General features: G+C 39.1%; 3 protein-coding genes across 5 annotated transcripts in view; 1 reads left to right on the top strand and 2 right to left on the bottom strand.

The window, feature by feature from the left end:
* Positions 1-22,798: 22,798 nt before the first annotated feature.
* On the bottom strand, positions 22,799-41,432 carry midn (midnolin). Of its 2 annotated transcripts, none has more exons than XM_053513270.1 (8): positions 41,290-41,432; positions 38,794-38,971; positions 37,603-37,690; positions 37,452-37,514; positions 32,165-32,629; positions 31,950-32,070; positions 31,547-31,855; positions 22,799-25,864 (listed from the first exon to the last, which is right to left on the bottom strand). In XM_053513270.1, the coding sequence occupies exons 2-8, from the start codon at positions 38,961-38,963 to the stop codon at positions 25,602-25,604; spliced, it is 1,479 nt and encodes a 492-aa protein (XP_053369245.1). In that variant the 5' UTR covers positions 38,964-38,971; positions 41,290-41,432; the 3' UTR covers positions 22,799-25,601. The 2 variants fall into 2 exon arrangements, with proteins under 2 accessions (XP_053369245.1, XP_053369244.1); XM_053513269.1 differs by lacking the exon at positions 41,290-41,432 and adding an exon at positions 41,141-41,277.
* A 12,482-nt stretch (positions 41,433-53,914) lies between these two features.
* atp5f1d (ATP synthase F1 subunit delta) lies at positions 53,915-61,458 on the bottom strand. Its single transcript, XM_053512623.1, has 5 exons — positions 61,206-61,458; positions 58,391-58,544; positions 56,531-56,619; positions 54,178-54,316; positions 53,915-54,023 (listed from the first exon to the last, which is right to left on the bottom strand). The coding sequence occupies exons 1-4, from the start codon at positions 61,323-61,325 to the stop codon at positions 54,194-54,196; spliced, it is 486 nt and encodes a 161-aa protein (XP_053368598.1). The 5' UTR covers positions 61,326-61,458; the 3' UTR covers positions 53,915-54,023; positions 54,178-54,193.
* Positions 61,459-64,961: 3,503 nt separating this feature from the next.
* cbarpb (CACN subunit beta associated regulatory protein b) overlaps positions 64,962-72,089 on the top strand; it is a 17,205-nt gene continuing 10,077 nt past the window's right edge. Inside the window, exons 1-4 of one of the 2 annotated variants that reach the window (XM_053512639.1) lie at positions 64,962-65,035; positions 67,102-67,174; positions 68,641-68,786; positions 70,659-70,738. In XM_053512639.1, coding sequence (XP_053368614.1) covers positions 67,127-67,174; positions 68,641-68,786; positions 70,659-70,738 — 274 coding nt within the window. In that variant the 5' untranslated portion in view covers positions 64,962-65,035; positions 67,102-67,126. Of the gene's footprint in view, positions 65,036-66,090; positions 66,246-67,101; positions 67,175-68,640; positions 68,787-70,658; positions 70,739-72,089 lie in introns of those variants that run through there. The other variant, XM_053512640.1, reaches the window with a different exon arrangement.

Genomic DNA, 72,089 nt, shown 5'->3' with positions numbered 1-72,089 from the left:
TTCAATATCTCACACTCACTGGACAGAATCCCAGAGTTCAGAGCTGAATGAGAAGTGTAAGTGCATGTCTACAGGGCTTTGTGATCATGTTCAGTCATAGGATTAGATGCCAAAGCACCCACTGCACCACCAAGCCTCACTGAAAATATGGAAAATTGGTTTTCAAAATGAGTTGCATGAGCAGTTCTGTAATAGAAAAGGCATTCTGAGTAATATATGTGCAAGGTGAACACAAAGATGACACAGTTACTCTTCTTTGACTTTTCTAATAATATCATTTCACTTGAGCGTGACAGTCTGCTTGGTGGGTATGTTTCTGTTTATAAGCACTTAGCCAGCCATAGTGTTGCACCGTCTTTCTCTCTGTCACACCTCTTTTACCAACATAGGGTAATGCTTTAGGGAATTAGCAAACACTTTTGGGAACCAAGTTTCTTTTGCAACAGCTTGAGACTTAACCTTTTACAGATTCAGATATTCATGTGTGCTTATAAAGGTTTTTTTTTTTTTTCCGGAGCTACAATACTTGCAGAATGACAAATACTGTTTTATTGTTTTTAGCTGTTTTTGTGCAGAAAATTAAGTCATTGTGCCAAGACTCTCCACTGCTGGGGAAATTAACAGTATCTGAATTTCAAGAAACATTGCAACATCAAGATTATGTTAATCAGTAGAGAGGTTTTTGGTGTAGTGCTCATGCTACCAACTAGCCTTCATATAATGATGTAATGCTTTGGGGAAAATTAGACCTGCATGGTTTCAGATTTTGCAATGGCAATGGTAAGGCTATAAAAAGTGAATTTTGTGAATATGCAAGTCTGTGTAAGCTTGTATGAGTGGGAGTTTTGTATGTGCATGTGTGGAAATGGGCATGTTTTTATAACTTAGTTGGGACCCAATGTTCCCATGAGAATAGAAATATCTGACAGCTTTTACCTAGTGGGGATATTTTTTGGTTACCAAGGTAAAGGTTAGAGTTATGTTTAGGAATTGATATAGCATTAATTGCTTAATAATTTTGTAAATTAATGAAACTGCCTCAACTAAAAAGTACAAATGCACTGGCTGATTAAAATGTAACTGTCCATGTAAATGCAAATTAAAAAAATGAAAGAAGAAACATACAAAGGATATAACAGAGTGTATTCATATCCATTTTTATGCCAGAGCTTCAATAACCTGGCCTGGCTTCAACTCTGTTTCCCCCAGCCAGACGAGGAGCTAATTAATATGATAATTCAGCCTGCAACTCTGCCCATCACCCTCCCCCTGCCTCATTAATGACAGATAATGGGGGTCAAGATGTTGTGTTCGCATGGTCGTCACACGTCAGCATGATCAGTGCTTCTGACAGCCAAGCAGGATAATGGATGCAATATCAGAAGCAACAGATGAATAAGCATCACTTTCTTAAAGTTTAAGCTCTTTCTCACATACACACAGGTTGTATACAACTAGAGATTAGTGTATACACTGAGTCATCAGAGTGTACTGTATTAATAAGGTAACTACTATCTGCAAAATTAAACCACAATGGTTAAATTTGAAAGGTCAGAAGTTTTATATATGTAAAAATAATATCTATCTATCTATCTATCTATCTATCTATCTATCTATCTATATATAATGCTAAACAACTCTTAACTTTATAATTTATAATAGTCTGAAGTGTTGTACAAGTAATGTATGGTCAGCACATTTTGTGTTATGGAAAACATTGCAGGATTTTCTTGGTAACATGGCAAATATATGGTGACCAGTCAATTGTGCATTTGTGTTAATGATACTGTAACTAACTTGTTTTAAAGACATTCCACAATATTAACCATGACCATAAACAAATAAAAATGTACCACATCTCATTACTGACTCAATAAAATGATCTCAAAGTGCTGTAGTTTATTACAAAATTTTCAGCTTTAAAGCGATATCAGTAGCTCTGTTTCACATCAGGGCACATAACACTACTTCATCTTTAATTACTTTCTTATAACCACATACGCTGGCATGTTTTAATACTTACTTAATAGGACATTTTGTATTTCTAATACCCCTTCAGGAAAAAGGGGGAAAAAAACATTTAGAGTACAAAAACATAAAACCAAGACCATATTTTCTTAACTTGAAATCACTTTAAATCGCTGCTACTTGCTGCAGCAAGTACTAGGAAGGATTCAAACAAACTGAGTGTTTCAGAACTATGCTTTTCATGGCACATTAAATGTGTTTGCGTTTTAAATCGTGCCAGTTCACTACTTTGTTTTCAGCACACAAAAGTGTAGTAATCAGACAAGGCAGGTACCAGGCTTCCTCTGAGAAGGGCTCATTTGAATTCGTTAATATACCACTGTTCTAACTCTTAATACAAAAGGTATTCAAGTCAAAATGGGACTTTTGTAACAAAACACAGTTATGAGAGTAAAATCTACCTTTAATTCTCCATATAATCCCCTGCTATAATAATGCACGTATCCCAGCTTTTCACTAGTCACCATAGCCTTAATTGGCCTGCATGCTACATTTCTGAAATGCTGGCCTCCCGCAAACTCCTTTATTGCCCCAAACAGGTGGAAATCCATAGGAGTGAGGTCAGGACAGTACAGGGGAAGTGGAAATAACTCCCAGCCGAGTTCCTGTTCTGTGCTGTTCATGAATGTGTTGTGTGCGCTGTTCCCAGAGAGACAGATATATATCTCTTCCGCAAGTTGGCAAAAACTGCAGTGGGCTCTGAGCCAACTCAGGCAGGATTGACAAATGTTTGCACTATTTAAATGTTTTACTGCATACTGTGCTTGAAGTCTTCTGTAAATGATAATTGGTTTTATGACAAATTTTATCACAAGTCTGACTTGAACATCTCTCTTAAAACATTTCTATCGTTAATGCCTGGAAACCATGCAAATAAAAAGCAATAGCACTTGAAAGCTTTGTATTGTTGGTATTTGCTATTTGCTAGTGGTTAGCACTGTTGCCTTGCACCTCAAGGGTCCGGGCTCAATTCTCTTCTTTTCAGGGTCTGTGTGAATGAAGTTTGTGCATTCTTCCAGGGCTTGGTGGGTTTCCTCCAGGTACTCTGGTTTTCTCCCAAAGTCCAAATACATGCAGATTAGGCTAATTGCCGTTCCCAAATTGCCCATAGCATGTGTGTGTGCCCTGCGATGGATTGGCACCCTATTCAGGGCATACCCTGCCCCGTGCCCAAAGTCTCCTGGCATAGGCTCCAGTCCCCAATGACCCTGTATACAAGATAAAGTGGTATAGACGATGAGTGAGAGTGAGATACCGAAGTTCACAAAAATGCCAGACATGACAAATTCACTAACTCTGGGTATGCATAACAGAGAGATGACTGTCATCTGAGCGCAATAAAATATGCAGTACCATATGTTCCTGGGCCTGTTGAAAGTTTTGGCCCGTTTCTTTTCCTCAACCAGTGCCCTTATATAGTTCTCCAAGAAGGACCAAGGCCAACATACTGTGATGCCAAGAATGCCTCTTGAACTTATACAAGACACATGGCCTCTTAGAATGGTGAAAATGCATAAAAATGTTTGCATGTGTAGCCTCTAAACAAAGCAGACTGTATAACGGCTTTACACTGGTATGAGGTAGGAGTTCTTAATAACGACGAGGGGCATTGCCTAAAACTGGAGGTGGAAAGTTTCTATTTAGTGGTTGTTTTGTTGTTGTTGGTATATTGACCATATTAACACATCTATCATATCACTTAGGGTGGGAAGAAGGCAAGCAGATGTGGGGCATTTGGTCCAAAAAACTGAAATGTGTTTCACATATGAATAAACACACAAGCCACAAAAATACAAGAAAGATGTTCGGGCATGATGATTATGCCTGGAATGTGGGTTACCTTTATACTAGATGTATTTTAGCATGGTTCTGACTATACCTTTATTTTACAATAATTTATTAACACACACACACACACACACACACACACACACAGTCAAATTACAGAAATATATCCTGTAGTCCCGTAGACATTCCCATAATGGAAAACATAATGTTATAACTTTACCTCTAATTGAGACTGGAAACTTAAAATACAGGTCTTATAATAATAACTTTGCCATATAAATAATTATATGGTGTTCTTAATAAAAATAGACCACACACTGTATTCCCTATATTTTAAATGTATATAACGTGGAGCATTCACCATACAGGCCTGTGAAAAAGCACTTACTTAGCATGTTACTATAAAACCATGTTTTAAATTATAGCTGGACCCTCTGTTAGAGCTCTTGTTATAGAAAGATTTGAGAATCTAAAGGTGTGTTACGCTGTAGTATAACTGCACTTTATCTAGACTTGGTTTGGTTTTCTGTTGAGCGCTGGTCACTCAGTATTATTTCAGTTAGTGATTACTGAAATCGGACACACTATATTGGGGGCCTTATGGTGCAGCAAGTGCATTTGCGACGTCACAGCTCCCAGTTTGATCACAAGCTCAGGTTACTTTCTGTGAAGAGTTCTCTTCCAAGTCTGGATCTCTCGGTGTCACGCCTCCCTAAACCATGCCAGTAGATGTACTTGGTGCACTCAATTACCCCTACTGTAGGTGTAAATAAGTGTGTGAATGTGTGTCTACATGGTGTTCTGCTTCGCATTCAGGGAGTATTCTCGCCTTGTGCCCAGTGTTTCTGGGATAGACTCCAGATCCACCATGAGCCTGACCAGTATAGTGGTGGCTGAAAATGAATGAACGTATGAATGAATGATCAACGTAGCAGCAAGCAAGGTAATATGGGACAAGGGATGGTGATAATATGTCTAAACTACATGATGAACCCTCAGTAAATACACACATGCACAAAATCTCTCTCTCTCTCTCTCTCTCTCTCTATCTATCTCTCTCTCTCTATCTCTACATTCTTAATTGAATGTCCTTGCCATCTGTAGACAGCCACTCTAGCTTTCTGTTTCCATTTGTGCTGTGTTCAGATGGGCCTGGCCTGTCATTAATGTAAATAATTCACCATTACCTTTATCCTGATGGAATCTTAATTGTGCTCTTCTAAAAGGCATTCATCATACTCCCCCCTCGCTCTCTCTCTCTCTCTCTCTCTCTCACTCTATCTCTCTCTCTCTCATACACAGAGCACAGCTTAATGACATTTTCTTAAAATCAAATGCGCATTTGTTGCTCTTATTTTGATTTCCTGGTACCCTGTTGGTATTGATCTTCAGGTCAACAGGCCAACTCTGAGGTGAAAATTTTCACAATGCAGCTCATTTTGTAAAAATTTTAACTTTTTTTTATATTGTTCTGTTTAATTGTATAGACTAGAGTCAGTCATAAATAAAAAAAAAAATCAAAAAAGTAGAGGGCTCAAATCAAAGTAAATCACCATCAAAGCAAACACTTCAGAATGAAAGAGGCTTAGTTTGCTTATACCTATAAGTATGTCTTTTCTTAAATCACTTTAAAACACTAATTAAAAAAATACAACAGAACAAAAATTATACCATGGCTAAAAAAAAGAAACAGAAATCCAAAACACACATAAGACAGGTAGTTATCCAGCCACCTAAAATAATTAGTACTGAAATGTGTTTCTAATAGTAATGGGAAGTTTGAATCATTTTAGTAACTCGGTTCTTTGAATCTCGTTCATCAAAATAAACGAATGTTTTTTTGAGTCTTTTTGTCCAATTTCGTTCTTTTGATCATAAATAAAATAAAATGTTGTATTTTCAATAAAAAGATCCCCACTACGTCTACATACACTATAGTTCCAGTAATCGAAATATTACAATGCAGCTAAGCACATATTATAATAAACAGAACACCTCTCATATCTTCTGTCTGAGTCGTTTGCTCTTTTGAATCTATTGCACCGCATAGCGTCTATGGGAGTCACGTGACAAAGGAACGAACAACTCGGAGTAGAAGAGTCATTAAGAAAGACTCGCTCAATTCTGTTTCCCTGTACATAACCTACGTTTTTGCAATGATTTGCACATGAGCACCCAGTAGAAAATGAACAAATCACTCTCAGTTCTTCTGAGTCACGTAAAATTTTCATTTCAGAAAATCATTTAAAAAATAGCACAGTAACAAAAGAAAGATCAAGATTTATCTAAAAAAAAATAGCTAAATTAGCTAGCAATCCCAGGGCTAGTGATTTAGCCAGCTAAGCAATTGCATATAAACAAAATTAAGGTAAAATGCTTGAACACCACAGACAAACTGTTGAACACAGTTACGAATTAGATATTTGCTAGGCTTTTGATCTTTTTAATGTTTTCATCCTCTCAAGTCTATGCCTTGTATCTATATTCACTGATAAAAAAAAACACCCTGCTGAAGCTACTTGTGCCAAAACACACACACAGTATCAGTGACTCATTTTCTAGATTCCTTTTCACTTCATTACAGTGACCAATAAATGTAACATTTTCTAATTACCTTACTGTTGTATGAATTTCTTAAAACAACTTGTATGATGCATTACCTGCAGTATTTCAGAAAATCATTTCCATTTTTAAGCCTACCAACTGGTTAAAATGGTCTACCAACTTGGTCTGTGGTTTAGCAGCTGGTAGCTGGTCCTCAGACTTGTTGGTACATTTCTAAGAAAAGTTCCTATTAGCTATAACTTCGGCTAACCAGGGCGTAGCCAAGTAAAAAAACAGGGTGCAGTGACTAAAACTTCAAAGACCACACTGTAATCATGTTAAGCATAAAACTCTCATGAACTACTCATAAACATGTTTAAATTTACAATACTTCAATAACTGAAGATGTAATTTGAGTTAAATATAGTGAGCATAATCAAAAATCTATACTGAATAACACTGAAAGTCATCATAAATTGCTCCATGAGGGATAAATAATTTTTTTTTTTATTTAATGGAACTGAATCAAACTCACTGCAATAAACCACAGTGCATTTGCCATTTGAAGGCATGTTTTACACTAGAGCTCTAGACTAACATTAGCTGTTCATTATGTATGGGCAGTTATTACACTTACCATATCAATAAGCTTGCATGTTTTTTGCCCTTGTTGACCTTCCCTGTTCACTTCCTCCTTTCTAGACACACCTGGTTTGGCTTCCAGCCATTTTGTCTTTGGCCTTTACTGCAACAAGAACAGACCTCTATCTGTGTTCTCTCTTCACTGATAATCATCACATTACTCACATGCCTCCTGTTCTTGCCCTGCCTGAAGACTTGAATGCCTGCAGAACAGCAGGCCCTTGAGCATGTCCTGTGTGCACACACAGGTGTTTTTATGAACAGGATAGAAAGTGTTGCCAACAAAACCAAGTACATATTTTCAAAACAATAAAAAAAAAATTGTTCCATATTTCAGAAAAGGAAAAAAAATAGATAAAATAGATACTACTATTAATACTACTACTGCTACTACTTCTAACAATAATAATGTATATATACGTTTTAGTTGTAGACATAGGTTGTTGTATGTCAGTATTATTCAATTCAGTGCAATCTTAGAAGTTTCTATAACACTTAAAATAACACCAGTAGAATTAAAACTTCTGAATGTCTAATTTGTAGCATCTAAAATGGCTCTTTTATTAAAATACCCTCCACAAATGCAAAAAGTGAAGTATCTGAAGTGTTCTTTTGCTGCTCCTTTTTCCTCAAAAAGATATGGACAGGATTAAGATGACAGTGGGATTGTCAATTGTCCATGCATTTCACTATCTGCCTGCCTGGTGTCTTGTTTTCCAAAAAGTCCAACATGAAGACAGATTGGTTATCAGGAGTAGCTGTCCAATTTGTGCTGGAGTGTCTCCGCTGGAAGACGGAAGGGTGAAAGAGGTGAGAAATGGACCCAGTACAGAATCAATCCAGTGATTTAAGACACAGCCCAGAAGGGATGGATAATGTGAAGCATAAGTGATATCTGAGAGTGGATGACATAAGCTAAAGTGTTATACACAAACAATCATGCTCATACTCATGCAAGTTATATACTGTTATTTCTAAGCAGCAGAGCTCAGTAGAAATTTTCAGTAAGGGGCATGATGTGTCAAGATTGTCATTTATATTCAATACAGCTTCCAATTGCTGCTCACATGAACATTGAACAATTTTGAAAAATTACTTGCAGGAAACACTGATGACCTCGTACAATAGTTTCCATTTTTTATTTTAATTTAAATGTACCACATTTTCAAATTACACGTTCCAAATTCAGTTGATTGTAGTGAGGCAGGGATATGTAGACACAATAGGTTTTCAATATTAAGAGCTCTTCTTCCTGTCTGAGGATATCCCTGCTGAGTCAGATCTTTTAAAATGAAACTTGAAGAGGTTTTCACTTGCAGTCTGACAATGCCAGGACACTGTTTACTTCCTGTCTGTATTGTGATGGAGTGTAGGGACTGTTGAGTATGACTGTTTTTCTTCTTAAGCGCCACCTTCTCTGTTCTAATGCTGCAAAAAGTATATTTTTTCACTTCAGGTGAAATGCATTACTTATACTTTGGTATTACATATTATATTAATGTTATGTTATTTATATTAGTGTACTCTTTAGTATTATTTTACTACATATTTATTATAATATAATTTTTAAAAAATAATTTTGTTATAAAATGATTAAAGTCACGTTATGACTTAGTTAGTCGACATTATTAGACATGACAAAATAAAATTTAAGGACACTGCCACAATATGCCAATATACCATGATATTTAAAAATGACTCATCGTACAAGTCCTTTTTTTTTATCTTTTTATCATCTTTAAGTTCCACTTGGCTAGAAATGATAATTTCCTCATCATCCACATTTTTGTCTATCAATTTTAATTTAAAGACATTCATGTATAAATGTGATATTAACAAATATATTTCATTTTGGCATGTAAATGTCTATAAACAACAAAGCTGGTTAGTGTTCTAAAAGTTTAATATTTCAATAGAAAACATTTTTTTTTCTATTGTGGCATGATTTATTACAATATCTATATCAGTGTAATATTTTCATACACTCAATCATACCACAAAATCTCTTTTTATAAGAGTTTATAAGGTAATTTTAATATTTATTAAGAAATTAGAAATTAGAAATTTTTAACACTTTTGTTATAATAATATTTTTATTTGCTAAAATATATGCATATAGAACATAATGAAACAACATTGAAAAAAACTTTCAAGATAAAAAAAAATAATTAAGTAACAGAAAAAAGTAGTGTATAAAACCTTTTTTAAAAACAGATAGATTAGTTGCCTGACTCATGCTGAATCATAAACCAACACTTTCTAAAACACCATAACATTGTTTCATGATAGTTCATTAAAAACAAATGCTTATGGCAAAAGTGGTTATGGTATTAAACTTTTAGAGCAGTGTGTAGGGGTTAGAAGCATGCATTTCAAATATTAGGCTCATTTTGCCCAATAGAGCAGACAAACCAAAAAAAATAAAAAAGAAGGTACAACAATATTGATTATAAAACAGTGCCAAAGTGATCTGCCAGTTGTAATGGAGATTTATTTAGAAAAAAAAAGAAACTAGAAAAAGACAGAGAAGTATCTGGTATATTTATGCTTTCCTTTTAATAAGTTTGTGCCCCTGCTTCCACTAGTAGTTAGACCTTATCCAGATAGGGGAAGTCTCAGACATGGTGGACATATCTTTATCACTCATAAAACCATCCTTTTCATTTCCGTTTGAAGTTTCCTGCCATCTTAAGAATCCTGAAAGGGGCTCTAATTCAGACCCCAGACAGCAGCAAACAGATGATCACCCCTCCACCACCACTCTCAAATAAAGCTCCAGGGCTAATGAGCTTAAAAGCCCATCCATCTTCTCCAATGTAGAGGTGAGGGTGCTTTAAAACAAAAAGCTCTAGGGTCAGATCTGGAGCTTCTGACACCAGGCCCGAGTACTCCATCATGAGCCCTGGGCCTGTTCGTCCACCTGCCAGGCATAGCATCTGTTTTCTGTTAGCTAACTTAGCTGAGACAGTTTAGATTCTATTGTTTCATATCTAATCTTCTTTTTTGACTCTCCTTCTGCCCCTCAATCCTAAATGATTTACTTTCTTTGGTGGCTGTTCAACAAATACAAAAAAGCCACTTATATTATTATAAATACAATAACGGTATTGTTGACTATTTTAATTTTACATTATCAAAATTATAAATTTACAAGAGACTTCATGGTCATTATTACTTTAACATATTATTAACCTATGTAAGGAGTCTACACCTTGACTGTCTTCCCATTAAACATCTGGGCATCTGTAATAACATTTACACAGTAGAAGTAAAAATTATATCTCTGACATTTAGACAGTTTTATGTTACTGTAATTTTTTCCTGTAATCTCAAAGTCTCATTTTATTGTTCAGTTCAATTCAATTTTATGTGTGTTCTAACAATAGGCAATCTCTCTTAGACATCACAGGGAAGAAACTTTAAGAGGAATCAAATTCAAAAACAAGTCAAGTCTCTTCCAGGTGACGCTGAAGAATAGAAAAATTATAAATCGTTACAATATACACATTTACTTAAGTGTTAATGGTTGATTTTGATAGCAAATTAAAAGGTAGTTAAAATCATTAACACCAAAGGAAAATGAACAGATTAAGACTGTTTCTTTATGGTAATAAAGCAATTTCAAGCTTCAGAGCAATCATTCAGTTTACCATAAGCATAATTACAAAGTGACAGAGGAATCAAGGAAAAATTAACCATTTAGAGAAAAAAAAGTCATCTCACTAGCCTTGGTACAGGGTCGTAGGGGCCTGGAGCCTATCCCAGGAGACTTGGGGCACAAGGCGTGGTACACCCTGGACGGGGTGTCAATCTATCCCAGGGCACACACATACACACACTTACACATAACTTAAATGTTTTTGGACTGTTGGTAGAAACCAGAGTACCCTGGGGAAACCCTCCAAGAACGGGGAGGACATGCAAACTCCATGCACACTGACCCGAGGCAGGAGTCAAACCCTCAACCCTGGAAATCCAAGTGCTAACCACTACGCCACTGTGTTGCCAAAGATGTACTTACTTAAGTTCATATGAACAATGCGTAAAAAAAACTATAACAAAAATAAATGAAAAAGTAAACTCTTATTTCTTTCATCTTGAAATAAGGCGCTTGTAAATGATGTAAAGGCTGCGTTATTGCTCCGAAGGTTGGAGGTTCAAGCCTCTGTGCTGCTGAATTGCCACTGCATTGTTAGACTCTAAACCCTGTCTGTGTTTCATGGCTGACCCTATGCTCTGACCACAGATTCCTATTAACCAAATAATGGGTTTGTTGGTAGACTGACTAATTGTATTAGAGTGGATTTACATGGGTGTGTGGGTGTTGGGGGTTGTTTGAAGGTATGTGTGGACTAGCACCTATGCACTGTGACTGACGAGCGTCCCATACGGGATGTGTTGTTGCTTCATGGCCAGTCTTTCAAGTGGAATTCAGACCCACCAAATCCCTGACCAGCATAAAGAATTTAATGAATAAATGATAGACTGGACTAATGATTTTTCTATTAAAAAAGCAAGTAAAGTAAGTGCTTTTTTTGGAGCAGTCTGAGACGCTCCCAGTGACTCACAGTGCTGAGGCCACTGGTATGTGGGATAGATGTTCTTGGGACTAGCCTCATGCTCTGGGCCATGTGTCTCATCCTAGTCATCAGCTGGGAGAGGAAGTGAAGTATAAATAGTAGAGTTGCACCGCGGCTGGGCTACTGGTGTTATTTGGAAAGGAAAGGATAGGACATTTCCCAGTGCCCTGTGCCCTCCATATGTCTCCAGACAAATGTGTCTGACTGTTTTGGGGTTGCCTGCATACCATATGCTTTAAAATGGATTCAAAAGTATATATTTTGTAAATTAACTACCCTGTTTCTCCCCATGATCACTAATGAAACCTTACCACTGATGATTCTATTAACAGCAAATACAGACAGATATATTTTTGTCACGTTATGACTTAGTTAGTCAACGTTATTAGACATGACAAAAAAAAATTTAAGACACTGCCACAATATACAATATACCATGATATTTTAAAAATGACTCATCGTACAATTACTTAAAAAAAAATCTTTTTATCATCTTTAAGTTCCACTTGGCTAGAAATGATAATTTCCTCATCATCCACATTTTTGTCTCTCAATTTTAATTTAAAGACATTCATGTATAAATGTGATATTAACAAATATATTTTATGTTGGCATGTAAATGTCTAGAAACAACAAAGCTGGTTAGTGTTCTAAAAGTTTAATATTTCAATAGAAAATATTTTTTTTTCTATTGTGGCATGATTTATTACAATATCTATATCAGTGTAATATTTTCATACACTCAATCATACCACAAAATCTCTTTTTATAAGAGTTTATAAGGTAATTTTAATATTTCATGTTTATGTCATGACTGGCCCAGATATTGGTTTATCTTGGTCTAATCTACTGATTTACTAACCCTTTTCCTGTTCCTAGAGGGAGTGAGAAACAAGCAGCAATACTAACAGCAGACTTTACTCACAGAGAAATTTTTCACCCGCTCCATATCTCAAGCAGTCAAACATAGCTCATTTGAATGATTTACTTGCACATATGAAAAAGTGCCCAGTGGAGGGATATCGATCGGGCAGATTTAGGTCCTGCCGCTTGGCTAAATGTTATTCTCTTAGATACGTGTGGGAGGTCCGGCCAGCTCCGATTCCATCATAAAAACACATTAATCCGCTGGGCTGTAATAGGGTCGTACGGGTGTGAAACGCTCTAGTTACTTACTTCTACAGAGCTGGAAAACAACTGTGTGTCTGCTGTCATTTGTCAAAATATGTGTACATGCAATAGAAGAGGCTCAGAGGTCTGTACAATGCTGCCACTATAATGCTCGGGCAATGCTTTCTGGCTTCCTGCAGACAAATTACACAAGGAAAATCATTCTTGGTGACATAGCAGTTTAGTTTAAAAGAAATGGTCTGATAATCAGGAGAGTAGGTATGGGAAGGTCGAAGGATTAGCCATCTCTCTCTCTTTCTCTCTCTCTCTTTCTCTGGCCAGTGTGCACCAATCAATACATAATATCTTACAAATTAAATTCGACCTAGATCGATCTAAAAGGGCTGGGCACACTGCACTATGATTTGTGGACGGCTGCACAGTAAATTTTAATGATGAGCATGTTGTGCGGGTTGTCTGGGATAGGGGTTTAATGTTAAATGAGCTTCAAGAAGTAGGAATTGTGGGAAGGCTGTACAGAGAGCTACGAGGTCAGAACGGTTGCTCATTAGGGTTGAAATATCTAAACCACCACTCTAACCATGCCTGAGATATACTGGAGAAGAAACCATGCTGGACACTATTTGTTCTTCCCAAAAAAAATCTGATTCAAAAACAGATCCCACCCCCATGCGCCAGCTAAGAGCTGATGTCTTAATGTTTACTTTTTTATCATTACATTTAATCTTTGGTATGGAACGTATAGGAAACAAGGTAATTCCCAATAACATCTATAACGGCTCTAAACAATTACCTCTCTTTCTCTTTTAATGTAGTTTATTATGGAAAAACCTAAACATTCTTCATCTTAAAGACATTTCTGTGGAAGAAAAAACTTTAAAAGTTACTGTTCTTTACCTCTGATTTCTCCATACAGAAAGTTCACTTTTTCAACACTTTTCTTTATTAAATAACACATTTTAAAAAAGCGCTTGACTATTAGCCTTATTTTATGCAAAAGATCCTTGTGAATGAGATGCTCCTATAATAACTCATACATGCTCAAAATAAATAAACACCATCTGACCAATCAGATCTGAAAATATTTCACATGTAAAATGAAACTATTTTCAAAATAACTATTGACCTTCAGTCACATACTACTTAATGCAAGAAAATATACATATATATGCCAGTCTGGTTTATATTAGTAATCCCCAATATCCATCATATATTTAAATTGAGTATTGCAATGTTCTTTATCCCATAATGAAAATTATATTGTATTTCCCAATTGCCTTAATTCCAGTTTCCCTCAATTATATTATGATGTCCACTACTTATGTGTTATTTTCTTACGCTGTTTTGGCACAATTCTAAATGAGGACGTGTTCTAGTATTGTCTAAAGTATATAGCAAATAAAAAGGTCTTTGCAATTCTTGTAAATCTGGCACAGAATTCGCTGCAGAAGCTCTAGCAAGGTGTTAGAATACAGTGTGAAGTGTCTCCAGTTATGTGTGTGTGTGCGCGCGTATGTATAGCAACATCCACATGCAATGCGTATGTCACTATGCGTGTTTGTGTGTAAATGTGAAACTGAACTGGCCCCAAACGCTTGATCAGCTTCTTGGCTGAAATGACAAGGCTGATGTTCCTGTGAAGTTGCCGATGTGATGTTTACCAGAAATGACTTCAGAAACAAACCTCTGACCATACTGCAAGCATAACTTCGCCTGAAAATAAAACATACACGGCTGTCATTGCGATATGTAACAGGGGTGGCTGGATTTTACAGAAAGCCTGTCAGTTCGTTATTTAAATCATAAAAACAATTTATGAAGCTTCACGGATCTCAGCATTACATCCTTTTCACATACAAACTAAGCTCACCAAAGTTAAAAACAGGTTTTTTTCCATATAACTGACATGTCACAATCGACCGGCCATACAGTCTCAATGTTGAGCCAGGTCAATATACACTAAAGCCCACTATCAGGACACGTATGTCTCTGGCGTCCAAAAATCCTCAACCTCGCCTGCACCTGCCCTAAAATCCCTGCCATCAAATCCCTGTTGATTTAAGCTCCGAGCTCACCAGGAGTTTCCAGATTGGAGTGAGGACAGCTCTCCGGGGTTCATGACTGATCCCACCATGCACAATCGGATCACCCTGAGAACTGTTTACTTCACATTAAGGCTTTGCTGTTTGTGCATCCGTGACCTGAAGCTCTTAAAAGTAGGTCATATAAGTAATACACGCTGCTAGTAAAAACATGTCTGAAATAACTTTAGTCTAGATCCAGGGTCCTTGTAAGTTTTCCTTTGTGCACATGACTAGAAATTCTCATATATTTATCCAGGAGAGCAGATGCACACGCAGGCCAAAATATTCTGTGGTTCTTTTTTATGTGCATTTAATTACTAAGTACATTTAATTTAATTAAGTACTGTCATTTAATTTATGTGACATTTTTGGGTCATCAAAAGACATTGAGATCAGATAACTGTTTTAATAATATCTATTTACCATTTGATGGTTAATTGAGGATAACAATAGGGTTACTGGGTAGAGTACATGAAAAAAAAAACGAGACATTGTCTTTTGCTGCTTGGCAGTTTGAAATCATCTGTGGATAAACAATTTCACAAGTTGATATCAGCTCAGATTAGTGGAATACAGATACTGTTTCACACAAATGTTATGTATTGACCCACGCAGCTAATAACCAGACAAGCTCCACCTATGTCAACAACTTCACAGACATTAGGCACCCGGTCTGATTTCAAGCATGTGTTTGCTCAGTGCTGAGTGTCACTAACATCAGACGAGACAATCCTTTTCATCCCCCTGACCAGCATCAAGTGCAGGCAAATGTAACTGCTCTGTGATAAGGAAGTATGCATGCAGAAAGCAAGAGGCTCCTAAGACACTAATGTGAATTGTTTGTCCCTTCTCACCCCCATGTGCATAGGTGTGGATTCCACTCTTCTTCTGTACCTCCTGTCATCTCACGTGCAGCTAAATACAATCAGTCAGAAAACAATGCAAGGTGTGAGACTAAACACCGCCACTAAAAGCCATAAATGGAAACCACCGCATCTCGTAGCACTCTCTGCTTTTTTTTTTCTTTTTGCGTGTCTCACGAGCCACAATCTTCTTTGTCATTACAAAACCTGCTGCTGGAGCATGAAAGAGCCTCGACCTCAATGTGCGTGACGTGTAAATGTCATTGTTCATGGTTTAGAAGCAGTATTATGCTGTGTTATATGTGCAGTTCAGACAGAATGGCTTATCTCTTTCTATCTGCTCTGTTGTTCCAAAAACAATATAAGCATATAAGTATACATTAATATTACTCTTTATAAAAGGGGAACTTTGGCTTGACAGAAAAAAAGGATTTCTGAGAAAGTAGTGTGATGTTTCTCTGCAAGCGCTTTCTAAAGTTCATCCGTCTCTGTGTTTATTTTATGTCCTCAGCAGCTGCTCTGCCTTGTTCACCCTGTGCGCGAAATGACGTCAAAACAGGGCGATTCGCAGCGGCTCCGCCAGGGCTCCTGCTTTCAGTGGGTTACCATAGCAGCAGCGGCCACTTCCTGCCCATGTGAGGTTTCCTGTGTTCATTCACTTATGTGTGTTCCTCAGCTGGGCTCACTGCAGCTCTCTACACACCGCCATAAAAGGGGTGGATTCACAGATCTACACATTTTGCCTGCATGGGTTTATCTTGTATATACGGTATCTGCACTATGATTAGACGTGGTCAGGGTAATTTTTAAATAATAGAAGATTTCATTTTATTACCTTCAGTGCATATTTTTGAAATGAAACAAGACATGATTTTAAATCATAAAAAATAAAGAAACAAAATAACAAATGATTAATATATTAATTAATAAATTGATAATTACTTCCATCAATCTTCCAAAGTGGGGCTAATGGACGGTTTAGACAGATTGAATAACATACTGCAATTGTTAATTTGATGATGTTTGTTGTTAGAAGTTTTGTTTATTTACCATATTTGTAAGGAATCTTCAGTGTCAGCAGTTAGTGACAGTAAGACGTTTGTTACAGTTGTAAAAGTGTTGGCAGGATGCAGGGCTTTGAACATTATCAATTCTCTGGATAGCAGACAAAAAATAAAAAAATAAAATAAAATAATAATAATAATAATAATTGTATTAATTTGCGTTGCCTACTTGTTTGTTTAGTTGTTTGTTCATTCATTTACTGTCTTGTTAACTTCAAGAGTGTTATATATAGAGAGATTGGTGCTGCTATCCCACAAACAATAACGGGAATTAATGTTTCATGGATTCTCAACAACATTAAACAATTATTACTAGGGACGATGTTTTTTAATATGTAAATAATACATGTAATTTTTTAAAATTACTGTGGTACAAAGTAAACATCATGCTTTATTGAAAAATAATATAAACTTTACATGTGTTATAAATGTCATGTGTTTACAAGGGTTGTTACAGTTACTCAGTTCTACCACACCACTCTACTGTTAAATTATTTTACTACTTGCTTGGATTTTACTTTAAACACAAAATTTGGGGCAAAGGTCAGGTAGAATATTTTTTAAAAATTAGATGTGAAATTTCCCTTGTGTGCAGAACACTACATAAATAAACTGTGATAAATGTTTTACTGTTATGTCTTATTGTTTGTGATTATTACTAACGACTTTAGCTAATCAAAGGCAATCACAGGAACTCACAGTCACAGATATTAGTATATACACTATGGGTCTTTTCACAGTTTCCTGTCCACCAACACACATCTAAACCGCACTTTAAGCTCATTTCAAGTAATCGTAGCATTTATGTTCAGCTGAAGGGGCATCCCCTTTTAAGAACAATTTTTTTGTTCTGTGCAAAGAGCCAACAAGAAGTTCATGAAGAGGTTTCTACTTTTGATGAGCATGCTAGCAATGTTTTTAATAAAACCCAATTGTTTTACTGATTCATTTTTTATTTTGTACTGTCAATGTATTACAGTGATTACATAGAAGAATAAATGATAGATAGACTAACAGACAGATAGATAGATAGATTGATCAATAGATAGATAAAGGAGTCTATCAGCCAGGATATAAAAAGGACTCCTCCTCTAAAATTAACTCCTAAAGATCATTTCATTGAACCTATTCCAGAGCAATGTGTGTTTCAGAGTACGAAAAAAGGTGCATGAAGCAATGGACAACATGCACAGTGCCCATGATACATGCCTCTGGATCCAGTGTTATGATCTGGGGTTCCTTCAGTTGGTCAGGTCGAGATTGCTATGTGGCAATAAAATTAAGTCAGCTGACTACCTAAATATACTAAATGACCAGATTATCATTTTTTTTTTTGGGGGGGGGGGGGGGGGGACATTCTGTTTATAAGACTTATAACATATAATAATTTTGTTTTGTTTGTTTGCTTTTAGCTCTCAAAGAACAAAGCAAGAGTCCTAATAAAACACAATTGTTAATGGACATATAAGAAATTATTTAAAATCTGCTTAAATCCTAAGTAAGTAAAAGGTGTAAATCCTAAGCTCTGGTCATGAAAAACATCAAGATCATGTGTTTAATTTTTTTTACTGTTGGTTTGGTTTTAAGTTTAGGTTTTAATCTAACATGGTTGAAAAAAACTTTAAAAAAGCTTATTCATATCCTTATATAACTAAGTTTTTTTTTATATTATACAGATAATTGTTACTGTAATTTCACTGTAATTTATTGCATTGATTTTATTTACTTTCATTGTTTAGAATGTAGCCTTAAAAAAGCTTTGAGACCAGAAATGTAATTTTTCATCATGTTAACTGAAGTAAGGTTTGGACCTATTTTCATGATGGCTGATTTACATTTGTAGTCAAACAAACCCTTCTTGCATAAGGGATGTCAATACCTGCTTTGGTTCCAGTAACTTCATTTTGCTAGCATAATTTGACCTCATTAATGAAGACAGAATGATTATGTCATCACATTTCTCTTTCTGGGGATGATTTTCTCTTCTCTGGTTGAGGTACCAGTGAAGCATTTCGGTTTGTGTGGGTTCTCTGTGTTTTCCACTTAATCAAACCTCAGAAACCTGTCAGCCCGTACAACATGTGGCACAGCTCCCAGACCTCCGTCACACTCGTCTATGTGCATTTGAACTGAAACTCCTTTAACTGGATACATAGTTAATGTGAAAGAATTAAAACTGCAGATCTTTCGTAATTCTTGTTATTTAATAACATTTAATATCTCTTATCCCCACTCTAATGTGAAATTAGCCTTATCTTATCATAATGGCGGTTTAAATTTAAAAGGAAGAGAGCAAGGATTTCCAGGAGGCACACATCAAATGTCCATGAGTTCACGAATGATGGCTTGACACGTTAGATTTCATGTTTTTTTAGCAGCCATTGGGACTTAAATTAAACCTGGCAGCTCAAAATTACAGCAAGAAAGGTTACGTTTTGCTGTCATGATCAGTAAATGAGATGCAAGAAGTATAGGGTTAAAGGTGATGATTATTAATTTCTGAGGCACGCTTATGGCTCTGTGGGTGAGAGCATGTAGGAAGCTCACTGCCCTATAAAGGTGAAGTGTTGTCACTTTGCTAGCTAAAGGTCACCCGTATACTTTCCAGTGTGAGTATGGCGACCCTTTTACTAGAGAGAATGTGCACAAAGAGTTGGACTCATAATTATTTTTTATTTTTTTAAACGATATACATTTTTTTTCCCTCTACTTTTATATTCTGTGTCTCGGAAACAACAAATCATAGTTGTGGTGGGAACTTGCAAGTGGGAGGAGAGAGCTGCTGTACAATCATTTGCATATCAGCTGCAACGTATGAGACTGGTTGCAGGTCTTAATAAAACTTTTTTTAATGATTATTTATGCTAAATATTAGCGTGTAGTGATATGGTTAGACAGCTGGAACTGCATGAGGAAGATCCTGTGCTATCCTGAACAGTCTGAGACCACCAAAGAAAAAATAAATGCCATTAAAGGTTCATTCAGCTCAGACAGCTGCACAAACAAAGATCATGTGATATTTCAGACAGATTACTATTCTTCCCTTTTTATCTGCACAGGGAACCAACAAGGAAACATTCCACTCAATGTTTTCACAGAGCTATTCTCTATACCCAAATTGAGGGTCTTTTGTTGTGGTTTTTTGGTTGCATTTGATTTATTCTATAGCATTGATCAATTATGGATTCAAAGTGGTCAGAAGGTATTTTGTTTTGTATATTATGGTTTCATTCAATATGAGGAAATATTCATATAATATTTTGAAAGGAGTCTCCAGTGCAGTACTATTTAACAATCAATAGTACATTATATGCATGACTGTCAGTAGCAGAACAGAACCACTGAAAGGTTCAGTGCCACTCCACAGTACTGGAAAGATTAGAGAGAAGCTGCCTTTAAAACACACACACACACACACACATTCAAAACCAGTCCTTGTAGCATTTTTAGCAAGACAACATACCTGCTAACTTTGCCATCAACAATTTGTCTCCTTTGAGAGCTTTTAACAACACGCTAAAAGACTCATGACTCAGCATTACCGCCTTTTTCGCAGCCAATGTGAGCTACAAGGCTAACTAGTTTCTAACTCAAGACTGTATCTCAAATCCATCTCTAACCCCTGAACAAGTGCATTATTTGGTAAGTGGAACAAGGGATTTTGCACCCTACATAGCATGCTAGCTTTCAATTTGATGCTATTTGGGATTCAACCCCAGAATAGTTGGTTAGCTCAGGATATCCTGACGTCGATTAAGTGGAGACATTAAAAACGGATTTACGAGAAACCTCCCAGGTTTATTCTCCTCACCTTTTGGCTACACAGTATTAAAAAGAATTTAAAACTACTTTTACCCAGTTTAACAACTAGCTACTTGTCTTTGTTCTGTTAAATGGGCTGGTGAGGGAACTCGGGGTGTTCCATAATATTAAAGATAACTATAAATAGATAAAAGGTATGATGTCAATCAGTAACAAATAAAATGGTAGTGTTGCCAAACTTTGTCAAATTTGGCGGGAAAAGATTAATTCACTTTGTGACATTCTTTGTGGAACATAATCACCTTTAGGCATTAACTGTAACTTCGCTTTGTTTCGCCTGCTGTTTAAATGTTTTATTCGCTGCATGACTTCCCATCAAAAGTGATTTCACTGACAAAAACTTTACTCTGTTTACAAACAAACTATACACTGGCTTGTTTCCTTTTGCTTTCCTGTGTACAAGTCAGTCATGTGATCTCTTTCAGCTGTGCCTTTGTACCGCAACCATCGTGGAAAAGGATGAACCTTACAAACCGTTTAGCCCTTGCAGAGCTGGTGCTGTTGCTGATCGAGGGCCTCAGCCACAGGCATGTCTCTGTTCCTCAACGCTTAGTTTCGATTTCAGCAACTTTTTTTTTCTCAGCAGCCGAATGTGGAGGCAGATGCAAAGCTGCAGAACCAGGCCGTGTGTTCTGGGAAACTCACTGAACTGAAATCGTAGTATGACTGGAAACTTGACAAGCATGGCCCTTTCACCCTGCCTGTTAAGCAGATCTTGCGTGTGTTGATTGCAGGGTTGGGTGTATAGTGCAATACTTTTACAGCATGTATCAGAAGTCTGGTTTTGCCCACAAATGTTAAAGGTAGCCTATTAATGGAGAGTGGTGTCAATAGCCCATTCATGACCGAAAAGGAGTATACAGTATTCTGTAAGCTGTTAAAATTTTATTGTACCTAAAAAGTATCTAAAGTGATTATCTAAGGTATTATGTCACACTGTCAGAGCAATTTCATAATAGGATACTAAGCCAATAACAACACTACCAGTGCTTGTCACTGTGGTGAGAGTATGTCCTTTTTAACTTAAGATAAAGAAAAAAAAAAATTTGCTGCACAACATTCTTATTGGCAAAATGTATGAAGGACGTAATCTCAAGCATCTCACCCCACGCTGTCGGTGAATGGAGCAATTTAGTAATACTCCATACCTTTTTTTCTGAGTAAAGGAATAGTGTTAGTGTTAACATGGTCAGTGGAAACTGTCTTCTGTAATCTTTCTAACAGACTGGATTGAGTATTTTAGAAATTGCTGAGCTCCTAGGAAATTCATGTTAACAGATTTGAGAATGGTGAGAAAAGTTTTGATGAAGGAGGTCAGAGAAGAACAACTAAGGTTTAAGTTGACATGAAGTCAAATAATCTGCGACGAAGAGAAAACCATCTCAGAGTTTAACCTTGCACAATACATTGAATCTTGGGCTACAACAGCAGAGGACCACATTAAGCAGTATTCACTGGATCACTGTCACTGGAAAGCTGAAGACTAGAAAAACATCACCTGGTCTAATGAATCATAATTTCCTTTGCAACATGCAAACAAAAGGGTAAGAATTTGGTGCCCAAACCAGCTTGTGTCAAGAGTCCAGGCTGGTGGAGGAGATATAAAACTTTTTACCCTCATCCTGAATCCCAATCAAACATTGTTTAAGTGCCATAGCCTATTTGAATATTGCTTCTGACCATGTGTATCAATTCATGGGTGTTATGGAACATGGTAGAACAAGATTTTTATCATGAATGTACATCTGACAAATCTGCAGTGATTATGACGCTATCATGTTGTCAACATTGAACGGAATCTCAAAAGAACGTTTCTAACAACTTGTGGAATCCACGCCTAAAAAGAATTACTGTTGTTCTAAGAGCAAAGCAGGTTTTTTTACTCAGGAGTAATATAGTCTTCATTATTAAATGGATGGTAATGGTATGAAGGCAATTATGTCTATCAATTACCAACTGACTGTCAGTAAAACCCTGATAATATCATACACATGTATAACAGCTTGAAAGAGGAACTTTCCATTTTGAGAGAAACATTGAGTTATCTGTGATGGTTAATCATGATTTAACATGGTTGCACTTTATGAATGGTAGAACAATGCGGTAAGACATCTCAAACTGCAACCCATAATTATCTGTCTTTTCTTGCAATTATAGCAACCCCATGAATAGCTAAAAAAAAAAAAAAAAAAAAGAAGAGAAATGTTGTAAAACATTGTAAAATTATGACAAGTAAGGAGATGGAACATAAAGATGTTTTCTTTCAATTTATTACCTAAAAAAAGAAAATGTCCTATCACAAGTCACACTGAAATGTATTGCTTAAGAAAAAAATATATTTAGATACTTTCTTTTGTTGTTTTTTTAACTTGATTCTTTCCATTATATTCCACAAAAACAAATCGGGCACATGCCCTGTTTCGCCTTCTCCCACTTAAAAAAAAAAAAATGCACAAAGAAATACATAATTCACAGTTACCATTTTGGTTTTTATAAATTAATACAGTCACACATGTGCTACACCGGTCTATAGCTAGAACATTGTATTTTTGACTTGTTATCATCTTTAATTGTTGGCTACAGGAAAGAACAGGCAACTCAAATGATGTGAACTTCAACAAACTGGATTAGAAATGCCCCACCCCTCCCTCTCCCTGATCCTTACCCCATAAACAGCCCACTCTTAAATTCATCATAATTTTTTTCTTTTTTGTGTCATTTCACATATAGGTGAGACACACACAGAGTATAATTTTATAGAGATATGGAGATTAAAATGCTTTTGGATGGGACATTTGTCCTTCGAAGTTGTGAGGTGGAAGGAAGTGCATGTAGTAACTTGTCCTTAAAGGACACATCCATTAGAGGAGTCAGGGCACTTTGTTGCTTTGTTCACTACAGCTAGAACTTCCTTAATATTATGTTTAGGTCGCCCCCACACATTTATTTTATATATTTTTTACATTTATTTTGTAGCTTCTTGGTGTTAGGACAGATTAGGGCTTAAAGGACTAGACTTTGCAACAAAGTATGGAGCACACTAGTGAAACATGAAGCCTTTGCCATTACTTCCAGGTAGTGCTAAATGTTTGTGAACAAAAACTACCAATAATTCTACCAGAGTTCATGATGCAATTGCTGAAGGACCCGCTCCCCACCCCCCCCTCCCATACCAATGGGCAATATTAAGGCACAGAAGCCTTGACATATTAGAGCCTCCACCTTCAAGAAATGAGAGTTGCCCAAATTACTGGAGGAAATTGTGTTGACAAAAAAAAAAAAAAAAAAAAAAAAAACAACACACACCATGAAAAAAAAATTATAATAAAAAAAAAAAAAAAATCCTCCTCATGTAGTCCCTCGGTCCCTAAGTGTACATCTGTGAAAGTTAAGGCCACTTGAAAAGAAAAAAAAAAAAAAAAAAAGAAAAAAAAAAGGACAAGGTTCCATTCAGGCAGGTAATCTCATTGCAAACTCAGCGAGTGCAATTGTGTGTGTTTTTTTTCAATTCTTATTCTTGACTAGAGTCTGGAGTCAGTAGGGGTAGATGCTGGTCCAACATCACTGTGGCTCCAAGGATTTGTTTGCTATTTAGGGGCTCATTCTTGCTGGGATGCTAAAAATGTTCGTTTGCTCCAAGCTCGTCGCAGTCCAGGAATGATCCAAGAACACTGTGAAACTACGAAGAGTGTCCTGTCCTGGGGTTTTGGTTCACCACAACATTTCTAATAAGCAATTCCCAAGCAAATGTTTTTTTTTTTTTCCTTTTTCCTTTTTTTATAAAAAGAAAAAAAACAAATTCATTCTTTCATGCATTTTTTTTTCTTTTAAGCACCTGTGTCTATCACACTTTTTGTAAAACAAAAAAGAGCCAAATTCAAACATTTGCATGCAAAGTAAAGTCCTGTGTAGCAGCAGACCTGTGGGTCTATGGAAGGCCTAATTGGATGTTAGTGCATCTACCCGTGAGGCACTATCGAGCAGGAGAAGATGGCAACTGAGGCCCTATTGTTCTCCTCTTTCTGCATCTAACCAGACAGAATGAGGGGCTTAAACAAGGGCAATTTAAGTAGGCCATCACTCAAGAACAATTTGCAAAAGGTTTTATAAAGAGACTACCATCACATAGACAAGACAGGAGACTTCTCAAGTGGAAGGATGGGCTCAAATGCTTTAAGGATATGTTAATCAGCTGTTTTCTAATGTATGCACGGAGGCAATAAGATTTAGCTGGAAACTTTTGGGGTAAGCCAACATGAACTAAGCAATGTAAAAGAACTTCTCAAAGTTTAGATAGCTAGCCATGTCAAATTCGAAAGGAACTCAAATTAAATATGAAATCGGACTGTCCTCACAAGTCATGTTTTGCTTTTGTAGTTCCCTCTGTTAACCAGTCAATACACCAAGCTGCATTTAAAAAGCTTTAAGGCTCAACACGCACTGTACCAATTCTTGTATTGACCTTGCTGAAAATCAAAGATATGTGCAAATAAAACTTCCTCATCCATAAGAATAGAAACCTGAATGCTATGTGGGTAATGCTACATATTTGTTTTAAACAAGTAAATTGATTAATATTTATAAAAGCATAAACAAAACAAAAAATCATCCCCATTCAATATCTGCTTCATGGCTCAAACTGTGAATGCCCCAGTGAGGGGGGTGGGGGGCGAGTGGAACAAAAAAAAACATGGGTTTTCTGGATTTGTGATAGCTGCATTTGCCCTGGATGGATTTCCATCCCCGTGTTCTCCCTGGGAACGGAGAAAGAAAATGTCCTACACCATTCAAGTCTGCTATGCTCCCTTCTTGCTTTTATTTCTCTTAACAGTTTTTTTTTTTTGTTTGTTTCAGTCCATTTTCATAATCACAGGCTGACAGGGATACACGGTAAAGGTCAGTTTAACTTCCTTTGTGAAACAAGTCTGTTTGAAGGGAAGCATACAATGCTTTTGGGTTTTTTTCTCAGTCACACCAGCCTTACAGTCTCACATTATTCCTGTTCCTGTACATAAAAGTTAACTCTTGTCGCTCCTCAGTTAAGACGTTGTTGTTTCAGGCCATGATGAACTCAGACTTCATGTCTGCCTTGACGTCAGGTTTCCATACAGAGTCGTCGAAGTCCAGGTCGAGCGAGCCTTCACTTGACATGCTGCTGTTGCTGTTGCTGCGTCCAGCTTTGCGGTTGGGGAGCCATTGGTACGGGGCACGGGAGTCCCTCCGAGCCTTTCGCCGTAGCCGTTTCTGCTGCATAAGCAACTGCAGGCGCTCCACCTTGCAGCGTGTTGCTCGGTTCTCTGTCTGCCTCAGTCGGTCACCTGCGGTGGGAACAGGGAGCAAATCAGCGTCAAGTCCCCGATACACATAGCATTACATTGAAATTTTTGTTAGAACTCTGGCATGGACTGAAACTCATCTTGTGACTGTTCACTGTCTGGGAAGTGAAGCATCAGCTTACAAAGTGTGTACAGCACTAGCTAGTGTTCTAAATTGGAAACAATAACCTGTTTTAGTCCCTCTCCAAGTAGGCACACACCTGCATTTACTTGCAATATCTGATATCAGCACAAAGTATTTAAGTGCATGGCTTTATGTTCGTTTTGACACTCTTATCACTCAAGGTCTACAAGAATGTGACCGTGAGATTTCCAAGGACAAAATAGAGATACGGATTTGGTCAAAGTCACCAGGGAAAACAACACTTCAGCCAGATGCGAACACTCAAGTGCCACTAATGTGACTTTTACATGCAAATATATTGTGTCACTTATCAGTTACCATCACTAGAGCCCCTCTTAATGCATTTTCCTCCTGTTAATGTGCCTATTGGTAAAGAAAACCTTTGAGTTTTTGCTTCTGCAAGCATCAGACCACACAGTCCTACTCAGCTTTAATTTCATTTATAAATATATTCAGAAGGATTGAAGGGAAAAAGCAACCACAATCTATTAGCTAGTTCCATTAGGATCTCTTCCAGAATTAAATAATGAAATAACAGGCTAGAATGTCAATAACCCAGAGCACAGACCATCTTTCACTGGGTGCCACACACACACACACCAGCAGAAGCAGCAGCAGTAGCTTTTAACATGGATCGATGGCAAATTAAAAAGACCTATTGATTAAACCTTAGCTCTAGTGCGGCAATCCATCTCTAGGCGAGGACACGGCTATTGGCTTTCAATAGAAAATGCAAGCGAATGGAAATTGTAAGCGAAGTAGACCAGTCCCCCCCCCTTGCTTTCCTTAGCCCAAGCTTACTGAACGAGTGTTCACTCGCCCAGCTCGAAGTAAAGAGACGCACCCCCCCCCCCCATCTGCTTTATAGAAAAAAAAAAAGTGGGGAGGGGTGGGGGGCAAAGACTATTGGGAGGCCCACATTCTGGCATTATACCTCTGTGGAATGAGGACGCGTTGGGGCACCCAATTCCATCTGCTTTATCTGCTTTTATAAAAATGAAAGGAGACGCATCTTTACATACTTTATTAGTATTTATTAGTGGGGTGAGGATATTAACAGTAACTCAAGATGCTGACCTAATCAATGATCTGTCTGCGTACTTTGTATACGTGTGAAACATCAGCTAGTACTTCCTCTCTGGTGCTGTCTTTCGCCTTCAAATGTCCTCTCAAGCAGTCCTCAAGCTGCTGATTACACAAATCTAGGGCATTCACCCTCACCTTCATAGATCTTCATGATACGCACATGGTATTAAAGTTGAGGATTTTTTTTTTTCTAAATAAAAGAAGCTCAGACACGGCATTGCACATGTAATGCAGTGCATATACAATGGGGTAAAAGGGTGCAAGAGCATGCCAGGCTTTTTTCCCCCTCCTTAGTGAGAATCTGTATCGGTTCCCCACATATGGCCAACGGAGCAGTGAACGGCAAGAACCTGGCACAAGCATACGACTGCTCGCTTAGGGAAATGTGAAAAGAAGCTGGACTTAACCTGCATGTTTGCTCTCTTGCGAACATGCCCTCGGCATGCTTGCATGCTGAAAGCAGGAGCCTGATGGGGGGACTCTGTTTATGGCAGTGGGGGTTATTATTAGGCTGTGGCTGGAAGCCATCCTGCAGCGCTTCCTGACACGAGTGCAGAGAGGGAGAGATGAAGCGAGAGCCTCAGGGAGAAAGGCCAGGCGTCAGGGGTGGGGGCTGGGAGTAAAAGCAAGGATACACTGAGAACAAAGGCAGGAGAGTGCAGTGAAAATGCCCTCTTTCCTTCAGTGGTTCATGCTTTTAAAGCTCTTTCCTTTACGAAGACCCCGGCATGCTCCATGTACACATGCACTTGGGACTTAAGGGCAGAAAAGGAATGGAGATTTTCTTTTTGCCTTTGGCGATCACAACTGAACAGAGGAGGACACTGATAAGGGAGACGAGAGGATGAGTAAACAGAATTCCATCTCCTCCACGCTCAACCTCCCTTGTTAGCCCCCCCCTCCCCTAAGCCCGTAAGCCGAGGTTGTGTTGTTTCAATGCGAGATGCATGCTGCAGTGCCCTCAATCACATGCAATGTGCTCATGGCACTCGCCCATTTGTGGCCCAAATCCTGCAGAAGCGGGAGAGAACCAGAAGACAAAACGGCACAGCCTTCATGCTGTGCAGCTGTTCAGCCCAAACACGACATATACACCTGGCTTTCCTTTTCCATTCTCCAACCCCCACTTCCACCCACACCCCTCCCCCAGAAAAGTGCCGCAACAGGGGCATCCAAGGGACGTAGAAAGAAAGCAAATAAGAATGAGTCCAAAGAGCTGGGACATTTTACAGTAAAAAGTAGCAGTGTGCCTTTCTTAAAAGCAGAACGAACTCCAGGTTGCTTTGTGTGTCCGGGAAAAGCGGTTGATGCATGAGAATGTATTGATTGGCTTTTTTGAGGGAGGAGGATTTAGCCCAGGCCCTCATGCAGATACAGGGGAGGACAACAGAATGAAAATTTAAGGCGGTGGCAGGGGGAGGGTGGAGAAACACACACACACACACACACACACACACACACACACACACACACACACACACACACACACACACACACACACACACACACACACACACACACACACACACACACACACACCTTGATTATGGGCATTTGGTCAGTTATGAAAGAAAGAAGTAACCGTAAGCCTTATCAAATACTCCATGCTGGAACATTTAAGCAACTACAGTACTTGACTTTGCCCCAGCAAATCAGCCTAATTAACAGTTGTTTGGGCGGTTTTTTTTTCTTTTGCATTTTTAGAAGAAAAAAACCCCTCAATGATCTGATGGCACATCATGATAGTTTAATTTTTTAAATACAGGATCTAGTTCTCTTTTTACCCAGTGTAGTAGCTGCCATATCCCACAAACCACTAAATCCTATGCTCATGAAGAACAGTGATGGCTATGATAACAAGGATACTTATCTTCCTGTGCCATTTAGGGGCAAATAGACTACTCAATTAGGAATTGGCAACTTTGATCCTTTCCAACATTTTTTTTAATAGATTAGGCCCTTCCACACATCCCATTAACGGCTATACCCAGCTGTGCTCTGAAATCCTAGGGTACTGCTGAACTATGTTCCAGCTGCAGCATGTTCCTAGAGAGCTGGGAGACTATCCAGGTCTGCCTCAGGGTGAACACAAGCTCAGACTGGCTACACTGTAGAGGACAGCCATTGTGTTCAGCCATCTGGAGCTGTAACTAAGGGAGCAGGCAGCCCCTCCATCTTTGTCCCCACTTGGATGCGATGCCATCAACGACCCCACAGGGAGCCAGCATCTAAAATAACTGTTATTTGCATATGGGGAGCAATAAAGGGCACTAGACAGCGGTTCTATACAGCCCTGCCCAACAGTCGAGTTCAGTTACGGCCTCACAGCAGCAAACAGGCTGCCTGGGGGGCTTCTTATACACTCACCATTGGCAGAGCTTCACCAGGGAATAAATTATTGAGTGGCGTGTAGGTCAAAGCTCCATAGTGACCGAGAATGAGGCCTGGGGCACTCAATCGAACTGAAAGAGATCTGCAAAAGCAGCAAGCAAGTCTCTGGGAGAGAGAAGCCACAGCTCTGTTTAAACAAGGGGAAGGCCATGGACAAAGACAGCCAAGATCGTGACATTTCACGTGTTATGGAATGTACACAGGAGCCGGCAGCATTTGCTTTTGGGTGGATTAAAGGAGTGACTTGAGGAATTTGAGTGGTCCCCGCCCTAGTTTCCCCCTCTCTTGGACTCCCTCACTCTTTCTCTAAAGCACAATTCCACCCGGCCTTCCCTAACCCAAACTAAACTAACCTGAGCTGACAGATCGGTTGGGGAGAAGAAAGCATTCCTCCCACAGCCCCCTGCACTCCACTCTGTTTCAGACTCAATTCAATCCTCTTTTAATCCCTCTGTTGGACTTTAACACAAGAATTTAGTTCCTATATTCCTTGGCTGCAACCATCTAGCTTTCACTACCTCTTTTGTCCCTTTGCTTTATTTACCTCTTCATTAGTTATTTTTCTACTTTCTTGTCCTTCTTCCATTTCTATAGCACTTGAATGGGATAGGCTAGTTGTTCTGTTGAGCTATTTCGACACATTGGTGAAACAATGTTTAATGCTGGGCTGTGAGCACAGAGACCCCACTGAGCTAAGGACGACTTCTCCAAATCAAAAAAAGTCCCCTCAATGGGCAACCTTTCCCCTCCCGGGGTTCAATATCTAGTTTAACCTCCATCGATGACCCCTTCATGCCGAGCATACTCTGTCAAAGATCGAATCTAGACTTAAGGGTTGGGGCATCTGTTGCTTTCCTTATTGACAGACTTAAAGGAATGGAAGCCTCATGGAGACAGGACAAGTACAGTATGTGACACTTCCAGGAGGAGTATTTACCCAGAAGGCATTGAGCAAACTGAGGTGCGTGTGTGTCCCAGGCTATTTCTATAAGAGAGAGAAGCACATGTCTGTGTAGACCCTAAAGGTTGTATGGCATGTTCATCAAGAAGTGCGAAAGGTTCACGGTTTCCTTTGCTTCCCCAATTCAGACATGGGTAACAGAAGTTAAGAAAAAGACAGTGGGTCACCCTGTCCTAAAGCATACAGGAAGCAACAGTTAGATGGGAGGCATTTGCTGCCCGGTTATAAACAATTTTTTATGAATGAGCTCTTGGTACAATCCCCCCCACCCCCTTGCAGACCTCGGAATACAATGAGCATTCTCTCAGAGATCATGTTTCTTGTATAAATCTCTCTATTTAAAGGCCAAAAGAAAAACAAGGCGTCATTGAGGAGGCCTGGCTCGCAGTGCCTGGATGGTTTTTACAGATGGAGCCCAAGTGCTGGCCTGCCAGAGTGGAAACAGTAGGAAGGCCCATTGACTGGAAATGTGGGAGTGGAACAAAGAAAGGCTGATGATAGATGCAGGGGGTGAGTGAACAGAGCACACAAGATAAGCTATGCATTATCTTAGAGGAAGGGAGGACTCACAACCCCCTCTAAAGCGGGGGGGATTTTTAGTGCAAAAATCATAGTATTCCTCTGATAATTAAATTCATTCTGCACAATGTTCATAAAACAAAACAGCATTAACGCAGCCCATTTCCTCATCCAAAAGCTCAGCTCTTTCTTTCTACCTGCCACACGCCTGTGAAACCTATCTTAGCTGACTATCTCCTGCACCCACCCTCCCCCATTCATTCTCTCCTCAAGGAAAGCTGACACCATCAGCACACACAGACAAAGCCAGACGTGCTGCTACTGCCAGAATGCAACCACTGATGCCTGACAGAACAAGCCTGCTGAGAAAGGCAGTGGAATCCCTTGACAGCACAGTCTTTTCACCTCACTCTATTCCCTTATTTTCTAAAGTACCACCAACACTATCTTTCAGTATCACACTCTTTCATTACAGTGAAACAGCAGTGTCACACTCCAGTACTCTTCAGCAGAATCCATGTGTCATTCTCAATTTTTATAGAATAAAAAAGAACATATACCATGTTAAGGTGCTGTTACTTACCAGGAGGTTTGCACATTCGGACCTGGCTCTGGCACTGTACCAGTGGGTGGAGAGGTGCCTGGCTCACAGACGGCACAGAGGTAGCTTTGGAGGAGAGGCTGGCGAGCTCGGCTGCGGCTGATGGGGGTGGCGAGGGAGCAGGAGATGCTGCACCGCCACACTGTGTCTGGTAGCGAAGCTGTGTGAGAGAGGCAGGCATGCCCTGGTAGTGGCGTGTGGCGCTCAGGAGGTCATTTAAGATCTGCAAAATGGTGCTGATGTCACGCCGTGGCCGCCCACTGCTGTCTTGACAGTTTGGATGCAAAGTGCCTAAAGGGAAAGAAGTAAAGTAGATGATTAATGGTTTAAATTAAAAAGAATTTAAACGATAAGGCAATTTGCTCTACAGAAACTTGGTGAATACCTGAAAATGTCCCAGAGAAGACTCCAGGAGCATGGTTGACAAAGCTTTCGATGATAGCACCTGGTTTACGAGACCGTGATGGTGCGCTGCAGTTGCCTGCAGCCTTTGTGGTGCAGTTTGCCTACAGAGGAAAAGGGTAAATGAAAATGTTTGCTCATTAACATGGTTTGTTATGTTAATGGTGCATATTTGAAATTGGATGGATTGACCCTTACCTCCGGACAGGAACCAGCAGGGCTAGAGCTGCTAGTAGAGCTCTGACAAGCAGACAGAGGCTGCTGAGAACGAAAGGTGGCTTCTGCAAGATGTGAGGAGCGGGTAGGAGTACTGCAGTGCCTGGATGTTGAGGTGGGATACATAGGGGGCAAAGAGTGGCCAGCAGGAGAGGCAGGAAACGGTGAAGGGCTCACAGGGCTTGGTGGAAGAGTTGTTTGCGCATGGTGTAGGTGTGTGTGTTGGTGGGGGTTATGAGAAACCCTGTTCTGGGTGCCAGCGATGGCTGCAGTGCCTGCTGAATGTCCTGTTGTGCCATCAGAGCTACTACGTGTGAGAAGATGCTGGTGCTGGGACTGCTGGTTGCCCGAGTGCTGTGCTGCCAATTGCAGCTGGACAAACATCATGTGATCACCCACGCGCAGGGCCAGGGTCAGAGGAGAGCGGCCAGACAGGAAGTCGCTGACCTACAAGCAGGAAATGAGGGGGGAGAAAAGGGAGGATTTAGGAATGTCCCCATGCAGATACTCAGTTCAAGTAATTTTGGCAAAAAGACTCAATGAATACAAAATTGTGCACATTGTTTTAAGCAATAAAGTGCAATTATGTTAAAGTGCGTGCACATTGACACACACACAAATACTCCTCCACAGCTGAACTCTACCATTCAGTACACCCACAAAGGACCAACTTATGTCTGGCCTTGGGCCTTAAAATTCCACCACAGAAACAGGATGCAGACCCACTTGCCTAGCAGCCACATAATGGGCAATTGTTTGAGGGCTCAGAGTGGAAGTGAAATCCTTGCCCATTTTAGGAGTGCTCAAAACGGAAAACAAGACCAAGCCTGGGTATCCGACACCCCCACCCCCCATAATAAAATAATAAAATAAAAAAATTCAGGAAGAAAAAAAAACAAACAAAAAAAAACATTGGACTTGTCTAGACATGACTTGTCAAGTATAACTTTCTTCTAAGGACTTAGTCGTTACTTACGGATTTAATTATTTTACTTTTTTATACAAGATATATTTATTATATCAATGTGTACATTAAATCTGCAATATCTAATTAATAAGCAAAATATTAGTCATTTAAGTTATGAAGTTTTGCAGCAAATATGCACACCTTTGCAGCTTAAGATCTGTGGGAAACTCCATGCAAAGGTCACTAATGAGTCACCCAAAGTGGTGGGCAGGGAGGACCCGTGCACTGATTGACAGCTGTCATGCAAACAGTAATTGTAATTTGCATCAACCTACACAGCTTAGACACTTAAAAGAGGCCCCTGTAATAGCTGCATGAGTAACCTCTTATATGGCGTCAGGCATAGGGCCTCCACTTCAACCGTGTGGCTACATCATGGAGGCAGTGGTGCAAAACCCACAAGAAGCTTTGTGTTTTGGGGCCTGTTATTCCACGAGTCCGACTGCGAGACCCCGCATTACCCTTACAGATCGTTCCCCACTGAGCCAGAGTCTTCACTGACTCATACCCCAGCCATTTACACTACCCACATAATAAGAGTGCATGAACATTGAGCAACCAGCAAGTGTCCCTACGAGGCAAGAACAAGCTGCATATGGCAAAGACATTTAGCACAACTCAAATAGCTTGTCAGTACCTCACCTACTATGTGCTTCTCTAGCATTAACAACAAATCACCATGGTGGACCAAAATGGGCTTGTTTTAACTGTTATCTTGTACCCTGATATTAAAATTGCTAAACACCACAGATGTTTTTCCACATCACGTGCAGACACCAAGGGATGGAAAATGGAACCAAAACATATTAAAAGGCCATTATGAAGTGTGTGCAATAGCCATCTCAAACCTATCCTAGCAAACCCCAGTTATGCCTGTTTTATAAATAAATAAATAAATAAATAACGGGGGAAAAACATAACCTGGGGCTTGAAATACAGATTGTGTTTGGAACTTGTCAGCTAAAAATGTTAGAAAAACAGGTTAGAAGAACAGGTTTTTGTATTTCATGGGTGTAATGTGTGCTGGCCTACAGTACAACACCCAAAGAGGGGTTATGTGCTAAAAAGTGACTAAAACAAAGAGGCATGTTTGTACAAAAACAGCTAAAGGCCATTAACTTTTGCGCTCGTGATTAGATTTCTGATCAGACTCTAATGGCGTGTTCTCAAATGTTTTTGAAGTTGTCTTTGACCTTCAAATTGAACACAACCTTATGTTTTCTGTTTCCCCACCTCTCATGTTCCAAAAAGCAAAAAAAATAAATCTGCTTTAGGTTGCACTGGCGTCTAGTTGCAATGGAGTACGCCCAGTTTAAGTGGTTTAACTTTTTTACCTTTCATAACTTTGAGCTTTGCTCGGTTTGATGCATTTTGCACTTTGGTGGACTGCCTTTACTATGCAGTAAAGGGGGATCAAACACAGGAAAAGATTAGTGTGGCCTGAATAGGGAGAGACACTGGGTTGAGAGGGTGGGGGCAGGGTGGCAGCAGCACTGAGATGCTGTTCGTTGCTGATGAAATATTCAGTGATATCCAGGCTAGGACTCTTCATTGCCGCTTCCCCCACCCCTCTCATCTTCCCAAGCTCACTGGCTATCAGTCTTATTGAGTAATTTTTCATGCAGTACACACTCCAAGTGCTGGAGCTTAATTAGAAAACAATACAGAGATGCTCATTTTTGGTAATACATCTACAACATCCAATCATAAGACCAAGTCAATGAACAAAAAGTACAAAACTGTAAAGCTTATTAAACTCTACCATTGACAGGCAGGGTTTGACTGGCCCAGAGAAGGTTAGGATAAAACACCAAGGCCCTGTAAAACAGTCGATAACTTGCATTTTCAATATTCTGTAAAAGGACTATGTTAAAAAGGTTGGTAGGATGGGATGCTGACCTGTTCAAGGTTTCCCGTTTGGGTGCTGGTGTTATGCTTTTGGGTCAGACCAGGGGGTGACAGCTGGATTTGATCAGCTGAATGATTACAAAATCTAGAGTGGCATGCCTGATGGGATGCTTGCTAAAGCTTCTGTCATCCCCCATCCTTCTATATCTCATCTAAAGCCAACAATCAAATCGCTTTGAGGTTTTTTTTAAGGGCTACAAAGGAGCAATCCACTTAGACTTTGCTCTGTGCTCCTGCTGCGTCCTCTCTTTCCCTCCATCTCCCTCCCCCGTGTTCTGCCTTCTGATCAGAAATATGCACTATGAAGGCTCAACACCTTCTGAGTAAGATGCAATTGGCTCAAGATGGGCGAGAGACACTGCTATAAGAGACTTTAAATTGATGTATCCAAAACGGTGAGGCACCGCTGTAATTCACACAAATTTTCTCATCTAAATGACAAAATTATGCAGTCATAATAAAATGTTGTATGCTTTTTTTATTCCAGCAATCACAACTGCCAAAAGAGAGGGGAGATGATGCCGGCGAAACTATTTTAACTTCAGCATTATGTAAAACCAACATAACGAGAACATCTTACAGACTACACAATGTAAATGTTCACATTTTCAAAGAGGTTTGTGTACTTTTAATACAACCCAGAACTGTGTTGCAAGAAGTCTGTGTGTCCACCTCTCTATTTTTATCTCCAGCCAACATGCCGTGTTCTGAGTCACTGCTGTCCTTCCTGGTAATTTCATCAGAACTCCACTAGGACACAAGTGGCGAGTTCAGAAAAAACATTTCTCAGCCCATGCTTATCTGTCTCTTCTGACCCTTCCCCCGTCTCAGCCTGGGGAGAGGCCTGTGGGTGAGAACGACAAAAGTGGTGACAAGAGATGGTGACTCGCCCTATATCGTTAGACGCCACTATTTGCATCTGTCCACCTTCACACACAATAGAAAACACTGGCTTTTTCTAAAGATGCCCTGAAAAAGGACCAGTGGGTGTTGCCAATGCCGGTGGGGGGTTATGACAGCAAACCTTCTCTAAAAATAACTCTGAAATGGGCAGGATGTGCTGATATTAGAGGAACAAACTGCACCATTATGTGCAAAGGACAGAAAGATGCAGACACATTTAAGAGCATGTTACTAAAGAGACTTGAAATTGAGGGATCTTCAACTTGAGAGTCCGACACTGGTCATTACTACAGCAGATGTTCAGTTATGCCTAAAGTCAATCACTATAAAGAGTTTTGGGAAAACCATTGAATATATTGGCAGTGTGATTAAATTAACTGGAAAACATATACAAGACAGGATGAAAAGTGCCATTTTAAATCAGCTCAAATGAGGCACTACATGTTTCAGTCCAGAGTCCTTTTCCCTTTTCTTTATCGATGGTGAGAGGAAAGATGTCAGTGAGACATGAAAAACTACCATGGCATCAAATTACAGGGCTGGAGTAACAAGGGAACAATATTATTCCAATAATTGTCAGTCTTTATATTCCAAAAGCACACTCTCTGATTACATGGAATGCAAATATAGATCAGTCTCAGAAAGCTGTCTTAGTCCTCTCTGGCTAAAGACCTTGCAATACTGTATTTCTGTGAGCATGTTTCCAAACATATAACCTGATCTAATTTCACACACACAAATCAACTACATAATTGGGTGGGTGGGTGGGTTTGACACAGGGCTGCGTCATGAAATTAAATGCTGCTCTGGACTGAAATTAGGTGGCCAAATGTGCTCTGGGAAGATATTTTTTTAAATGCTGTTTGTACCAGCTGATTATAATCTTGCAAGTCTCTAGAAGTTCAGAAATGCCAGGACTGGAAGTAAGGGTCTCCCCAGTCAAACCCCAACACACACCACATCATTCCGCAGTTCACAGATTAATGTGCTACTCTAACTTCAGCTCTTTATATTAAAGCCAGGATCTAAAGAGAAAATATTAAAAGACTTCTAGAGATAGCAATCCTGCATATAAGCTGGCAATCATTTATTTAATACTATGCCATGCAGACTGTCTACACAAGCCTAAAATATACATAAAAATCATATAGAAATAATAAAAGAATATCTACATGGCCTCTTGACTGTTTAAGTATATGGCTGTTTAAGAGGACCATTCTCAAGTGGGTGTTACATGGAGCCTGCCTGGGCTTGTCTTAGCTCCGCCATGTTGCCAGGAAACTAAAGGGTGTTTCCTAAAATATGCATACTAAGCATGTGGAGGTCACAAAATTAAATGTTTATGATAAGAAGTTTTTCGTCCTAGGCTTCAAGTCAAACTTTGTGACTCATGCTAGGTAAAAATACCCACAAACCCCACCCCCCACATACGACCACTTATGATTACACATACATCAACAACCACATACTAAACACATATGTAACGCTTACCTGCGTTTCAGTCAGACTCTCCAAAGCCTGCATTACTGACTGCTCAGGTCTTGAAGCTTGAGACTTAAAAGAAACACAAGTGGAGTCATTCATTGTAAGTGCACTCAGTTGCACAAAATTTAATTGGTGGGAAAATGCCTAGCACATTTACCATTAGACCTGCTTCGACTGTCGGTACGAGTGTTAATTTGCTCCCATCTGTAATGCCCAAGTCCTGAAGCTTCCCTGAACTCAGGCGCCTGAAAAGTACATAAACTCAAATTAGCTTGTTCATTTTATCAGCAAACTGCATATCATGAAATGACTACCTTTTTTTTTTATATAGTTTATGTGATTACAGGACAAAGGCACACATGATGTACCAGGTGACCGATAGTCCTATCAAAATGACTGGAAGCCTATCAGCAAGTAAATCATTCAAATATATTCAGGCCCTTGCCAGGTAGGTTTTATTGCTGCAAAACTAAAATAACACCATCTTTGCAAAGTTATTTATAGATGCATGACCAGGTTCGGAATTACAGTATGATTATGGGTATTATTTCAACCACAAAGGATAATTAATTTAATACAGCCACTCTATAAGCAACAAAGCACCGCAACCCCACTCTGATAAAGCACTTATACATACATGTGCTAAGTGTTACTTCTTACTAAACAAAGGGGACATGGGACTTTGCCCAGAGGCACCCAAGTCAAGACAAAGCCGGTAAAGCAAGGCCTTGGTTTTTACAGAATGATGTAATTTGGTGGCGATTACCCATAGAGGCTGTTAAACTGGCTCAATTCAAGGAGAAAACAATGCAACTGTTAGGGGTCATTTGCAAGTGACAAAGAGGCTCCCTTTCATTCCCCTCCCAAATCTGCCACCTTTGTGTTATTGTTAGTCAGTGCAAGATGCCCCAAAATTAACATCACTCCTATTTAACATTATGGGTGAATATTCTAACACATTGTGAGCCTCTTTAAAAAGCATATATGGTCTTGTCTACACTTTAAAACGTCTAAATAGTATGCACAAGCCTGCTACTGAGACATTAGGTCAAACGAAGCATCAGTTCTGTTAATTCAAATAAATTGCATCCAGGGATAATCAGAGACAATGCAAAACACATTTACAACGACAAACACACTTAAATGGTTTTAGTAGATTGGTATGACACAAATTACAACAAAACGCATAATAACGTAAAGAGTCCAAGTCTAACTGGCACAAGAGGCATATAATGACCAGCGGACACGACTCTGGTGCAGCTGCATGCAAAAGTCGCAGCTGATCTCATGACCTCTTTAACAGACTAGATTAAATATGATTGTTGTTATTACTCGCAACTATACTTACGTCTCTTTGTGCAGAAGCGCAAGTCTCTCTTTGGGCACCTTGAGTCTCTGAGAGAGCCTCCTCTTGAGCCCCTCCACCGTCTCCTCGGCGGGGAGGCAGAGCTCGAAGCGCGTGCCCGTTGTCGAGTGGATGTGCAGGTTCATCGGGGGCGCGCTCGGCTGCGGGTCCATTCGAGAGCCTGCGACGCGAGCACAACGGAAAATGGTCAATGGGTTTCGGTTACTTTTTTCCAGAGGATGAAGATGCAGTGTTTCCGTATTTTTGCTTTTGTCCAGATACAAGTCAAACAGCAATATATTCCCAGAAAGGTGTTGGGACTCGAACGGAGAAACGCTTAATTCCTATGTGAAGTCTGCGCGGAGGCAATCCGGAGCTTTAAAGAGGGCACGCGGAGGGGATTTAAACGGTTAGGTTACCCAAGCACAACGGACAAATCCCTTCGCAGACAAGGCGCACTTATTTCGTCCACTGCTATGTCGTTTTTTTTAGAAACAGTACGTGCAGTGTACTGCAGACGAGAGTTAAACCGTAAAACGTCTCTCGCCGCCTGCAGCTCGCTCCTCGCGTCAAACGGAGCGTCGCGTCTCTGCGCTGTGGTGCTCCGTGCTGTACCGCCGTGCTACAATTACACCGACCTATCACAGGCGGGGCCCTACCGAAAGACGTCATCCAGCCAATCGCGACGAGCATTAATACCCACGTGCCGAGTATCCTCCGCCCCTCTCTCTGCCCAATGTCTTTTATCCCCATTGAGGACGAATCCTGGTTAAGTGGGCGAGGCTTAACCTCCTTAGCAACGCGCGAGTTTCCGCCCACTCCGCGATTCTAAAGCCATTCATAACAGTTAAACTGCTGCGAAAACAAAAAGACACCCGGCACAACCTCGTTTCGGTGCTTTTCATAGCCATTTACGTGGGTATCGTGCCAAAATAAATGCACCCCACTCTGCTGCTAATGACTTGTAACAGGTTAGCTGAGTATTTTCAGTTTGAGATGTCTTGGATCGGATGATAACATGCTAATAGAATTTTTCAGTAGATCTTGAACCATCGTGTGTCTGTGTGCAATAATTAATGAATACTGCAAAGATTGCAGTGATCATGAATCTTATCGAAGAGGAATGAAAAAACAGACTTTTTAAAGGAAGTTCGCGTTTATCAAAGGGCTCAATGATAATGATTAGAAAGGGACGCAAAATGACTGACGTCACTAATCATAATCAGGGATTTGTTAAATTTATAGGCAAACCATGAATGACGACACAGATCAAATCTTAACTCTTAATAATGCGACATTATTAAAATATAATTGATGGCCGATATACTGTTCTGTTTTGTCATTATGTTTATATATATTGTTATCGAGACAATAATCGATACACACACACCCCAGTCTAAACAGGTATATGTGCAGACTACTATGCTGGAGCATTCCCTTAGTGTTCGAGTTTCCACGAAACTAAAATAGATACTCGATCGCCTACCAGTGGTGAGTCTGGGCATAAATAATTCAGCTTTCAATCCCGAACACATAGTACACTGCAAATGCAGTAGAAGCCATTATTTGGTCCTCTATTCAGTGCACGTAGATGGAAAGCATAAAGTGATCTAGGGCTTTAGTCAAGCACTCTCTCTCTCTCTCTCTCTCTCTCGCACACACAATAAATATAAGCAGTTGTCAGTAGTTACAGCGTCTACTCACTTAGCCCAGATAAACAGCCTGAACAGGAAACTACGCACATGTTTATTATGCTTCGTCATATTTAAATTAGAGTGTTTACGCCACAGATGTCGCTATGTAGATTGGCAAGATAAGAATATGACACACTCAGAATGAAAGGTAACTACCTAACTGTAGTATTGCTTGTCGCTGGTGTGGCACCATTAAGGGCTCATTAAAGCGTTTTGAACCTTTATTACGTAGGGTATCATTTACCTTTGAAGTGTCTCGGGGTGAGATTAGATTAATTTTAATCTTATTATTATTATTATTATTATTATTCCAATAAAGGTATCTTAAGGGTTATCTGCATGCATTTTCTCAAAGGTCCCGAACCCTTGTTGTCCCCTATTAGTACCATCCAAGCAATGGGCAAAAGTACAGTTTGGTTCCAGTGCAGGAAAAAAACTCACATACCACATGATCCTAATCCAGGATCTGCGTGACACTAATGTTCCCATAACATTTTTACTATCCCTTTCTCCCGAACAAAATCACTCTGCAAAAAATGCTCGTGGTCTTCCTGATATAGCCTGTCGTATTCAGGATTTTCTCGACATATCGATTTGAGCATTAACACCAGGGTCCAGATGCGCGTCCAGCTGTGAGTCTGACATTTTAGACTTACCGATTATAGTGGCGAAAACCTCAAAGCTCCGCGTTTCCTGAAGGTCCCCCGGTTTCGGCATGTATTGAGTGGGATCTGTGTTTCAATTATACACTAAACCACGATCTTATAGCCTTATAGATATATAGAGTAATATATCCCCAACCTACGATCAGTTATAGTCCTCTTCTTTAAACAGGAAAAGGAGACGCCGGTATTCCTGTCCTGTTCCGACTTGAGTGCCTTTCGCTTATCTGAGTCTATTTATAAGGTCCTGCGTTGAGGGAAGACCGATCACTACACAATCAGCCAAGCTTTTTCAGTCTACCCGTATTCGAGTAAACTCCGCCTCTGCCGGGTGAATGAACTTGACGCAAGGGGCGGAGTTTGCAGGAATACGGGTGAGGGAAGACAACGCCGCTACTACAGTGGGTGGAGAGGAACCGACAATTGCTGCACTGTCAGCGTGTGTTTTAAGGTGGACTGCTAAGAAATACAATATTATCATTTGATACATTTTATAAATGTAAAATAAATAAGCTATTCCATTCATGCACATACATGAGGAATTAAAATGACTTGTGTATAATAATATTTTCACGTCTTGTCTAATATAAGCAAGCTCACGTGTCTTTTTTAAATGGCAAACAGAAACTGCTTCCTTAAAACGAAGCCTATTAAGCGAAGGAAGGAGTCACCGGTAATGACGACATAGCACGAAGACGAATCCAAGCAACCAGTGAGGCAAAACATATTGCCTGGATACGCAGGAACACAACGATAAACAGCCGCTTGTCTTTGTTTATTATTGCGTGTTATATGTGTATAAACATATAATAAATATATTATACAGACTGATAATGTAAAGGTACATTTCATCAGAAAAGCAGTAATGCCAATTGACACAAACTCCCAAATATGCTAAAATAAGAAATATGTATAATTTATCCCACCTTGTGAAGAATAAAACAGTTTGCTTTTACTTTCATTACATTCAACACCTTTTTAACGTTTTTATTTTGTATTAGTTTAATACTGTAATCTTTTTTTTAAGAGTCCAAGTAAATAAATGCAGTGATCATTGATTCCTGATCATTCATCAAAATGCAAACTCTCTTTCAGACCAAGGCTATACACATAACTTTTTATCAGCCAGTTTATCAGTTACTCCTACTTTATACCTTCAATTAGATACAACATGGGATGGCAGGTGTGGTGGGTATAAGCGCCTAATGACATGCAGTGTAGGCCGATTTATTCATTCATCCATCTTCTCTACCACTTATCCTGTGTGCAGAGTCACAGTGGCCTGGAGCACAATGAACAGGGTACCAATTCATCTCAGGGAACACACAGGTGGGTATGTCAATTAGCCTAGTCTGCATATCTTTGGACTGTGGGAGAAAACAGCGTACCATAAGGAATATGAAAACTCCGAGCACACAGATCAGAGGTGGGAATTGAGCCTGGACTCTGGAGGTCCGAGGCCACAGTGCTAACACCAGTGCTAGCCACTACGCCACTATGCCTCCTGTAGGCTGACTGTTGTTTCCAAATTGCCTGTAGTGTATTGGGTGTGTGAGTGGGTGTGTGCTTGCACTCTGTAATATGTTGGCACTGCATCCAGGGAATAAACCAACTTGTGCTCCCATGGGAGTTCCCTGGGATAGGCTTCAGGCTCCCATAACTGCAACCCCCAGCACTGCACCCCCCATATGGAAAATAATGAACTTATACAGTGGTATATATGGCCTTTATACCACTAATGACTGTAGCCCATCTATTTGGTCGCTTTGTGTATCAGTTAAAATAGATGAACACTGGGTCACTGCTGCATGATTATTATTTGGGTGGTGAATTATTGTCAATACAGCTGTCACACATTGTGATATTTTGGTTAAAATGCGTTTGTTCTAATTAAACATTTGTATCTGAACAATGTTTAAAGTTTTGCTATTTATATTGTGTTATATTGGTTCAGTGCTTGCAGCATGCAAATGAACCATTCAAAATACATTAACAGCTGCAGCAATGTTTTCTCATGACTTAACTTGTTTAAAATCTAAATAAATTGATTGTTTGAAATAATTAGAATCCATATTATTTTACTGGAAACAAATTTGGTTAAACTATATATTTGGTTAAACAGCTCCAGGGTCCCTGGTTTGTGTGGAGTTTTGCATTTTTTCTGCATTCCCCAGTTTCCTCCCACAACCTTAAATCATGCTGTTTAGTACAATTGATAAACTAAAAATGCCCCTTAGTAAGTGTGTAAGTGTGTGCATAGTGTTTTGCAAATGACAAGCAAGCATGCCAGATTATATTCCCTCCTCACGCCCACATGTTCCTAGGAGAGGGTCCTGATCTCTACTGCCTGCTTTGCACCTCTCATACAACACAGTGCAAATGTACTTAAACATTTCTTCCAAAGTCCAAATGCAGAATGTCTCCATTAGGTGCTCTGTGTAAAACACACACACACACACACAAACATGTTTTTTTTAACCATGTCATTCATATATATATACATATATATTTATTATTTTTGTTTGAAAAGTGTAGGCCGTGCATGGGCGTTCATTCATATGTGGGGGAACAGCATTCCTATCTATTAAAGTAATTCTCCCAGTCGGATGCAAGTCAAAGAAATGTGACAGCCCACATATCTGTTAGCCCACCACTGTTTTTTTTTCATGACTCTTCCTTGAATTATAAAGGATTGTATGAGGGAACATCTGCATCAAGCCAAGGACTGTGGTTTATGAACTCCTGAATAGGAGTTTAATACAGAAGGTTGATGAATGGTGTTGGAATGTAGCATTTATACAGATTTTTTTTTTCTAGAACTAGAGTTGCATGCAAATCAGACAAAAAAAAGGTAATGATTTGTATTAAATAAAGACCACAGACCTGTTTCAATAGTGAAGTTAAATTAGAAACTAATTTAAAATGGAGAGTCAAAGCTATAATTTACTATATTTTTGGGGCAATTGTGGCTGAAAGTATAATGCTTTGTCACTGTATAAGATTCACAAACAAAAACAATGCTTAAAATGTGAATACTGTACAGTCATTACTGATATACAAAATCATTTCCAGACTTTTGGGACAATAGAAAATAAAATAAATTAAAAAATAAATGCCATTACAAGACTTTACAGGAAATCTTGTGTTCATTTTTAGTTTAGAAATACTGGTTAGTCTGCAATATTTGCTCTCGAGATGCACTCGTTATCCGCCACCCACTCACCTGCCCACACACTTTTACCCACACACACTTCCTTGCTAATCCTGGGTCACCGTGGATTAACACCGTCCCACGTTCAGCTAATTTAATCAGAATGTGAGCTACACGAAGCAGCTGAGTGCAAGAGGCCCTGCGTCACCCTGACATTTCACAGGTGCCCTCTTCTCAGCATGCACTAATCTGATCACTGTTATGGACGGTCCACTCAGACACTTAGAATAGTCATATGCAGTGGACCATGGTAGCTGCTTCATGAGTAAGCAACTTGCAGGAGTGGAGTTATAAATTATTTTCATGCCTGCATGGCGAGAGGATTTGATGTGTGTGTTGCTTTGGCCTATTACCAGCAGCACTGTCCAATAACCTTTGCCCTATTTTCTGCACATACAAGTTGCTTTTGCACAACTATTGTAAACTTTTGTCAATCCAAGTGGTAGTAAACTGACAGTCTAAATACATATTCATTTAGGGTTTGTATTGTGCTATCAGCTGCTGCTTTTAAATGGCTGTCTATCAAGAGTAGAAGTAGAAGTAGACTTAACTGTGCAATTTTATGCATTATTTTTGTACTGGGCTGGGATGGTGTAGTGGTTAGCACTGTCGCCTTGTACTGCCAGGGTCCGGGTTTGATTCCCGGCCAGGCTTGATTCCCGTCTCTGTGTGTATAGAGTTTATATGTTATCCCCGTGCTTGGTGGGTTTCCTTCCACAGTCTAAAGATATGCAGGTTAGGCTAATTGGCTTTCCCAAATTGCCTGCTGTGTGTCTGTGATGGCTTGGCACCCTGTCCAGAGTGTACTCTGCCTTGTGCCCTGAGTCTCCTGGGATTGGCTCCAGGTCCTTCTGACCCTGAATACAGAATTAGGCTGTATAGAAGATGAGTGAGTTTTTGTACTGTCTTCTGTAACCACTTTGTCTTGCTCATGGGTGGATCCAGAGCTTATTGTAAGAACATTTTGCAATGAGGGTATGATTCAGTTATTTGATTTCTTTATTTTAATATTTATTTAATATAATTTTTTATTCCATTGCAAACTGATAGTTTATAGGCATAACATGGTGCTGTGGGTTGAAGGGTGGTTCAGCCTCTGTGGTTTGGTCTTGTTTCCGCCTGCATTCCATGGCTGTGTGATTTGTTTGGGATCTGAGGAGTTTAAAGGCTGGTTTGGCAGACTTGGGCTCTTTACTTGTTGGGCCCCAGGGGCTGCAGGCTGTGGTGCACTGAGTGTTCTGGTGCCTTTCTACGGTGACCAGCAGTGACCTTTTTTTGATTTTGATTTGTGCGCCACTTGCTTTTCTGTGGGATCAGACCAGACAGGCAGGCCTTTAGCTCTCTATATAATCCGGTATCCTAAAGCACTTATACCACCGTTTTACTAGTGCTTAGAGAGCATCAAGGTAGAAAGTTCTTTCAGCATGCCAGATCCATGATCAGACTGCCTGCTTCATTTCTGAAATGCTGGCCTCACAGGAACTCCTTTAATGGGCCAAACATGTGGAAATGGTTTAGAGTTAGGTCAGACCTGTTCAAGGGTATGATGCAATAACTCCTAGCTGAGTTCCTTTATTGTGCAAATGGTGTTTGTGAATGATTTTTGTTCCCAGTTCTTACAGACAGATGCAGCTCTTACACAAGTTGGCGACAAGTTATCTGTTGATTTTCGAGGATCAGGCGTTCTACTTGCTCAATGTTCACAGGGACAACTGCAGTGGATTCTGAGCCACCTCAACCAGTGTAATCATTCATGGACATAGGGCCTTTATTAAAATGCTGGTACAATTCAAATGTTTTGCTGTGACTAAGAGTCTCATGACCGTGCTGTACTTGAAGTCTTCTGTCTCTCTGAAGTCTTCATTCATGAGAAATTTCATCCCAGTTTGACTTGAACACACTCGTTTAAAAGCCTTATTTATTCAATATATGCAGGGTAGCCTACAAGTCAGGATACATAGGCAAAACACTGAACATTCTTAGCGTTTTTATGCAGCTTTTTATGTATACTGTATAGTGATCCCCTCTCGCTGTAGATGTCTGTTCCCCACAGGCAATGGGATACTCTTAACCAATCATGATATTTGATCGTTTCACACAGTGCAACCATGCACCCAAGTTCAAGTAAAAGTACACTACGAGTGACCCTCCCGGTGGTCTAGGGATCAGTTTTCTAGACTGCGCCTGCATTCAGAAACAGCCTTCACACTTGGCCACATAGGTGCGAAAAAGCTCTTAATGTTGACGCCTACACTATAATAAATTCCTGTTGTTTAAACACATGGCAATAAAGGTGATTTATGTAAAGAAGAAAAAATAAAGAAACTCAGATAAACTTGTAGAGTAATTCTCTAATAGGCAATTAAATATTATTGACAATTGTACTATCACTCTGCCACTATCGTACTACACTTATTGTACTATTTGTTTATTGTAAACTGTTTCTGATCATATAGTGCCATTCTGTCTGTTACAAAACATCATGTCCTGCCTGTATTGCATCGATATTTTACAGATTATTTTTTGCAACACCAAACTTGCATTAGCTTTAAGAAAGCAAGTGGGTTTCAGGACATAGTCGGGTCTTTCGCTCTAGACAAATCATGTCTCACATCATAAGTGTGACTTATGGCCTTTAGACAGTTTATTAGAACATGTCACGTTCTCACGCTTTAACCGGTCAGAACGGTTTTAATTCTAGCCGGAGTGCTATTAACAAATGTCACTGCTGAACTCATGAGCCACATTCGAGCACTCAACTACTACAGCAACACTAATTTGCAATGTTAACAGAATGCCCTTTCACCCCTACACCTTTTCAGCATTAGCTAAGCTATGTTTAGTTCTGTTGGAATATCATTACCAGCCATGTTATTTGACTCAGGCAGCAACAGGTCCAGAGCTTCACAGATAATTACTGCGATGTATCTATTTTTAATGTCTTGTTGACCTGATCTGATGTTAACTTGCTGATCCTATGTTCATAATCCTGTGCTATGCACTGCCAATGTTATCCAACTCAGTCAATGTAATTTGTTCGCCTCTTATCATGACTCTTGACTCTTAATGACATGAGTCAAGTGTCTGTTGTTAGGTGTTATTGCAACATTTGCTGAAGCTTGATAGCCGCAATTGCCCTCCCAACTTCCTTCTTTACTGACGCAAATGTTTCACAACTGATGACCCATTACACACTACATGCAATGTTCTACCAGCTCCCAGAATTCTGGGTGGGATCAGTTTAAGATCCTTTTGACCACCTGATCTGCATTCTGCAGCTGCCAGGAGTGCAAAAGCTGCATACAGATGCCATATAAACCCTCTGTAAAGAGTCATCAGTAATCTTTTTTACAAGTGTTGTGTGGAACAGTCAGGGATTACTGCCAGATTTCTCTTGATGAGCATGCTGGTCTTTTTGTAAAGGTTATAGTGCAATCGGTCCATATTTAACAGTGACCTACTCCACGGGAAGCACGTAATCACAGCATACATTACTAAAGGACAAGCAGTCAGAGCAGCCTTCATGGAAGTCAGGCCACAGGACTTTTGGTGACCGACGGTTTGACTCATGGGATGCCCCTCCCTGTAATAAAAGAGCTCAGCTATCAGTACAGACGTCATCATGGTTTGCTGTCACTGGGTCCCCTGTAAATGTCAGTGGCTACTTATTTATTCCTGCATCCTTGCACGAATGTAACACCAAGCAGCCAGCTGAGTTTGATCAATAGTCCTGGCTGCGTCTAACACTTGCCCTTCTCGAGCTAAAAGGTATCAGTCATTTGCAGTGGAATCCAGGTCTTGTCCAAACCAGTGAAAGCGTGTTCACCGAAGAGCCTATGTAGCAGGTCTGGGCTGTGCAGGATGGAAACTAGCCTGATGGCATATTTTCCAAGAGCTGCAGCTCAGAGATGTGTGATTAGGAAAGTAGAGCAAGTAACAGCCTTTAGCCTCGGTTACAACAGGGTTAAAAACAGGGAAAGTGACTCATATGAAAAACGATTCACTTCCCACTCAAATGCACTTTGCCAACACTGGTTTAATATAGATACAGGCCATTATTGTCCTTCCACTTTTACTTTCTCTAACGGTACATATGAGTATCTTTCAAGCAAACTTTCCATAGTGTCACAGTCCACATGTGATAGAGTACTTGCTTGCAGGGCTGATGAGCTTGGCTAAGTCTAAAGGAAAAATGGACACAAGAAAGAGGGCTGCACTCAAGGGAAAAATGGAACAATCTACCAGAAGGGAAGCTTATGCAGGATTCAGCAAAGAGAGAGAGAGAGAGAGAAAAGGAGTCGAGTTGGACAGGAACATTTAGCCATAAAACAAAGCCTTTTTGCTATGCGGTGGCATCAAATGGCCCCTGGCCCTCTGCACACAGAATACAGTGTTTTGCTACAAGAGGAAAAGGGCATGTCTGTGTAACAATGACTCTAACCCTCTCAGGTGTGGGAATTTGCCTCAGGTTTCATGTTGCTTTTATATCTTTTTACAGTGTGGGTTGGGTGTGTTGTGGGATTTAGGGCGGGGATTTGTTTAATACTTGGAACCCCACTTCAAAAATATTCCATAATACACCCTCCTAAACCCTCAGCATTTTAAACAAAACAGTTAGCTGTTGTACATGTTTGTTTTATTTTTGGTTGTTTAAGAACCACCTGATGATCATTAAGATTCTCCAATGAGGAATGTTATTCGAATATTCAGTGATGTAGAAAACAGGTTCGGAGAAGGTTGGGCCATCCTACTTTAAACAATAAACATTGCTAAATTCTGGTTTGCAATGTAATATACTCAGCTAGACGAAGAACACCTTGGAATTGTTAACTGTCTAATATAATATGCAATATTGAAATAAAAATATGAAAATATTTCAAATATACTCTCAAAAATTCTAGGTTCATTGCATGTAAAATGAAATGTGTCATTTTTGCCATTGTGGTTTGCCTTTTGTTTTAGTTTTTCATGATTAAAACGTACAGTAAATAAAAAATCAGTATCTTTAATTATTCACATATTTTATTTCAAGCTTGAGTAAATTATTATTTATACAGTATAAACACATTATCTCTCTTGGTGCAGTTCAGTACACACATGGGGAAGACTGACGACTCGACAGTGCTCCAGAAGACGATCATCGACACACTACACACAGAGGGTAGCCACATAAGGTCATTGATGAAAGGGCTGGCTGTTCGCAGAGTGCTGTATCGAATTATATTCATGGAAAGTTGACTGGAGGGAAAAAGTGTAGTTAAATGCACATGTGAGAGGAATGACTGCATCCTTAAGAAGATTATTAAAGCAAAGCCAATCCAAGAACTTGGGAGAGCTTCATCAAGAGCCACTATGCACAGACATCTTCAGAAAATGGCCTACAACTGTTGCATTTCTACTATCAAACCAGAGACATCAACAGAAGTGTCTTACTTGGGCTAAGGAGAAAAAGAACTGGTCAGTGGTCCAAAGTTATCTTTTCATTTAAAAGTAAATTTCGTATTTCATTTGGAAATCAAGGTCCCAGAATCTGGAGGAAAAGCAGAGAAACACGTCCAGTGTGACATTTTTACTATCTGTGATGATTTGGGCTGCCATGTCACCTGCCGGTGTTGGTCCACTGTGGATCTGTCTAACCGGCAGATTGTAAAACACTTCCTGTCTGCACTTCATGGTGATGCTGTTTTCCTTTCCTAGCAGGACCTACTGAAGCGACTCCTCACAGTGCCATACTACCACTAGCTGGTTGGACCATAATATTCCTGCTTGAGCATCAATTACTGCATTAATGCAGCATGACATGAAGGTGATTGGATGTTATTGAAGACCAGGCTGCTTTCAATAATGCCTTAGCAGTGCCACAGGTAGATCAACCCCAACTGCTAAAGCAGACCTTATAAGTAGCCTATTAAGTGCAAACTGATTTTTATTTTATTTCCGTATTGTAAATATTTTTTGATTGATTTTAGGAAATACGATTGTGGAAATGTATGATTTTAAGATACGGAATTGTGTTTATTTTCATGAGCTGTAATCTGTAATTAAATAGTACAAGAAATAGTATGTGTAATAAATCTACAATATGTGTTTCACTTAATTACATTAAACTACAAAGGAAAAGTAACTTTATTAACATTCTAATGTTTCAAGATGTACTACATATTCTTTTATAAATTTTTACAAATTTGAGGAGTGGGGGGAAAACAAATCTAGCAGCATGTCACTTTGTCAGCAGCAGTACCTCTATATGGTTCTATTCAGAAACATTGAAAATAATTAGGTAACGGTTTAAAGAATTGTAAAAGAGGTTTCCGTTTATGTACTTGTTTTCAAATCATCCGGAAATCTTTAGAAATCAGGACTACACTCTAAAAAAAAAAAAATCTAACACCCTAAAGTATTATTCGGTTTGTCCATCTGGGAATAATTAAAGATTCTATGTAGAGCCCTAAAACAAAGGGTTTCCATGTTCATGAGTAGAAAAAGTAGAAACCCTTTACTATCCAAAGAAGGTAATGGCCATGGCACTTCACAGTTCCAAAAACATTCTTTAACCAAAAATTGCTAGTCTCATCATGCCATAGTTTATAGTCGTGTGATCTCAGGCTGAGCGTATCCATGCTGTGGTAAGTGGTGGGTGAGTGGGTGTTTATTTGGCTCGGCCCCCATACCCACAGCCTCACCCTCTCTGTACCACCTCACTGATCTACCCACCTCACTCTGCTGGAATGTGACACTTTGCTCTATGGAATGTGGGATTGCCACAAACTCCTCATTGTTAGCTGCCAGAGGCAGAGTGAGGGGCCCCAACAACGAAACCTCCTAGCACAAGCACGCCCAGGCCCGGGGCAGCCAGCTACACACCATGAAGTGCTCAGTGGAGATCGGCACACACCAGAAAAATCCTTATACAGCAATATGACTTTTCAGTGCTTTGCTCTCGGTGTGTGGATAGTAAGAGCATTATCAGCAAGATGAAGCTGTAACTTAACATTCCCTGAGGGATTCACCTGAATTATGAATCCTCCCTCAATTTAAGGTCAATTTGCACAAATGAATAACCTGTCTGTGTCTGTCTAGAGTTTGGGTTTATGACAGCTCATATCGCCTTCTAGCTAAGATTTCAAAAGGTGTGGAAGCATGCCATTTAACAGATCTGCAAAATAATTATAAGGGTAGATCCCTTTAAGGACACACACACACACACACACACGATATAGGAGCTTCTACTTAAAAGACTAAGTTGATTAAAATAATGTGGAAGGAAGACTTGCAGCTTTCTCTGAACTACTTGACCAACATTCTATTTTTGCACCTTGCTGTCGGTGACACAGAGAGGAGGCGGTGTTGTGGTTCAGATTGCGCTACAAAAATCCCGAAATACATAGAGAACAAGCAGGAACATCAGCAAGTAGCAAACGTGGAAGGCGGTAGATGAGGAGCTAAAAAACAGACATGCTCAAAAAGTGCCATTTCCTACGTGTTTTTAGCAAGCAGTCAAAGAGTGTTCGGGTTTGTAGTGCACTTGATATAGACGTATATTGCAGCTCAGTGTCAGGACCAGGCGTAGGACTGAAACTCTGCACTATCAGCATGAAAGGGCAACATCTAAACAGCAGTGTGCCTTCTCCCCTACCGCCCACACCCAGCCAGCATGCAGTATCTCACAGCTAGCCGAGAGTCCACAGCCTCCCACCTGACAAACTGTGGACAAAAAAGAACAACACTTTACCCAGAAACCTCTCAACTGTCCTCCATGAGGACCTATTAAAGACATGCTGCATGCTATGGTGTTTTTGAGCAAACCTCAAAGAACAAACATAAATCTTAAACATTTTGGACATTTGGTCTGTTAAAGAAAATATACTCATCTACCTTTATTAAAAGAATATAAATATCCAGAAGTGATGAGACAAACTTTCATCAGAAATAGGCTACAACCCAAGCATACATCTAAGCAGTTAATGGTTCAGGCCCTTGCTCAAGGGCACAACAGTAGTCCTGGGTTTGAACTCCATACTAGCATAGTGGTTGAGATTGTAAAACTATGTCCCATTTAAAAAAAACAAAATCTTATATCTTAAAAAGCTTGACACTTATTTTACATCAAATAATTTAATTTAAGCTTCTGACCAAAACTGGCACTACAGAAATCATAGTGATTTTGTACCAGGTGCTTTTTTACAACGATCTTGCATATAATTCAATAATGAGGCCATGACAAGTTTCCTAGAACATTACTGTTTAAGGAAACACAGAACTTCTCATGTACACAAGGCTCCACGTGACCCACCATAGAAACTGCCATGTTTGCACTTCAACCTTAATAATAAAGTTTTTCGCCTTAAAACTATTTATTATTTATGTAAGTATTTTGCATTGGTTTATTAGAATCTCATCATACCATCATGACCTGTGGTAATCTTTCCTGCTTCAGTGAGGAACAAGAACAAGTGAGAGCATGTAGTCGAGACAGACATCCAATGCTCATAAAAGAACTTGTGATTGTCTTCAGAAACTCAAGTCAGCACACGATCACAGCTCTGTGAAGACAACCTGCATTTAGGGAAACCCCAGATCATTAAATGATGATTAATAAGTATTCCCATACAAAAATATTAACAGGGTGCCTCACAGGTGTTAAGCTAAATATACTCATTTATTTTTTTTAAATGCTACCTCAAGTAATATAAGAAGAAATTTATTCAAACCTTCCACTTTTTATAATGGTTAAAATGACACATGAGCAGGAGCCACATTTTAACTAGCAAGTGTATTTGCTGTTGCATGGACACCATAAATTGAATTTTCCGCAAATTGCCAGATCACTGCAAATGCTGGCTTAATCTCTTGTTAGTTTATTTCCTCCAGCAAATTTTAACCAGCAAACATTTTACAACCAAATTAACTGAATGAAAGAGAAAGAAACTCAAAAAGTTACCAAGAGTGAAACCACTACTTTCCAAAATATATGAAATATAAAATGTCACTTGCGGAGAAAAACACTTTCTAAACATACAAAAAACTAACAAACACCCTGTGTCAGATTATTAGAGACTACAGGGATTTATCAGGGCACAGGACTGGATTTTTTTAATAGAACAGTACTGCCCTCATTCGTCACTCACAGGTACTGCATGAAGACCAGTCTGGCAGCACAGGGAAATTGGAAGTAAGGCCTGTATTTTTTCTTTCTTTTTTTTTTCATGTTAAAATCATCTGAAAGCTGATAAATTTATGATTATTTATATTTTTACTGGTCACCCTTAATTGAATAAACCATACCAACCTTACCAGGTCAGACTAGACAAAACACTGCATACTTTTAATTAGATAAATCCCCAGTAAATAGGAAATGCATTACTGAACTGTACTTGAACAGTGAGCCTATTTAATAAAATAAATCTTTACTGGCAGGGTCAGTAAAAACTTTTTACAATCAAAGGCGTTGTTGGCTGCAGAATATTTGAGAATTTCTGTTTTAGAGAAACCATGAGCAAAAGCACGTCAAAAGTCAATAGTTAAAAAAAAAAAAAAAAAAAGGAGTAAACTATTAATTATTTCCAAATAAATTTATTGGTATATTCATCCACTGTACAAAGCAATTGGCTTGACTTGCGGTTACTGACTTCGCCTGGGCTTGGGAATCAACAAAGAACTTCTGACCTGGGGACAAACATTAATTGTTTAAATAATTTTACAACAAACATGCAATATTACAAATAAACATTGTGTCTAAAAAAATGCTTTCTGATCTACATAGCCTCTCCATGACAGGATTATAATACAAATAAAGTAACTCTACATGATTCATACATACCATAAAGATGATGCATTTATTCCAGAGCTTTGATGATAGCCTCGTTAGCTTCTATGCTGATCTGCACTTCTGCCCTGGAGGCCTCATCTGAAGCACTGCCCAACTCTGACTGGGCTTTCTCCAGATTAGCTTTAGCTGCCTGCAGAAAAAACAGACACCATACATAAACTTTTTTCCTATAATACAATGCCTCAAAGCAGTTTATTCTTTCCATGAAACAAGTATTTTAAATTTATTTTTAAAATAATGCCACAACATACTTTAAATCGATATTGATACTATGCATACACTATGAATTTAAAAATGCTGACAATGCAGGGATAAATGTATACAATTAATACTGCAAAAAATAATGACTTGACTGGTATGATATAAATTTCCCTAAGCAGAATCATACGTCAGTTGCAAACAACACTGTACTCAAAACAAGTCATTTAACAAACTCCCAACACTGATCTTTAAACTGGTGTTGTGTGACTAACGATCAACTGATGGTCAAGCCCTAGTTTAAAAGTTAACATTTATGTAGATGATATAACTTTACTTTGCACCAGGTAACAGATTGTCCTTCCTGCCCCATGTCAAAAAATAACTCCTGTACATTACCTTTTTTGGAGTTTTTCAGTGTCTCTTTTAGGTAAAGACTTTAAGCACAACACCTTAGCCCACAGCAGCATTAGTATGGGGAGCAACATCTCTTCAATAGTCAAGCAAATTAACATGGCCTCTTTCCTGCAAGGGACATTTGTTATGGTGGCGATTACACAGCTGCAAAGGCCAAATATTGCTGGGAGTTAAAGGTCTCCCAGTGGGGATCTGACACATCCTCTGCACTTTAACAGGGACTGACCTTTCCTTCCTTATTAAGCACACAGACCCCTGAGCACTGCTATCACTCGGAAGAATGAAAAGTCATCTATTTCAGCTGGGTGAACAAGACTGGCAGCAAAAAGGTTGCATTTAAAAGGTCCAAAAAGAATATTACACAAAGAAAAGGAGAAAATTAATAAAGGGGGAAAGGCTTTTAATTCATTGGGCAAGTTCAAATAGCACACTGGTTATTTGACATTTTCATCAGTAGTTTAGCAAAAGAAACTTCTGCATGCTGATAATCAGTCAAGACTGGAGTGACGCCCTAGGGCACTTTTGTACTGGTGCAACAAGGCTTGTTTAACTATTAATGGAATAGGGCAGGGTTGTGTTCAACTTTCATACGTCCACAAATTACAACATCTGTCCACTAGGGGGCAGATGAGAGCCAAAATACCCCTTCCATCATCTAAATTGTTTTTTTCCATCACATGAAAAACTTTACATAAGGCACAAAGGGAAGGTGGTAGAAATTAAGGTGTTGATGTGCATTTAAATTAAAAAGGTGACTGATGATTATTTACTGAAAATACTGTTGTCATGTGAAAGAAATCAATCTCTATTAATGGGTAATGTGTGTTGCATAACCCTTTGCTACTACAGGTACATTATGCCACGTGCACTTCAAAGGATACAAGCAGAGCAAGGTAAAACACACCTGAGAATGGAGATGTATGAGACGCTTGTATATACACACTATACCATACATAATAATAAGTATCAGGATCCATTAATGGCACACTTCACTGAATTTGTATTGATTGCGCCAAGTGTGATTAAATTCTGACTTGGGTATGCTAGCTCTTCTTTCATTATATGGTTAGCTGAGTGGGAAATGCGAGCAGGTTTCAGGCAAAGAGAAAGAGTTGTGTGCTGTTTCCACACAACTTGATACAAAGAAAGCATACTAATAACAGTGCAACATTTTCTGAATACAAACAAGCATTAATTATTTTAATTATATAGTTATTCATATATGGAAACTTTAATTTTATTTAAACTTGATGTGCATCAAATCACATGGCAGCATTTTCTATAAAACATGTTTAGATGAGCAACAGAAACTTATATCTGCTCTGGCTTCAGCCCAAAATAATTAACTCACAGCAGTAAGTTATAAACACACAACAGACTGTGGTGGAAATTATAACTCTATAATCTTTTATCTTAAGTTAAAATTTTATAGAGAATTTTATGTCAATTGAACCAAATGAAGATGTTATTTAAAAAAAAAAAAAAAAAAACTAAACAAGAGAAATGTAGCATTTAGAACATGCAGTGTCCCCATTCTCGACTGCTGGCTCAAATTTTCAAACTCTGGGAGGAAAAAAAAAATCATCCTAAAAGCCCTGCTGGGAGAGTTTACGATTTAAGGAGTATTTAATTTGAACATCTGATTCCTGAAGTGTAAAGGTGCAGGCGTTGGTGTGTTTTTCAATCAATTGTTTCAACTTTAAAGAAAACAATGGGATGTGTTTCTTACAGAAAGGTCCAGGCTATCCAAAGGAAAAGCCTCCTCAGCAAGCAACTGCACTGAAGAGTCGGCATTGACTGTGACTGAACCGCTGCTCACTGCAAAAAAAAAAAAAAAAAAAAACACACAACCAAACATCATTGCAGTGTCACATACAACAATCGGTAGCATCACAAGCTTAGCTAAGTTTTTGGAATAGGTAATCGGTCAGGATTAATCTGCAATTAAGTTTGAGCCTTAAGCTCTAAAAAACTCAACAGTGACATTAATGAATGTGACATTAAACAGACATATGACTGAGAGGTACAGTTTTTCTGTGAATTGACAGACAATTGCAGAAAGTATTACACTTGCACCATGAAAGATTTAAACAAACATAAGTGTAGATTTGAAATGCTTGGCAATTTTGTAATAAATGATACAGAATTAACTGGCATTATGGATGTGACATGTCTGAATGAGTTTTCAACAAACTAGACTCAGCAAAAAAAGAAATGTCCCTTTTTCAGGACTGTGTATTTTAACAATAATGTTGTAAAAATCCAAATAACTTTACAGATCTTCAATGTAAAGGGTTTAAACAATGTTTTCCATGCATGTTCAATTAACCATAATCAATTAATTAACATGCACCTGTGGAATGGTCGTTAAGACCTTAACAGCTTACAGAAGGTAGGCATTTAAGGTCACAGTTCTAAAAACGCAGGACACTAAAGAGACTTGTCTACTGACTGTGAAAAACACCCAAAGAAAGATGCCCAGTGTCCCTGCTCATCTGCGTGAACGTGCATTAGGCATGCTGCAGGGAGGCATGAGGACTGCTGATGTGGCTAGGGCAATAAATTGCCATGTCCGCACTGTGAGACGCCTAAGACGGCGCTACAGGGAGACAGGAAGGACAGCTGATCACCCTCCCAGTGGAAGACCACGTGTAACAACACCTGCACAGGATCGGTACATCCGAATATCACACCTGCGTGACAGGTACAGAATGGCCACAACAACTGCCCGAGTCACACCAGGAACACACAATCCCTCCATCAGTGCTCAGACTGTCCGCAATAGGCAGTCCATGAGGAGGAGATGCACTGCAGTACTTCAAGCAGCTGGTGGCCACACCAGATACTGACTGGTACTTTTGGACACATTGTAAAACATTTTTAGTTTATGTCTTATGGTGTTGACTCTTTTAGTGTTCATACAAATATTTACACATTAAGTATACTGAAAGTAAAAACAGTTGAAAGTAAGAGGACGTTTCTTTTTTTGCTGAGTATATATACAAAATATGCTAAATTGTAAATTGGAACATGAAACATTTAAAATTATAGGGGGAAATATTTAATTAGCAATTACTGATTTTTTTTTTTGGTCCTTTCTCCTTAGCTCTTATTCCCACTCTATTTCTTTTTAGTTTTTAGAATTTTTGGTGCCACTTTGTGATTTTTGAGAACCAGCACTGAACGTTATTGTTTAATTTACACATAATAGATTAGTCGGGATAAGCAGATGTAGCACGTGCTTAGCAAGAGTTAAGACTATAAAAATCGGTGTTTTCTTTAAACATAAAACATTTTTTGGTTTATTGCTAGCACATTTATTTTCTCTGCTTGTTTAACCACGAGGTGACTCATGAACGACCAGCTCACACCTCTATAAAGGACAGTGTTTTAACCCAGTTATATAATGATTTTTTTTTTTTACAAAATGATGAAGTAAGGTTTTATAAAATGTTCTGCTAGTTGCTCTTGTTTATGTTCAGTCTTCTTCCGTGGTGACACTAAGTCAGAGCTCTGGCTTGCTCATGGTCTTCTCTCTTTATGTTCAAAATAAGTTTGATTATTCAAGAACACTGCTGTATAAGCTTACCAAAATACTTAGCAGAGGAGCCGTCGTCACTGAAGACTGTGACCACACCAGGCCTTAGGACCTGAAGGGTGGGGACATGAGCTGGGAGGATACCAAAGGCACCGGTCATCGTTGGGACGTCCACCTGTTTCACACTGGCTTCTTTGAAGAAGACCTGCAGAAATATACACATATAGCAGACATAAAATAAAATTAACCTGCACAGGCTGATAGAGAGAAAATGGATCTTTAACCTCTCTAATGAGACTTGTACGCATGTGTGTACAATAGGCCTTCAAGTGGCGCAGTGGTAAAGTGCTTGCCCTATTATCCAGAGATCGCGAGTTTGATTACCAGGTGATGCTGTAACCTTACACAGCCGGAGGTCTAGAGAGAGCTGATTGGCCGAGCTCTCTCTGAGGGGAGGGATGAGTAATACTTAGTGCTCTCACATTAATTACGGCTCTACAGCCAACCAGGGGCATCTCTGAGCTCAGGCAAGCGGAAGGAGTGGAGAGCGCTGTTTTCCGAATATTTTACGCAGCCACCAACAGTGCAGTGCGTGACCATGCAGTTCGAAAAGATGCAGTCATGGTTTAGAGAAAATACGTGATAGTCTTCAGCCCTCGCAACTGAGTGGTAGTAGTAGCCTTAATGTGGGAGCGCCCTAGTGACGGGGAGGAATTGGATAAGACTAAATTAAGTAGAAAATCTGGGAAATTCAAAAAAAAAAAATTTAAAGTACAATGCTTGGAATGAGCTAAAATGTTTACATGTTACCGTAAAGTGAGCAGAATGAAGGTGAGAGATTGCGTTAATTAAGATTTCATAAGTGCATATTTAAATCTTTGCCACATCCATAATTTGTTTTTCATTACACTACTGTACATTTTACCCACATTTATTACATACTGCATCATTCAGACATTCATGTAGATTGCTAGATAGATACTAGAACCCAAAGGAAATTACAAAAATCCAGTAGCAAGGTTAGTAATGCAATAGACTTGTAGTTGCACTAGCAAGATCAAACAATCCCTTAACTGAAATGACTAAAAAAAAAAGTATAATAATAAAAAACAACATTATTTATGGTTGTCAATATTAACACGTTAAGAGATGAGATTATTCTAGAAATTTACTATATCACTAGTTCTTTTAATGCATATTAATTATATAACCAAGTTTGACCCCAGTGGCTTTCCCTAATCGCAGCGGTTACCTGGCTGTGTGTGATACGTCACGCTTAACTGGGATATTGAGATAACTAATGAAACATCACCAGGTCTGCTGAACAACAAGTTTTCTTTAAAAAAAGCTTGTAAATGGAAAGTTGGATAAAAATAAAAGTTGCGTGGTGGAGCTACCTTCAAAGGGGAACTATTTTGACAAGAGGACATTAAATCCAAATCTTGGCAAGGGTTGCTTAGGCGGCTAAGGATATACTTTGTCGATTTTTGTCGATCTGAGGATTCATTTTCGAGCTCCACCATCGGGGGGTTGCCACACATCATTGCAGGTCCCATTCGAGAGCTTTTAATTTAACATTTGTTAAATGTTAAAGTTTCCTCTAACAAGTTTGTCATGCGTTTCCTTATTCTAACATTGCACATTTATAATACAAGTAAATCTAAGTATTTTTAAATTGGAAATGATCGTGATAAATCACAGACTATCGCAGTGATTTACTAAATAAATTTTAATTAACTGACAGCACCAATATGCATTCACACTAATATGTGAAACAAGTGGTGAATATGTGCAAAAAATAGCCAAATAAGAATGCCAATTAAGATAGCAATTAAAAATGACTGCAATGCAAAAAGTGAGGTGTGCAAGACTGAGATAATGAAGGTCAATGTAGATTAGACTACATGATGAGTGGGAGAAGTCTGTTATGAAAGGAGAGCTACATGAATAAACTGAGAATTTGTAACCGCTGAGGAACGATCAAGACCAAGAATCCCAATCACTTCCCAAGGCACTGTGAAGCGGTGTTAAAACAGTGCACGTCCCTGGGAAAATATGTAAATCATGTTAACTTTTTGACATATCTTATCATAAAACAGTTATGCTGTTTTTTTGTTTGTGTTTTTACCATACACACACGCATCCTTAATACCTACCGCCTATAAGACACTCGCACTCCTGTACATATAGACCTGTACCCTCATTGACATTTATTGAAAACAGGCCACTTATGCACTTCTGGTTAGATGCTAACTGTAATTCATTGGCTTTGCACAATGACACTAAAATTTCATCTAATCGAATCTACGCAGAGGTCGGTTTCTGAAATATTGTGAGGGTCACATTTTTTTCATATATATAAGTTATGATATACAGAGAATATCAAACAGTAATTTGATCACTTCAGCTAAATGTTATGTCAAGGTGAGGTGAGCTGTTCTGCCAATGACGGCTACTGGCGTTAGCTTAAGAGACCGCTAGCTAGGAGCCTGCGTCTTAGTAGCACTCTTTTTTTTTTAAAGCACTGGATACAAAAACTGGTTAAAATTAACTATTTTAGATCATGTAATAACATGATACATACGCAAAACATGACTTCTTAGCCATGTCAATCACTAAAAGAACCTGAATAAAGACATGTACGTGAGAATTCCAGATGATGACGGCGCTAGTTAGCATGCTAGCTAGTTTACAGATTATCAGAGCCTAATTAAACTTGACGTACAAACAATTTCCACAGTTTATAGATTAGACTCCAACAGTAAATAAATTAGAGTTTACAGAATAAACACGTGCTACACAGTATTGTGAACATGTGAGTGTGCTCGCCACTGTGTGTGTGTGTGAGGCCGCGGAGAGCCTGTACCTCATTCGGCGAGGCAAAAGTGAAGGACATCTGTGAAGAGCCGGCGGCCGCCTCGGCGTACCAGCGGGCCTGTCTGAGCGCAGGAGCCGCACGGCGAAGAAGAAACCTTGCGGCCATCATTCTGACTGCTAACTGAGAAGAAAATGCGACGTTACAGTACACTAATAAACGAGCTACAGATCCTCAAGCCGAGCGAGCAGTCAGTCATTCACTGAGCAGCCAAGAGCGCAAGGGCACAGTGGAGTTACCCAGAAAGCCATGCGCGCTTTCTTGTGCATCCTGGGAAATGACGTTTTTTGTTCTTTAACCCTTTAGCCCTCTATCCCCTCCAAAGTACACCACGCTATTGTAATTTTTATTGTTCAAGAATAAGAATAGCAATACATTAAGTACGTGAACTTATATCGACTTAAAGAAGTGCTTGTCTGTATCCTGGGGAAAATGTATTCATTTATTGTTCCTGTTCCAAAGAAACCCTATCCTGCTTCTCTCAATGACTGTCGCCCTGTAGCCCTCACCTCAGTAGTGATAAAGGGCTTTGAGCGGCTGGTCAGAGACTTCATCTCTTCACTACCGGACACACTTGACCCACTACAGTTTGTGTCCTGCCCGAACCGCTCCACAAATGATGCAATCTCTCGCAATCTCTCCACACATCACTCACTCATCTGGACACTCGAAAGGGAAATTATGTTAAAATGCTCTTTATCGACTACAGCTCAGCATTTATTACCAAAATTCCCTCCACACTCGCCACCAAGCCGAAACACCTGGGACTCATCTCTTCGTCAGTGGATCTCCAATGTCCTAACTGGCTTACCACAGGCAGTAAGGATGGGCGGACATGTCTCAGCTTCCCTCACTCTCAGCACTGGAGCCCCCCAGGGTTGTGTTCTGAGCTCCCTGCTGTACTCATTGTACACCTATGACTGCATAGCCATTAAGTTTGCTGACGACACTGTTGTGGTGGGCCTGATCTCTTACAATAATGAGACAGCCTACCTGGAGGAGGTTCAAGTTCAAGTTTAAGTAGGCTTTATTGTCATTACAACCATATACAGTTAGTACACAGTGAAACGAAACAACGTTCCTCCAGGACCAAGGTGCTACATGCAACATAAATTTACAACATAAATTAACAGAGACACTAAACTAGCTAACCAAGAGGCCTAGTTAACTGGCTAGCAGAGACAGGACAGAGAGACCTAACATAAATTACAACATAGGTTGGATCTGGAGAACTGGTGACAGAGGAACAATCTCCTACTGAACGTCAGCAAGACAAAGTAGTTGATAGTGAACTTTAGTACAAAGCAGAAGAGGAACTACCAGATTCCCGTCATCAACAGGAGTCCAGTGGAGAGAATGGACAGAATGGTGTTCACATCACGCAGGACCTGTCATGGTCCTGTCACATCAATACCGTGGTGAAAAAGGCTCGGCAGCGTCTCTACTACCTTAGACGCTTGAGAGACTTTAGATTGCCCTCCAAGGTGCTTAGGAACTTTTACTCCTGCACCATAGAGAGCATCCTGACGGGGAACATCACGACCTGGTTTGGAAACAGCACCATGCAGGACAGACGAGCTCTACAGAGGGTCGTGCGTTCAGCTGAGCGCATCATCCACACCGAGCTCCCTGACCTGCACTCGATCTACAGAAAGCGGTGCTGGACCAAGGCCAGGAAGATCATGAAGGCTACCCCAACAATGGACTGTTCTTTCTTTTGCGGTCAGGAAAGCGTTTCCGCTCCCTGAAGGCCAACACAGAGAGACTGAGGAGGAGCTTCTTCCCACAGGCGATACGGTCTCTCAACCAGACTAACACACAGGACAAATCATCTCCGCGTTTTTGTAAGACTGCACAGAAAGGGACACTCATGGACATTATTCATCTGTGAACACACCCCAGTACACCGGACAATAGCACATTTGCACACACATTGCACATTTGCACACTTTCTGGACATTTCCATTCATTTCCTTTTTTATTTCCATTTGCACATTTGCACATTTCTGGATATTTTTCATTCATTTCCACTTTTTTTCATTATTTGCATTTTCATTATTTTGTCTTGTACAGATTTTTATAGTTTTATATTTCTTATATATTTTAGAATTTTTTAATATTTTGTTCTACTTTCTTATAGTTCTGCTATTTATTTATTTTTCTATTTCTCTTTCTTATTTCTTGTTAATTCTTAAAAGATTTTTAAGGTCACAAGTGGTTGTATAAGCTTTTCACTGCGTATTGTGTTGTGTATGACTGTGTATGTGACGAATAAAATTAGAATTTAAAAATTAGAATTTGATTTAAATTAATTAATTCATCTATCATCTATACTGCTTATCCTGTGTACAGGGTCAAGGGGCTTTGGAGCCTATCCCAGTCGAATTCGGCGATCAGGGTGCACACACACTACAGGCAATTTTTTTTGGGAACACCAATTAGCCATCTTCATGTCTTTGGATTATGGGAGGAAACAGGAGTACCTGTTGAAAAACCCTCATGCATGGGGAGAACATGCAAACTTCATGCACACACCTGTGGCCTTGACCCTAGAGGTGCAAGGACACAGTGCTAACCACTATGCCACCATGTCCTGGGAAAATTTGCCTATGCTAGATACCCTTTTAAGTATTCATTATTTATTCATCTTCTATACCACTTATTCTGTACATGGTCACAGTGCAGAGTACACAATGCACAGGGTGTGAATCTATCACAGGATACACACTATGGGCTCTTTTGGGAACGCCAGTTAAACTCATTAAAAATGTATTTGAGAATAAACCAGAGTACCCTGAGGAAACCCACCATGCACAGGGAGAACATGCAAACTCCTTGCACACAGACCTGAGGTGGGAGCCGAATCCTCAACCCTGTGTGTGACCAATGTACAATGTACAATGTACAAAAATGATGCAATTGTCATTGTCAATTGTATCATATTATTTATAAGAACTTTCTTTAAGGAATACTTTTTTTTTTTTTGAAGAGCATGGAATGGAGTTTTTTTTTTTTTTTTTTTTTTTACTATCTCAGTGTCTGTAAATTAATGAAAGGCATTTTGGCCATGGCCTAGATGTAGCTCACAAATACTTTATCTGTTTAACTACATTAACTGTTAATGCACTTTAATGGCTGCATCCGAGTGAGGGTGTGGTGGTGGTGGTGGATGTTTTCCAGTATGCAAGAAACCCTTTACTGACGAATGCGCAAGTCACACAGTTGCATTGTTTCACCAGAAGGTGGCGCCTGGTCACTGTCAAAGACTACCAGGCAATTAGAGTTGACAGAATGCTGCTGAAATATTAAGAAGGTGACTGCTGTTTATCTTCATCATTCTCATCTATCCTTAATTAAACAGCCTCGGGTCAGTAGACTGTGCAAGGCTGCTTTTCATTTTGCATTTTGCACCCATCATATGCACTGCTCAGACTGCCCCATTATACATGCAACATTAAGAAACCGAATGACATCATCACAGATTGGCATCATCATTAGCATGTAAATTAATTGCTTGGGACCGATCAAAAATATTTGATAGATATATCTCATTTACGTTTAGTGTATTGGCAGTTGTATCAGGGAATGTCTTTTCCTTAACAATAGCAACGCTTGCATATCTAATTATGTATTCCTGAAGGAGCTCAAACCTCTTCGCCTCCTTCTACGTCACGCGGTGCTTTCCACAGTGGGCGTGTCCACAGCCGGCATATTTCATTCATAAATCCTCTTAACCCCTTTCCAGTGAAATAAACGCGCTGCGAGAAGCTCTCTTGCTTCAGCTGAGACTTGTGTATATGGATCCCAGAAATTACAACTAGGTAAGATTGACCAGGCTTCTTTTTTGAAATGTTACTGTATTTTGAAATGATGTCATTTATTTCCTATGCATTTGAACAACATTGTTATGTAATCTATGAAGGCTATGCATATAGTCTTATTGGAGGTTTCCTTAAAGCACAGTTATTCGTTTTATAGGTAATCATGTGTGTGTGTGTCAAAAAGTGTGTAAGAAATCTAGACACAATCTCGTCACAGGCCCTGAACAGGATGAAATGATCCTCTAAAATCATATCATCATAACTTATATATCTTCTAAAAGAGTATGTAATAGCATCTACCGTAATAGGTCTGGTTTTGGTCTTGGACTTACCATGCACTGCAATGCACTGAATATTTTATTGATTTAAAACACCTGCTTTAATACATCCAGTTGGTTAAACTGGGTGTGTGGGAGAAATAAAATCTGCATCCAGCTTCAAGGAGATTCTTAAGAATGCAAATAAATTATTATGGGAATTGAAAGGTTAATAGGTTGGCCAGTATTTACCATCTGATTGAAGAGGTGTTTTTAAGATGCTATACGACAGTAGTTATGTTGGGATTTTAACTTTAAAATAGCAGAACTTGTGAACGTTCATGTGTTCAGTTCACACAAGGACAGAAGTCCTATAATAATAAATAAAACCCATTTGGATCTATTAACAGCCATGGTTTAATTAGCATTGGAAATATGGTGTTAGTCATAAAATCATTTATTTAAAAAAAAGCAGAGTTACATAATATTGTTTGCTTAGATGTGGCGTATCAGGCATCACTGAGGCAATAAAGCTACAGTCATTTCGTGTGTGTGTATGAGAGAGAGAGAGAGAGAGAGAGAGTGGAAGAGAGAGAGAGAGCGAGAGAGAGAGTGGATGAGAGAGAGAGAGAGAGAGAAAGAGAGAGATAATGTTAAGCTGTTATGAGGCTGTGGGTGGGCAGGGACAGGCTAAGTACTGTATGCAGCAGGAACCGAGAGCTGTGCTTCGAGAAACACATTTGAACGCTGCTTACTTGTGCATTCACACACACACACACACACACACACACACACACACACACACACACACACACACACACTCACACAGACAAATGCATTGACTTCAGACAGCATCTCAGCACTGAAGGAACAGGGACTGCACACATCATCACACACATCGCTCTGCATGTTGCCTTTTTCTTGCTCTATGAGACAGAGGAAGTGCTTGGAGGGTGAGTTTACACTGTATTTGTTTTTGTGCATATACATATATATCTGTGTGTACAAGGGTGTTCGACAAATATAGAGATGAAAGAAGAGTGAAAAACCAAGAGCGCATGTGTTTTATGTGTGTTGGTCAGAAGCTGCAGTATTAATGGCATTATCTGATAGGGAACACATGCTGCAGGGCCTTAGCTGCAGAAAAAAAAATGGAATCATAATTTGGCTTTTAACAAGGCTTATAGTAGTATGCATAGCAGTAGTTTTCAGCCAAAATACTTTAAGTTAAAGCTTTTCTTTGACCACTGCTACATGTTGGGGCCATAATAACTTGTGTGTTCTGTAGAAATGTGCAGGATTTCTATAGCCTATAGTACTGTACATGAACGCTATGATTGTCTGTGATTATCCATGGTGATATGTTTAAATTGGAAACAAAATGGCCCCATAGTCTCACAGCTAGCATTAAAGGTCTTTTCAGTGTTTTTTCTGTAGATAGAGCAGTTTTTGGTAATATTTGTTAAAGTTCTGTTTGCTAAGTGGAAACTGTAAAATATAAATTAGCTCAGAGACAAATCTTTAGTCCCTGTTTTAAGTGGACCATGCTCTGCAAATGGGAGAAAAAAGAAGTAATGTATACAACCAACAGGTACCCAAGCAGGACATATTTATAGGACATGTCTTCACTTTCATAGTAAACATGTTGCCTGTCAGTTCAGAAAGCTCTCCTTCTAATATTAGCATTCAAAAATTTATATCATGTAGCTTTGGAGGGAAAACTGGGGGCATTAATTTACTTGTATTTTAAGTTTTAAAAAATTAGTATAAGTTAACTTTAGCATTAAAGTGGCTGCATGTCACTCTCAGGAGGACGCCCCTGCTGACCTGGACCATGAGCAATGAGTCTGCCGTCTGGAAAAACCTAACAGAAAACCCCACAGTAAGTACTCCTCTAGCTTCCTGTCTCTCACCGAGGTGTCATTGGGTTAATCTCCGTCTCTGTCCTTCATCCTGTACTGTTTTCCCTCATTGCTTCCATTGTCTCTTTAGGAGCATCTTCAGACATGCAAATAGAAAATATCCTGTCCTGTGTCCTCTGTAATTGAATTTATGGCTTGATTTAAACAGATTAGCCCTGCGAGACAACGTTCAGTCAGATTCAAGTTGGCTTAGATAGCCAAGGTAATATACATAAATTGCAGGCTGTATTTTCAATTACCGGTATCATCTGCTTGATTTTATTAATGAGGGAAATCAGTAGCTGTGTTTAAGCTGGAGTTCACTCCGTTATCAGTTTCAGAATCCTATTACTTAAGTACAGGACAAATAGAGACTGTTACTTTTATTCCAGTTTGTCTAAATGTTGGACATTTTGAAACATCACGCAGCTATCCAGCGACTTGATCAACACATAACATTTAATGCGTGATAAATTCACATGTCTATAACAAGGTTTGGTTATTTTTTAGACAACTGTGTTTGCATCCAATGCTTTCTTTAGCCTAACACACATATATTGTAAATGTTTATATGGTGCCTTTTCACCTTCATTTGCACATGTATTACCCCACTTTCAATAAATTTAATTATCATAAAAATCCCTCCAGGAGCAACCAATCCTGAATCAATTTTTGCACCACATTCCTGGGCAGAGCCCAGCTCTCTTTCGTCAAGGGCTTGAGTCCAGTGCGGTTTGGTGTGTTTTCTGCTCAGAGACTTGAGACCAGGTTTAGAGGGTGTATTAGAATAAATCATAAAACTATGTTGGCGTTGAACACTTCAGGTATAAATACTGATTTTCATTGCTGTTACTGCCTGGTAACCATGTAATACATTCAGTTGCTAAGTTATCAAGGACATATTGTGCTATGAAATTGAAAAGAGTTGTAGGAGGGAAATTGTAAGGTGTTATACTGTGTTATGTGTTCAGCCCAAAGACTTATTCATTTTATAGCTCTTGCGGCCTTTGTTGACTAATTTCTATTTTACTAACATAGGTGCAGTATACAACTTCCTATGGTCTTTGTATTCTTTAAGAAAAAAGACTTGTGTCTCTGGTCCGCACCAATGAATCTTAACAAATGCTCTCTTACCCTCTGGAGCAGTGGACACTGCACTTAACTCAACATGCACCTGTGTCTTCCTCACCTTTCCACCCACTCACCCATGGAGAAACAAGTGCTTCCCATGATGCAAAAGTGCTTTCATGAAAACTCTTAGCAACTTGTCTGATCCAACAAGTATTCTTTTGCAGTTTGCAATTTTCCAGAAGTCCATTCTGGGTCAATTTCCTGTACTTTAAAGTAACTGTTAGTAGAGCACATGAACAAATCTGCATGTTGACATTTAGAAAAACCTTGTCAACCGTGTCTGGTAAAGCAGTTTATCTTTGTAATGTTCACTCAGGAACTTCCTTTGGAGCCCGGGGTGCAAGATGGCTACATCCTCCAGCTTGTTCTTTTGTCCATCTTCCTTGCAGTGACGCTCGTTCTCTTGTCTGTCCTGTTGATTGCTTGTCGCCGCTGCTGTGAGGGGGACCAGAGCTATGCTCGGTGAGACAAAAGCCTTTCATATCAACAAATGCAAACATGTGATTGACAGGTAAATAGTAGGATAATATATTTATTCACCACTGCAGAAGAAACTTTGCAGCCAGTAATGAATTTGTGTTTTAGTAAAAAAAAAATCTCAAATGATTGTGGCCTGCTTTTTCAAGAAGTCTGACTCTGATCCTCAGATTGACTGACTGAGAGCATTTTTGATAGCGTGGTTGACTGACTGTCTCGCTGACTGAAGAATTCACTGGCTCATTGACTGATTAACCAAGCTCCTTACTGACTAACTGATGAATGACTAATTGAATGAATAAATGAAAGAGTGAGTAGCTGACTTAATGCACATGGGCAGAATTTACAGTACAACAGCTGTATGCTTGGTGCAACATGAACCTAAACCATGAGAAAACTGAGATTAGCTAGTAATTCTTATTGCAAAACCACTAACTGTATTGCTTGCAAATAATATTCACTAACCACACTATTTAGATGACATTCAAGGATAGTGTCCACCTGAATACATGCATATGGCAGCCTTGCAAAGCGATTTGTAGGAAATGAATGGCTCTGCAAAAACAATAGTGGCTAAGAAGGCAGAGACAATGTTGTTAATTAAAAGAGCCCAGTGGTAAAGCAGAGTCATATGAGCAGGAGAATGACATTTCCTTTCCTTTTTTCAGTCAGGGAAATGCTAGCCGATTATGGATGTTATAGTTGTGCGATATCTGAGACACAGCTGTTATACAGGTGGTACTGTGCAAAAGTCTTAAGTCACCACATATATCTTTTAAATGAAGTGTAGATAATGTAAATTCAATTAAAGAAATGAGAACAAACATTTTACTGCGACAGGCTGCAAAGTGCCCAAAGGCATAATTAAAAAATTGGTTGTTTAACATATATCTCAGCACCAACCTCATTTCCCCTCTCATCTGTTACAACCACTCATCATTCCGCATCACCAGTATACTAATCACCAGCCTGTCATAATCTGCAACCTGTTTCTCACTGGTTTTGGAATTTTTGTTTTATGCTTGAATGATTTATAGGTCACTATGTGGCTTAATGAACAATAAACTTTTCTTTGAAGCTGGTCAGGTACAGGGACTGGTTTGAAAATGAGACCTTAAAAATACTAAAAAGTCTGGCTCTACAGATGCAAGGTATGAAGAAATGAGGGGTGGCTCAAGACTTTTGCACAGTACTGTATGATATCTCACAGTTACACCTATGTATAACCACAGTATTACATGTGGTATCTTACAGTTCCTTGTGAGGCGTGTCATGGCTCTTTATGTGGTAACTCACAGCTTTCAGTCCTGTACTGTTGTCTGTGTGATAACTTACAGCTCCACAGTTTTTGGTTTGTTTGAGGCAGGATTATTATCACATCAGATTTTCTCTTTTCCTTTGTATATTTGTATGTGTGTGTCAGTGTGCAATATTAGCGAGGTACTAACTGTGCCTGCACTGCAGTCTCCCACAAATGATGAGACTAATGAGATCTCATAGCAGCTATCTGCGATGATTAATCTTCACTGGCACGTCGAGTATGCTCGCTTTCTCGCTCTCTCTCTCTCTCCCACACTATATACACACACACACACCCATATACACATACGCTCACACATTGAGGAGTCACAACATCTGGCTGGAAAAGCACCCTCAGTTTATTTTCACTGTTGAGAATATAGATATTTGAGAATATAGATATGGACAGACAAACTGTCTCCTGTTATCGTTTATGCAGATAATACAGTGTACCAGACTGAGCTCATTTGACTTGTCATGTAGATATTCGTTGAAGGTGATAAAAAAAATATATAAAAGCTCTAAACATGGCCCTTTTTATTGCATTTCTTTATTAAGGTTCATTCCCTGCTTCAGGCGTAGCGATGATCTGGAGAAGACGACCGCCTCCTATATTGAGGAAACTCAGCCGGTGCATGGTAATATGGCCTTGGTTTCTTTAATCTATCATACAAACTCCTTGTTTTTGTGCTCATGAAACAACAACTGGCAAATTATTGTAGCAGTAGTCATTTGTGACTACTGGCATAAGCAATTATCTGACAGAAATTTTTTTTTAATGTTAAATGTGTGGGTGGGGAGGGATGTGATTGGATGATATGCGAACCTTTTACTTTATTTAACTGACTTTTCACTAGACAGCTATGTTTTATACTGAACCGTGCGATATTTCACTGTGATATTTTAGCTGTGGGATAATCCACCTACATTCTCTGTCTTTTTGTGCCCTTAAGTGTCTTTCATATATGAATACTGTAGGACTGTTAGCCTCTATGTCCAAATACTAATCTCTCTAGTAAAATTATATCTGATATTAAAAATCTTGTTAGACATTGTCTATCCTATTAATTAGATGATGATTGATTATTAATATAAAATATTATAATAAAAATAATATTATAATAATATAATATAATAAAATTGATATTTTTTGCTTAGTAAGTTATCAACTGTCTAAATAATATTCCGTTGCATCAAATGATCTTTTTAATTACATCTGTTATGTAAAAAATAACATTTAGCATGTTCTACCAGAAAAACAATCAGGGATGAATAACAGTACAGTACTTTTTTAATAACAGCAAGTCCCAAAATGTTTTATTCCTCTTTTACAATATCCATTTGCAATATGGTAATTTATGTCGTTTTTTCAGCTATTAAAGTTTTTAATCCATTTATGTTGTGCAACCACCAAGCAACTATCTGTGCACATATTTACTATAAAAATATTAACGTATTAAAACAAGCACATTTATATGAACCTTGTAGTCAGATCCACTGACAGCGCTGCTGTTATAAAAAATGAATCAATACCTTTTGACCAATAAAAATTGAGCTAGCTAATAATTTTTTTTTGGCTCTCATTTTTGGAAAGTTTTTGCCTCACATTTACAGTCCATTCCCTGTAGCTGACCAGTTTCAGGGCCATGTTTGTTAGGCCACATAGTGTGCTATGAATAATTTTAACTTTAAGGCAAAAACCAGTAAAAATAAGGTGCAGGGGAAAATATTCAATCAGACCGGTGATTAATATACCTACTGGTGATGCTGAATGCTGAGTGGTTTTAACAGAGGTTGCTGCTGAGGTTGTTACATAGACAATCAGTTTTAAAAATTGTATCTTTAGGCAATTTGCAGTCTTTTGCAGTAAAATGTTTTCCCAATTTCTTTAATTTCTTTATATTTTTTTTCGTTACATTTATATGAAGAAATGGGTGTGGTTTAAGACTATTCCATGGTACTGTAAATAGATCCAAATAAATTAGTAAT

This window comes from Clarias gariepinus, chromosome 15 (assembly GCF_024256425.1).
Source record: "Clarias gariepinus isolate MV-2021 ecotype Netherlands chromosome 15, CGAR_prim_01v2, whole genome shotgun sequence".
NCBI lineage: Eukaryota > Metazoa > Chordata > Actinopteri > Siluriformes > Clariidae > Clarias > Clarias gariepinus.
The sequence above is the reverse complement of the archived record's forward strand: the minus strand, read 5'-3'. Positions and strand labels throughout refer to the sequence as shown.

Bases quoted from the DNA above. Each gene is read 5' to 3' on its own strand.
- atp5f1d (XM_053512623.1), bottom strand. From the start codon at position 61,325: ATGATGGCCGCAAGGTTTCTTCTTCGCCGTGCGGCTCCTGCGCTCAGA. The intron at 56,620-58,390 runs GTAAGCTTATAC...TTTTTTTTGCAG, and splicing joins CTCCTCTGCTAAGTATTTTG to TGAGCAGCGGTTCAGTCACA. The intron at 54,317-56,530 runs GTAAGAAACACA...TTTTTTCTGCAG, and splicing joins TGGATAGCCTGGACCTTTCT to GCAGCTAAAGCTAATCTGGA.
- midn (XM_053513269.1), bottom strand. From the start codon at position 41,201: ATGCCGAAACCGGGGGACCTTCAGGAAACGCGGAGCTTTGAGGTTTTC. The intron at 38,972-41,140 runs GTAAGTCTAAAA...CTCGCGTCGCAG, and splicing joins GGTTTTCGCCACTATAATCG to GCTCTCGAATGGACCCGCAG. The intron at 31,856-31,949 runs GTATTCACCAAG...CTTTCCCTTTAG, and splicing joins CTTCTCTGGGACATTTTCAG to GCACTTTGCATCCAAACTGT.